The sequence below is a fragment of the Rhinoderma darwinii genome, chromosome 8 (assembly GCF_050947455.1).
Source record: "Rhinoderma darwinii isolate aRhiDar2 chromosome 8, aRhiDar2.hap1, whole genome shotgun sequence".
NCBI lineage: Eukaryota > Metazoa > Chordata > Amphibia > Anura > Rhinodermatidae > Rhinoderma > Rhinoderma darwinii.
The window spans coordinates 114,806,571-114,878,659 of record NC_134694.1 but is presented as its reverse complement, the minus strand read 5'-3'; the positions used below and the strand labels follow the sequence as shown (position 1 = coordinate 114,878,659).

At 43.3% G+C, this 72,089-nt stretch overlaps 3 protein-coding genes across 4 annotated transcripts in view; all 3 read left to right on the top strand.

Moving 5' to 3' along the window:
* LOC142658887 (class II histocompatibility antigen, M alpha chain) overlaps positions 1-8,220 on the top strand; it is a 10,113-nt gene extending 1,893 nt beyond the window's left edge. The window contains exons 2-5 of the mRNA XM_075834503.1: positions 1,546-1,806; positions 4,397-4,678; positions 6,851-6,979; positions 7,259-8,220. Coding sequence (XP_075690618.1) covers positions 1,546-1,806; positions 4,397-4,678; positions 6,851-6,979; positions 7,259-7,263 — 677 coding nt within the window. The 3' untranslated portion in view covers positions 7,264-8,220. The remainder of the gene's footprint in view (positions 1-1,545; positions 1,807-4,396; positions 4,679-6,850; positions 6,980-7,258) is intronic.
* A 4,943-nt stretch (positions 8,221-13,163) lies between these two features.
* Positions 13,164-24,425, top strand: LOC142658886 (class II histocompatibility antigen, M beta 1 chain). Of its 2 annotated transcripts, XM_075834502.1 has the most exons (6): positions 13,164-13,257; positions 13,597-13,881; positions 17,693-17,971; positions 19,973-20,089; positions 22,171-22,219; positions 22,640-24,425. In XM_075834502.1, exons 1-5 carry the CDS (start codon positions 13,197-13,199, stop codon positions 22,206-22,208), a joined length of 780 nt encoding a protein of 259 aa, XP_075690617.1. In that variant the 5' UTR covers positions 13,164-13,196; the 3' UTR covers positions 22,209-22,219; positions 22,640-24,425. The 2 variants fall into 2 exon arrangements, with proteins under 2 accessions (XP_075690617.1, XP_075690616.1); XM_075834501.1 differs by lacking the exon at positions 17,693-17,971 and having other exon boundaries at positions 13,186-13,257.
* Positions 24,426-33,614: 9,189 nt separating this feature from the next.
* On the top strand, positions 33,615-57,213 carry LOC142660059 (class I histocompatibility antigen, F10 alpha chain-like). Its single transcript, XM_075836708.1, has 6 exons — positions 33,615-33,719; positions 40,620-40,880; positions 42,318-42,596; positions 45,372-45,644; positions 47,009-47,107; positions 57,065-57,213. Exons 1-6 carry the CDS (start codon positions 33,668-33,670, stop codon positions 57,211-57,213), a joined length of 1,113 nt encoding a protein of 370 aa, XP_075692823.1. The 5' UTR covers positions 33,615-33,667.
* Positions 57,214-72,089: the final 14,876 nt, after the last annotated feature.

Here is a 72,089-nt window from a genome sequence, read left to right as displayed (position 1 = left end):
GTTGACGGTCCCGTTGCTCCGTTCTGACAAAAGTAGAGCATGTCCTACTTTGGTTCGAGATTCCATGACCGTGAGGCCCATGCAAGTCAATGGGGCAGTCAAAAAAACTGAAGGCACACGGAAGGCATCCGTGTGTGACGGAGCCATTGCCTAGCAACGGCCGGGCGGGCAGAAGTACATTAGAGATATTACACTAATCGGCAGCCACTTATCTCTATCCAGTACTGATAGAGAGAAGAGGCTGCTGATAAAAATAAAATAAAAAGCAGTTCATACGTACCCTGGTCGTTGTCTTGGTGACGAGTCCGTCTTCTTCCTCCAGTCCGACCTTTCTGTATGACGCGGCAGTCCATGTGACCGCTGCAGCCTGTGATTGGCTGCAGAGGCGGTCACTTGGGATGAAGCGTCATCCCAGGAGCCTTCTGACGTCATCCAGTCCGGCGTGACCGCCACTACAGCCTGTAATTGGATGCAGCGGTAACATGGGATGAAACGTCATCCCAGGAGGCCGGACGGGGGGAAAATGCAGGGAGTTCTGGGTAAGAATGAACTGATTTTCTTATTTAATTAAAATTGTATTTTGCGAGCGCTGAGCATGGTCCTTCTTCAGCGCTAGTCACTGTCCAGGGTGCTGAAAGAGTTACCGCCGATCAGTGCAGCCCATTAACTCTTTCAGCACCCTGGACAGTGACTAGCGCTGAACAACCCTGCTCTTTCAGCACCCTGGACAGTACCATGCTCGGCGATCTGAAAAGGAAACATGGAGTCCACACGGACAACAAAACGGGCACACGGATCCGTCAAAAACGGCCGCTAAAACGGTGAAGGAAGTGTGCACGAGGCCTAAGTGAGAAGAATGTAAGAGCTGCTCCTCACAGACACTGACAGACATGATGAGACGTCGCTGTAGGTAGAAATACTCTATAACTCCTGCTCCTCAATAACTTACTATTTACCTGTTATATACACCTGGACAGTGTTACCTGAATGCCAGTTGTCACATGACTGTCCATTCAGATATCCTATGGGTGCTTTTTTATGGACAAATCTGTGGGCTATACCATTTTTTTAATTTTTAGATAGAGACAACTGCACTGATATAAGAACGGTGTGTGAGCAGAATTTTAAATACATGTACATTAGAAATTTGCATGAATTCCTATTCTATGAATAAATTAATAGAAAAAATTATTAGTGGACAACCCCTTTAATTTGCTGACCCAGCCAATGAAAAGAATGCACTGGCTCTAGGGGCGGTCTAAGTGGCTCTTAAAAGTAATAAGTAAACCCCTGTATTACACATTTTATAGCTCAGGTATTATCACCATAAAAGTATAACACAATTGATAAGAAAAATGAATACATCTAAATATCAAATAAAAAATAAGACCCTGTCATCATACACATTTTAATAAAAATTATAGACCTCTTAAAGGTCTAGGCAGATTAGCTTCTGAAATCTGTTTACTGTTCGCGTGATATAATTTTGTATTGCTTATTATCCCTCCATTACTGTTCACGCCGCTCTCTTGTCTTCTTTTTCAGATGATGATAATTATTTAAGTCAGGTGTTGTTTTGTCAGCCCAGTGAGCCATCATTGGGGCTCCTGAAAATGTTTAATGAAGATCAGATGTTCAATTACAACTTTGGTGATAACTCCGTCTCTCCTTGGATCCCGGACTTTGAAAAGTGGCGTGACCTGGCTTTCCCCGACACCTTAACCATCGCCTCCCATGAGAATCTATGTGTCCAGTTTAGAGAAGAATTGACCGTAGCACTTAAAAATATCACTCCTGAAGCCCGAGGTTAGATACATAAGGGGTCTTCCATATTTGCAAATGGATAAGGATTGTTGATGGTCAGTTTGCAGGGACCCCCATAGATCTCAAGAAGGTCACAGTACTTTCATGCAATTTCATGAATTTTCCAGTTTCCATATATAATCTAGAAGAAAGTTTAGTGACTTTGTAAATACATTGCATTACGAGCCTTGTACTGATCCTGAGTTACAACCTGTATTATACCTCGGAACTGGTGTCTTGTAGCATTCCCTGCTTGTTCAGTGTCTGCAGAGGAAACTCTGTTGTAGGAAACTAACGGTCCCTCTGCATTATAGGAGTTCAGCCAAGCTGTTAGGACGGGTTCACACTGAGTTTTTGAGTTTTTTGCAGGAGGAAAATCTGCCTCAAAATTCCGTTTGGAAGTTTGAGGCAGATTTTCCTCTGCCTGCACGCCGATTTTCGCAGCACCGCGGGTATAAAATGCAGCGAAATACGCTTTCTCTGCCTCCCATTGATGTCAATGGGAGGTCAGAGGCGTAACCGCGCGAAGATAGGGCATGTCCCTTCTTTCTCCCATGAGCCAGTTTTACTGCTCGCGGGAGAAACCGCCTCCCATTGAAATCAATGGAAGGCATTTTCGGCCGTTTTTTGGTGAGTTTTGCGGTGCGGTTTCCGCGCCAAAAAAACTAGTCAAAAAACTCTGTGTGAACCCAGCCTTAAGTTGCCCATACAGAGTAAATATAAAGTAGATCAAGATAAGGAAAATATTGACAATGTTTGTATGAAAATATTCTGCAGACAATAGTTTCTGATGGTCAACACTTGACAGATCTCTGCTGACTGGATGGTCGGTCATGTTGGATTTTTGTCATCCGAAAGGATATATGTATGAAGTTATTGGCTGATCACCTGTGCGCACATGATATGTGTTTTTCCCTAAAACTGAAGCTCTTTTTATAACTTATTAGTCTCTTCAGTCTAGCATGTTTTTTGGGAGGATAGTATGAGTGATCTAACGACTAAAGAATCACATTTCATAAAGCGATGGCATATCCCTAGGATATCCCATCACCTTCTGGCTGGTGGGGTTACGGCAATCTAACCTGAGAGTGAAGGGGCTGTAGCGCTGGTTTAATGCTGCATCCATCTCAAAGTTTTTCTATTCACAGCGGTGGTCTTGGACTCTTCTGTACAGGTAACTGCAACATGGCCCAATTCACCTGGATGGAGCTGTGCTGCAGTTTTCTGCACAGCAAGTGGCTGGGAGCACCAATATTCAAAAGCTGTAAATAGAACACATTGCTAAACCAGCACTGCAGTCCCTTTAGGGCATGACCACACGTGGCGGATTTCCTCCGCAACTGTCCGCATCAATGCCGCACAGAATCTGCGTCGCAGATTCTGCTGCGGATCTGCACAAAATGTGCAGAAAATTGATGCGGACTAGCTGCTGCGGACTGCGGGAAAAGTGCTTCCCTTCTCCCTATCAGTGCAGGATAGAGAGAAGGGACAGCACTTTCCCTAGTGAAAGTAAAAGAATTTCATACTTACCGGCCGTTGTCTTGGTGACGCGTCCCTCTTTCGGCATCCAGCCCGACCTCCCTGGATGACGCGCCAGTCCATGTGACCGCTGCAGCCTGTGCTTGGCCTGTGATTGGCTGCAGCCGTCACTTACACAGAAACGTCATCCTGGGAGGCCGTACTGGAGACAGACGCAGGGAGTTCTCGGTAAGTTTGAACTTATATGTTTTTTTACAGATACATGTATATTGAGATCGGTAGTCACTGTCCCGGGTGCAGAAACAGTTACTGCCGATCGCTTAACTCTTTCAGCACCCTGGACAGTGACTATTTACAGACGTCTCCTAGCAACGCTCCCGTCATTACGGGAGCCCCATTGACTTCCTCAGTCTGGCTGTAGACCTAGAAATACATAGGTCCAGCCAGAATGAAGAAATGTCATGGTAGTAAAACTAATACGCTCCGCAGCACACATAAGATCTGCGGACTTCATTGCGGAATTTTGACTCTCCATTGAAGTCAATGGAGAAATTCCGCCATGAGTCCGCCACTGCTCCGCAACAGACAGAGCATGCTGCGGACACCAAATTCCGCTCCGCAGCCTATGCTCCGCAGCGGAATTTTACGCCTCGTCTAAACGAACACTGCTAAATTAAAGTGTAAGTCAATGGACAAACGGCACCGCTGCGGATTAACGCTGCGGAGTGTCCGCAGCGGAATTTAAGTGAAATTCCGCCACGTGTGAACCCGCCCTTATTCTCAGGATCGGTGAAGGTTTTGGCAATAAGGCCCCCATCAATCAGAAAGTGATGTAATTTGGGATATGACTTCACTTTATGAGAAAACCCCTTTAACTGATCCCCATATGGAGGCCACTTTTCATCTACGCATAGGGATCTGTTTGATGACAAGTTTGTCAACGGTTTCTAATAGCAACCAGCAGAATTGTAAATGCAGCTTTGGACTTGAAACCACCAATAATTTGTCGAAGATTAAAAAAATTAATCTGGGTAAGCAGGGCTTTATAACCAAGTGATTGTATGTCTTCAGTGATCCAGATCATGCAGTGTATTATTTGTGCTCCTTCCTTTAGGTGGTTCACTTGTGACTGTTTTTACTGCACATCCCCTCAGACTGGGTATGCAGAACACGTTAATCTGTGCCATTAATGATGTCTATCCCCCGGCTCTGACCATCACCTGGAGGAAGAATGCGGTCATTTTATCTAGAGAGTTGAACTCGTATAAATACTTTGCTATGGGTGATCTGTCCTTCCAGGCCTTCTCCTACCTCAATGTCACTCCCTACCTCAATGATGTCTTCTCTTGTGAAGTGAAGGTGGCAGGAGATAGCAGTACTATCATAGCGTACTGGAGTAAGTACCTCACTGTCGTATGGGAAGGGAGTCTCACCTTCAATGCTTTATATCATTACAGGTATGTTGCCCCCCCCCCCCCCAAGGGGGTATTACTGCCGGAGGCACTGTCTTCTGTACTGACTTAGTTAAAGGGTTATACTCATCACACAAAAGGATGGCTTATCGCAAGGATATGCCATCACTTTGTGATCGATGGGCGTCCAGCTGCCAGGATCCCCACTAACTCTGAGATGGAAGGAGCAGCAACGCTGCTTAAGCGCTGTCTCCTTGTCAGTTTAACCCTGCACAGTGGCACTTCCGGCCACCCACCATTCAACACTGCTCCAATCAAATGGATGGGGCTGAGGTGCAGCTCCCTGCACAGGGATCAGTGTGGAGATCAGTTACAAAGAGCGTCTCTGTTGTCCCGTGCACCCTTTGTTCTACTGGTAGTTGGGGGTCAGACTCCCACTGATCACACAGTGATAGGCTATTCTAAGGTAGACCATCAATGTGCAGTATACTCCTGGAAAATCCCTTTAAAATGAAACCCCTACATCCATGTGTAGCTCTGAAAGGGCTCACGTTCCATGCGTGACTTCAGTGAAGCTGGATTCTCCGAAATCCTTTACTGGGCTGTCGTTAACCTGATCGGTCATCTTGGCCTTATTCATAGGGAAGCTGTCATGTTCGCTGTATGAAAGATTATGCTTTATGTCCCCTCCCATCCTTCACAGTTTATGAGTTGTAATGAAGCAGTGAAAAGCAGAGTAGCGTAATATTCATATCACCCATGGCCAAACAACTTTTGACAATCAGTTGTAAAATGAATGAAATCGGAGAACTTGTTACAATGTGTCCGTAGTTATAGTTGCATCAGCCTTAGTGGATGTGAGGAAGGGATGTTCTGCTGTATTAACACAAATTGGCGTAGATTTACCAAACATTGAAAATCAAAATACATTTAAAAATGAGCAGTGAAGAACTTTACTGCCCTAGTGACATCTGCCTATGATGAGTGGCCGGAGATAAGACACAATGGGAGCACTACATGTCCGCACACTGGGGCACGTTTACTATTGGTGTTTCAGCAAAATTCTGGCCTAAGTTGCAGCTTCTTTTTGGCGCAAATCCTTTTAGACAAATTTAACAATGAAATGCGCCAAAAAGAACAGATGTTTGCAACTTGTTCTAAATGGGTCATGACTTAAGATGCATCAAATTGCGTGAAAAATTTGGTGCAAGAAAATTTAGACTTAAATAAGCCATCCAAGAGGTGGAATAAACAGACAGAAGTGTCTAAAGGTGCTCCAAACTTATCAACCAACATGAGCCAATTAAAGAAATTTGGCTAGTCTAATTCTAAGTTGTCTGAATTTAAGACTGTATTAGTAAATCTGCTCCACTGTGTCACCCTATTTAACGTTCGTGTAGACACCGTTAACTATATAAGAATATTTAATTTAATAAACGCCAATTACAAGAAAGTTGTGCCACTGTAACGCTACCTGTGCAAGCAAGGGGATGAGGGAAGAGTGAGCTGAGCGTGTATGTTATTTTATTAAGAGGAGGGAGAATAGTGGCAGATGTGCTGCTTATCTCCCAGGAAAATGAAGGATCGGACATAGTAAAATCCAACCATTGTTTTGCCTTCTGTTGGGGCCCCATTCCCACGACCATAGACTTCATCCGTAATTATAGTCTGTAATTACGGACCCATTCACTTCTATTGCCCATGGACACTTTCCTGTATAAGGAACATGTTCTATTTTTTGCTTTTTACGGAACGTGCTCCTATACTTTATATGGGAGCTCGGCCCGCAAATGCGGGTAGCTGTCAGCGGCCAGCCCTGCCTGTAATCACGGACAGTGATTTACGGGCACGGTCATGTGCAGGGGGCCTAACCGTACACATCGGATGTCATCCTATTTTATATACGCGGGATATTCTGACAAATGTCTAAAAGTTTGATATTTTTTTGGAACCTTGTTAATTTTTTAGATTATAAGTCATAGTAGAAAGCAGATCTGTCCTGCAGGAGTGTGGTAAGTTCTGCTTTCAGTATATGTAGTCCTCCAACTTCAAGGTTATTTTATATACTCACTACACAGATTCTGAAAATAAAATGAAGTGCGGTTTTATGTTAAGACACAGATGCTAAACATTTATCAATCCTTCCTGGCTTTCAGTTCCTCAGTATCCAATACATTCTGATTTGGTGGAGAATATTCTGTGTGGTTTGGGTTTCACTCTTGGCATCATCTTCCTCCTTCTGGGCTTCTGGTTTTTCTGTTGTGCTAAGAAGTTACACAATACTGGTAAGCTGGACGCTCGCTGTTATATTAGCTGCAGTCTTAACAAACTTAATATATATAATTAGAAGTTCAGAAAATAATGTGAGGTTAGGAAGAAATACATTTTCACTCAGTCCGCCTAGATCTTATTATGCGTTTTTTCGTCTATATACATGTATGTTATAATGTTGCATATTTCATCGCATTCGGATGATTTTTATGGATTTTTTTTTGTAGGACTGCTAACATGGAAATAAGTATTGATCATTCTGTATTTTGTTTTTCTTGCTTTGTTCCCTGCAGAATGAATGTAGTCGCCTCCTCGGACCCTCCTCACGTTGTCTTTGTCAAGACTGAAAAAACGGCAGACTTTTCCCTAGACCAAATGCATACCCCATCATGTGACTTGATTCCCAGACCTCCCACGATTATCTACTGTGCCATTTTTTTTTATGGCTGCTTCGTCCCACCTTATAATTTCCAGTTTTCCTCAGGGCAGATAGCTTTTGTGGATGCCACGGACATCAGACTGGTTCAATTTACATGGAATCATTTCCCAAATTACAACACAAACCCCAGCTGCTATAGGGTTCAAGGTGGAAGCACCGCCATGTTCTGGTACATAGCCACAAAGCAGTGAGGCTGCGGACAAAGCTGGAGGAAGGTCAATCCCACTGCAGCTGCGGCCGTGCTCCAAATGTCAACTTTCTCAAGGACGCTTCTGATTTCCAAGGATAGAGACTTTGCCATCAATAATATGTGTCATTCCCATACAGAAGTGATCAATGTATTAAAGGGGTTTTATGGTTTATAAATATAGTGGTATAGTTTGGCCACAAAATGTAACAAAAACGTTAAGTATTTGATTCTGCTCCACGCTGATGCCAGATCACTGTGTACAAACTGTTTGTGATGATGTGACATCCATGCAACTCACGTCACGTGACATGATTGGTCGTATGTTCACGTGTTCAAACGCCAAATGGATGTCGCATTATAATATACATGATATAAACAGAGCGGGAAAAGCAGAATCAATGAGGTAACTGTATTACAAACTTTATTATTTTTACATTTTATGTACAGACCTCTCTATATAAACTGGAAAACAACCCTGTAAAGATGAAGGTGTACACATCTAATGCTCTTTGAGACTGGTTATTATGTAAAATCAGTGCTGATGTTGGATGATTGTCTTACGAGCCGCAATTCTTATGTACATTTTTTAATAAAGTTCATGCCTCTGACTGTCAGGGTTAAACTTCCTTTTCCCTGTTATTTCACACCGAATAACCACCTCCGTAAGTTGGAATCTGAGGGCATGCGTGGAGAAAATATACCAGGAGACAAGTTGGTACACATCCTCCCTCAGTCAAGTAGGAAACTTTTTATTGAACAAAGAAAGAAACACAATCCCCTCCCTAGAGATGTGGGACATTCTTAAGCCCCATTGGCTCCTCAGCTGTAAGTTCATCTATACACTCCTCTTGCATTCCACTGGCGGTGTCTCCATAGGCGTGTCCCTCATGCAGGATCCTTTGTGTTCCATAGATCCAATCTCTGTGTAATATACTGATATATATGTAAGGATAATATTTTTGCAAACAATATCCATGGTAATGATCCCTGACATGACTGGTTTGCTAGATGACTATATGTAGGTCATTCTATGGGTCTCACTTATAAGGACTAGTTCTGACAAAAAGTGGATCAGCCGCCCATAGCAACCAATGGGATTCCACCCTTCATTTCTCAAGCGCAGATAAATGATCTGATTGGTTTCTGTGGGCAAGTTCTGTACTTTTTGCCTGTACTGGTTTAATACATGAGGAGCCACGTGTCCTAGTGAGCAACGTTTAGCTGAAGTCATCATTTTGCAGTAGTTAAAGAATTAAAGAGATGGAAAAATACTGGGCATCCTCTCTGAAAGCACCTGCAGATAAAAAGATGGAGGTCGCAAAATAGAAGCACAGAAGACCCTGCACTGAATAGATTATTTTAGGGTATGTTCACACGTGGCAGATTTGTTGCAGAGATTTTTGTGACTGGAAATCTGTTCCATGCATCTAAATGGGGTCGTTGAATAGGACAGTCACAGAAATTTCTGCAACAAATCTGCGTGTGAACTTAGTCTTAAATGCAGGAAAGACATTAGGTATAATCCAATAGAAATTGTAATGCTCATTAATGTGCCGGAGAAGAAATGCTATCATTCCAATAATAGACTTATATAGTATATTAATGATGTCATAGTTTTATTCTGTAGAAACACAAATAAACGGCAAGGGAGGTTAAATCCCAAGGCTAAAAAAAAAACGTTTTGTCTATATTCTAATCCTCCACTTCTACTATCGCCTTCTTTGTAATTTTCTTTTAAAAATAATATGCACTTACATTGGTTACATGGGTTACAGCAACACGTGTAACAACAATTTGATAATTTATCTCTGTGCTAAGGTATCAGTGTAATGTGCTGTTTTATTTTTCAGAGGAGGGAGTGCATAATTATACCCATAAAAAGAAACCACCCTCTCTTTGACTGCAATTTATGTTGGCACAGAAAGCACTGCCTCCCTGTCTCTCCCTGTAAATCATGTAGGCACAGATATTACTGCCTCCCTGTAAATCATGTAGGCACAGATAGTACTGCCTCCCTGTCTCTCCCTGTAAATCATGTAGGCACAGATAGTACTGCCTCCCTGTCTCTCCCTGGTCTTGATGTAGGTATGGTTAGTAGTATTATCCATGTACATGATGTGGAAATGGATAGTACTGCCGCTCTGTCTCTCCCTGTACATGATGTAGGTATGGTTAGTAAATTTACTAAAGTTAGTGAATTCTTTAGGCTACATTCACACGACAGTGGAAAAACGTCCATTTTCTTAACGGCTGTCACAGGGCCGTTTTCAGAACAATGAAGTTCTATGGGTGTATTCACATGGGCGTTTTTTTTTTCCGGGAAACAATCCTTGTAACGGCCGGTGTAAACTGATCTTGGCCGAGGACTCCCCGCACACAGCGCTACCTTGAGCGCTGTGCCCGAGGTAGCCCTTGACAAGTCAGGGCTTTCAACAATGGAATCCCTGGCCAGAGTATCGCAAGATCTCTGGCCGACGACTCCAGTATTGTAGATAGCGCCCCTCCATGTAAATAGCACCACCCTGCCTGAAGATAGTAACCCCCCATCCCCCGTAGATAGCACCACTGTAGCTTCCTGTAGGAGCGAAATCCCCGGCGGCCAGACCCCGCAGGGGATTCTGCTCCCGGAGAAGCCCCTGGCGTCACTATCCATATATGGAAAGTAATGTCAAGGGGTTACTCCTAGAGCCGGCCCGCTCTGGCAGGGGATGTCACTGTCCATATATGAGCGGAATACCCGGCCAGAAGGATTCCACTCCTGCATTGAGCTACAGAGGCGCAATCTACAGGGGAGGGGGGTGGTATCTACAAGGGGGGATGCTTTCTACAGGGGTTTGGTGCTATATGGGGGGTGTGGCACTATCTACAGGGGACATTGGCGCTATCTGCATGGGCACTGTGGCACTATACACAGGGGATACTCTGGCACTATCTACAGGGGATACTGTGGCGCTATCTACATGGGCACTGTGGCACTATATAGGCTCTCTGGCACTATCTACAATTTGCACTCTGTTACTATGTGGGCACTTGCACTTTATATTTGGGCACTGTGGTACCCTGTTGGGTACTTTGGCACTATCTTCAATGGGCACTGTGGTACTATGTGGGTACTGTGGCTCTAGCTACATGGGCACTGTGGTGTTTTGAGGGGGTTGGGACGAAACAAAAGCCTGACAAATTAAATCCATCCTTTTTTTAACGCCCTGAAAATGGACAGACGGACTGGAAATGGATGAAAATTCAGACACTGATGCAAAATGGCCATGTCGTGTGAATGTAGCCTTACACTTGTAGAATTTTAGATGTGTAGCTGTTTCTTTAAGAAGTTACAAGAAAAGTTCAAAATCACAGATGAAGTAGACCTGTAGGAAGTATTTTAATAAGAAGTGGGATAAACAGACACACGCTTCTGAATAAGGCCTCATGCACACGACCGTAGTGTTTTTCTGGTCCGCAAATTCCAGGACCGTGTTCCGTGAAATGTCATCCGCAGTTCATCCGTATGTAATCCGCAGTTCATCCGTATGTAATCCGCAAAATGCGGATGAAAAAAAAAGTCTAATAGTAAAACCGGATGACGACAGAACTCATTCCCGGTCGTCGCATAGCAACACTTCCGCAAATCCGCAAACTGCGGATGACACACGGAGGTGTATCCGCATTTTCCACGGGCCCATTGACTTCTATTGGCATGTCGGCATCGAATTTGCGGCCCGTAATAAGACATGTCCTGAGTTTCTGCGGCACGGATGTGCGGACATGCGGAGACCCGTGAAAACACGGATAGTGTGTATGGGCCCATAGAAATGAATGGGTCCGCAATTCTCCCGTGGATTTGCGGGGGAATTGCGGACGCAAAAACACGGTCGTGTGCATGGGGCCTAAGGGAAAGTCCACAATCTTTATGGGGATTTCTACTGCAATCCTTTAGGGAAAAAAAGCATCACATATATCAGACATTTACCTAGTTTAAAATATTAAGTCCAGAATGTTCTTTATAACAGCCGTCCCTGCAACACCCTGATCTCTGCTGGATGAGGCTTCATCTGAAATACGCACTTAAGTTCTGGGCCCCGCTTCATAGACGGGGGATGACCTGGAGTTTTAGAATGTAGAAATATAATTAACAAAACTTTTAGGCTACATGCACAGTCTGGCAGACAAAATTGCTGTAGCTACATCCTGTAAGAGTCCTGTGATTCCTCTTCATCTGGTTAAGACTTAGGCCCCATGCACACGAACGTGCTTTTGCGGCCGCAATTCCCACGAAAATCCACAGAAGAATTGCGGCCCCATTCATTCCTATGGCATGGCCCAGATCGCAGAAAGAATGGGCATGCCTTATTACGGCCGTGTTCTGCGGTCCGGGCTCATTGAAAATAATGGCCGCAGCCATGTGCATGGCCTGCGATTTGTGGGCGGCTTGCAGCTGACACTCCGTGGCCGGCCGACCCGAACATCGCGGCTGTGCATATGGCTACGGTCGTGTGCATGAGGCCCAAGTTGAATTGGATCATGGTAAATGATCGATTACACTGTATGGTCTCAGATAAGGAAGAACTCTTCCTTCAAGTTTGGCAGCCATGGCTCGGATATCTAGGGACGGTCTCTGAGGTTTATTTTGCCTCTAGGATACTCGACCCTCATTCTCCTACCTTTCCCTTCTCTTCCCCCTCTTTCTCTCCCTTCCCTTTTGTATCCCCTCCCCATCTTTTCTCTTGACATGTAGCAATATTTAGTATATATTTGCCTGTTCTAGTTCGATTTATGGGGACTGACCCCGGCTGCTTCTTGTATTGTTTGCCATATGTTTGTTAATTGAAAGCCCTCAGTAAAAATTATTGAAACATAAAACCGCACATAATGGTAAGTTTTTTGATGCGTTTTTAGGTGCGGTACTTACATTTTGATGCGGAAATAGATGCGGTTTTATGCTGCGTATTTTGGTGCGTTTTTCTTTAAAACTAGTCAGATACAATTCGGAAGCGGAAAAGCAGGATGAATTAACATGCTGCGGATTTTAAAATACGCACCGCAGGTCAATTTACACTCAGAAAAAAATCTGCACCGTGTAGATGAGATTTCTTGAAATCTCATTTACTTTGCTAGTACTGTATTACGCTGCAGATTTGCTGCACGCAAATCCGCACGGAAAAACCGCACACAATAACCTTTGAGCCTTAAGGAGCCTGGAGATTTTTAGCAAAGAAAACAGAAATATAAAAGGGAAAAATGATAAATTTGTAAATTATAAATAAATGGCCCGAACAAAAACAAACAGTAAAAAAACTTTTCCAAGTCACCTGGAAACAAACTGATAGCTTTATTGTCTTTCTTTACTCTTGTTTTCTTTTGTCCTTGTTTGTGTTTCACAATTAAAAAATTTGGGACTGATAAATGGGACCTTCCTTATTTCTTGCAGTTGAAACACAAGCAATTTTTTTAAAATCAAAAAGTACCTTGCAGCTATGAAGGAGGTTCTACCCAGCAACAAATGATGTCATCTTACTTCTGATTTCTTATTGGCCGCTAACGATAGGACACGCTTTCTGTTTTGTGGATTTTAGCTAACACCGGGATATCAAACAAGACTGCAGAGATGAGAGGTTCATTAGCTGGGCTGCTGCTGGTATATAATGCTATATCTCTCCCTGCAACAGGTACGCTGCATGCTTTACAGATAACTGACTTTGTTCTATATCTATCTATTCACCAATTAATATTTGTCATTTCTGAACATAAAGCGAAACGCGTCACTTAATAGGGAGGTATTTTATCTACTTTATTAGTAGCATAACATTTGACTGAGAATTAACTATATTTTCTGTGCCTTCTTCTGCACACCAGTGCCACCTAAAGGACGCAATATCATGAAAATGAAGACAATATTACTATTTCTAGTATTTAGGAATAGCGAATTTGCTTTATAGTGGACCATGATTGTGTGTGAGGTAATTGTGTAAAGCTTGTATTTTTACATTGCCGTCTATTGTTTGCAGGCTACGTTATGCAGGAGATTTCATACTGCGGTTATGGAGATGACGAGCAAGGAAATGTTACATTTAAGTATTTTATGACATTTAATCATATGCCTGCACTGATGTATGATACATATGACAATATGTTTTTTCCTTGTCCATCCGTCCCCGAAATGAGGGCGGTAGTGGAAAAATATTGTATAGAATTCAACACTAAACCAGACATGTTAAATTATGTGAAATCTGAGGAGAAACGATGCAAAGACGAAATAAAGACATTCTGGAACGGTACCGTGGAAAGAAGCGGTGAGTGTTAACATTTAAAACATAGTAAAAAACTATTGTAGTGGAGTGGAGTGGGCGCTATAATCACTTGTATTCGCTATCTCTAGTTTTGAAGAAATATGCAGCAAGACCCGCAGCATGAAAATGCACAAACCGCACTGAAAAACGCATAAAAAAAGCACTTTCAGGTGCGTTTTTTTCCTGTGAATTTCTTGCGGCTTTGCTGCATATTCTCCGTACATGTGGGCTTTTTATATTCATATATACAAACTTGTTAATTCACACTCCAGGTCCAGAAATGTAATTAGAGGCTCTGATGCCCCAATGCAAAAATCTGTGACAGGGCCCCCCACCTACCAAGTGCCATTTATAATTCTGGTCTCTCCATATATGATAGAGAGGCCTTTGGACCCCCAAAGCCAGCAGGGCCCGGGTTTGGCTGATACCTCTATACTCATGCAAATGTCAAGTAGTATACTAGTATATATAAACGTTTGTTTACTTAGATGGGCGTTTCATATGCCAGTCTAAACCAAAATAGGTCGTAGTAAGCTGCGCCAAACTTATTTAAGATGTGCACGCCTTTTAATATATTTGGTGCATCTTTGCCTGTCCATGTGTCAGAAATACAATGAGCATTTCTGGCGTCAATTATAGTAAAACTGTTGGTCAGCGGGAAGCTAAGTCACCCACACCAGACCAGCCCACTGTTCACGTAACTTTTGAAAGTGGTGAGAGACGCGTAAAACAGCAAAAAGTTCCAAATTATTGCACAAGTATGTTGTACACCTTGATTTGCAACTCTTTAATGCCACAAAAGTAGCGTAAAGCCGTTAATGAGTTCTCCCATATTGTAGTAAAGGTAAACACTGATGTTTAGGAATGCAAACGCTGAATATTTTCAATTCTAAAGCTTTCCACAGACATGGACATTGCATGTAATGAAATTAGCTGCACTTAGCCCAAATTGATGATAGAAATATAGTAAATGAGTGGCTTTACTAATGAGCTGTACCAGTGGGTTAAAAAAATATAACTGCTGTAATACTGGCCCTATGTACAAGAATATAACTACTATAATACTGCCCCTATGTACAAGAATATAACTACTATAATACTGCCCCAATATACAAGAATATAACTACTATAATACTGCTCCTATATACAAGAATATAACTACTATAATACTGCCTCCTATATACAAGAATATAACTACTATAATACTGCCTCCTATATACAAGAATATAACTACTATAATACTGCTCCTATATACAAGAATATAACTACTATAATACTGTCCCCTATATACAAGAATATAACTACTATAATACTGCCCCTATGTACAAGAATATAACTACTATAATACTGCCCCTATGTACAAGAATATAACTACTATAATACTGCTCCTATATAGAAGACTATAATTACTATAATACTGCTCCTATATACAAGAGTATAACTACTATAATACTGCTCCCTATATACAAGAATATAACTACTATAATACTGCCCCTATGTATAAGAATATAACTACTATAATACTGCCCCCTATATACAAGAATATAACTACTATAATACTGTCCCCTATATACAAGAATATAAATACTATAATACTGCTCCTATATACAAAAATATAACCACTATAATACTGCTCCTATATACAAAAATATATCTACTATAATACTGCCCCTATATACAAGAATATAACTACTATAATACTGTCTCCTATATACAAGAATATAACTACTATAATACTGTCCCCTATATACAAGAATATAACTACTATAATACTGCTCCTATATACAAAAATATAACCACTATAATACTGCTCCTATATACAAGAATATAACCACTATAATACTGCTCCTATATACAAAAATATAACCACTATAATACTGCTTCTATATACAAGAATATACTATAATACTGCCCCTATATACAAGAATATAACTACTATAATACTGCCCCAATATACAAGAATATAACTACTATAATACTGCACCCTATATACAAGAATATAACTACTATAATATTGCCCCCTATATACAAGAATATAACTACTATAATACTGCTCCTATATACAAGAATATAACTACTATAATACTGCCCCCTATATACAAGAATATAACTACTATAATACTGCCCCCTATATACAAGAATATAACTACTATAATACTGCACCCTATATACAAGAATATAACTACTATAATATTGCCCCCTATATACAAGAATATAACTACTATAATACTGCTCCTATATACAAGAATATAACTACTATAATACTGCTCCTATATACAAGAATATACCTACTATAATACTGCTCCTATATACAAGAATATAACTACTATAATACTGTCCCCTATATACAAGAATATAACTACTATAATACTGCTCCTATATACAAGAATATAACTACTATAATACTGCTCCTATATACAAGAATATAACTACTATAATACTGCTCCTATATACAAGAATATAACTACTATAATACTGCCCCTATATACAAGAATATAACTACTATAATACTGCTCCTATATACAAGAATATAACTAATATAATACTGCTCCTATATACAAGAATATACCTACTATAATACTGCTCCTATATACAAGAATATAACTACTATAATACTGTCCCCTATATACAAGAATATAACTACTATAATACTGCTCCTATATACAAGAATATAACTACTATAATACTACTCCTATATACAAGAATATAACTACTATAATACTGCCCCTATATACAAGAATATAACTACTATAATACTGCTCCTATATACAAGAATATAACTACTATAATACTGCTCCTATATACAAGAATATACCTACTATAATACTGCTCCTATATACAAGAATATAACTACTATAATACTGTCCCCTATATACAAGAATATAACTACTATAATACTGCTCCTATATACAAGAATATAACTACTATAATACTGCTCCTATATACAAGAATATAACTACTATAATACTGCTCCTATATACAAGAATATACCTACTATAATACTGCTCCTATATACAAGAATATAACTACTATAATACTGCCCCCTATATACAAGAATATAACTACTATAATACTGTCCCCTATATACAAGAATATAACTACTATAATACTGCTCCTATATACAAGAATATAACTACTATAATACTGCTCCTATATACAAGAATATAACTACTATAATACTGCCCCTATATACAAGAATATAACTACTATAATACTGCTCCTATATACAAGAATATAACTACTATAATACTGCTCCTATATACAAGAATATAACTACTATAATACTGCTCCTATATACAAGAATATAACTACTATAATACTGCTCCTATATACAAGAATATAACTACTACTAGGGTATGTTCACACGCTTAATAAAAAAACATCTGAAAATACAGAGTTGTTTTCAAAGGAAAACAGCTCCTGAATTTTTAGCAGTTTTTTAATCAAACTCGCGTTTTTCGCTGCGTTTTTTACGGCCGTTTTTGGAACTGTTTTTCTATAGAGTCAATGAAAAACGGCTCAAGAGGTGACATGCACTTCTTTTTCGCGTGTGCTTTTTAACGTGGCCCTTTTTTCAAAATGGCCCGTCGGAATGCTGTTTTTCCCATTGAAATCAATGGGCAGATGTTTCGGGGCATTCTGCTTCCAATTTTTCAGCCGTTTGGAGGCCGTATATATCGCCCGAAAAACGGCTGAAAATAAGCCTTTTGAACATACCCTAATACTGCTTTCTATGAAAAAATAGGAGAATTTTTATATCTGACTGTCCTTTCTTTTGCGTGTATCTAATATATATGACTTTTTTTCTCTGTAGTGAAACCATCTATGGAAGTATTTTTTCCTGATCAGTTTAATGGGGAAAACCTTCCAGTATTAATCTGCCACGTGTGGGGCTTTTATCCTCAAAACATTGTTGTAGCTTGGATTAAAAATGAAATGACTGTGATTGAGAATATAACTCAGGCTGTACGAGCCGGGGACTGGACCTACCAGGTCGTTGCAAAACTAGATTTAAGGGACTCTCTTCCTGAAGACAACTATACTTGCATAGTACAACATCAAAGCCTAGATGGCCCCATGATAAAAACTTGGAGTAAGTATAAGACAGGCTTCTCCGCACAATACGGAGCTCACTGCCTTACCTTCTCTTCGTATATTTTAATATGCTCTTGTCTTCCTTCTCATGGAAACATGCAGGTTGTAGAATTAGTTTTTTCTGCTTCAACACCTTATATTTAGTATTCCACTTAAAACAGTTGATGTCGTAAAAAATAGTGGTCTAAGCTCTATATCTCTGTTTTGGAAGAGGGTTTAAAGGCTCTTCAACATGGTCCAATGATTGGGCAAACAAGCCTACGTATAAACGGTCGTTCCCGATCATTGCGCGATGTAAACAGGACAGCGATCAGCCGATGAATGAGCAAACGCTCGTTCATCGGCTGATCTGCTCGTTCAGGCTGCCAATTAAATGATCGCTAGTCGGCAGCACATTTCCCTGTGTAAACATGGAGATGTGCCGCCGACATGATGGAAATGTATGGGAACGAGCGTTCATAGTAACGACGCTCGTCGCCATACATAACCGATTATTGCTCCTGGTGAAAGGAGCAAACGAGCGCCGATCAACGAGCTGCCTCAGTGATCTGTGCTCGTTTTAACGGTTTATATCGGGCTCAGTAAAAGAACCTTAAAGGGATCCTGTCATCAACATCTTACCTGTTAAACTCACCTGACCCCTCAATGGCCGCAGCTGTCCAGAGTTCATTCCTGTTCTCTTCTTTCCTGAAGTCCTCCTATGTCAGTAAATATAGTCGTTTAAACTTTTCCCGCCTTTTATGGTAATTATTTTTCCCTCTGGGATGCAGCTTCTTAACCACGCCTACTGCCACCACCTGTCCGGCCTTGACTGGCTAAGGAGCTATCAATCAAAAAGAAGGAGGTGGAGTCCACTCTGAGATGCTGGAGGAATGAAAATCTGACTCTTTTCAGATGAAGATTTGACTCTTTTCTGGTCATTTGCATATGGCGTGGGACCACTGAAAAACGGAATACTAAAGCTACAGAGCTTACTTAGAACATATTTATAGCTTAGATGACAATGATTTTTCACCCACTTTCACCAGGTATTGCTGGCTTTATAGCTAAAATGCTGGTGACAGGATCCCTTTAAGATGAAACAGTATGTGTTAGCAATAAATTTAATTCAGTAGGCAAATTGAATACATTAAACAAATAACCTATTGAAAAATGTAAACATTCAGGAGGCCAAAAACTGAAAGTGCGCCAAGTCGCCTGTCTGTACGTTTCGTTTTTGGGCTCCTAAGTTCTTTTTATTTTAGTAATATAAAGTTTTATATATTTTTTTTATGTTTACAGTTAGATAAGCATGGGGACCCCTATTTGTTACCATGTGATTTTTATTTTGTTAGGCGCCTTGGGCCCCAGCTAGCACATTCTTTTTTTACTTTTACTATTTCTCTTTCGTTTTTCTCTATTTTACATGAATTTATTTTATAGTAATAATAGGTTTGATTTTACCTTATTAAGCCTGGTTCACACAGAGTTTAGTTGCATGCCGATTCCGACATTTTCTCAGCGTCTGAATCAGCGTGGGTAATGCCTCTCTTTTGGCTCCCATTGCTTTCAGTGGGAATTAGTACTGTTCATCCACCAGCACTGATCAATTGGCTTGCTGAAATGAAAAAAAAAAAGCCGGCTGACCTATCTGAGGAGTCTGAGCCACAAATCTGTGCCACAAATTTCCATTGGAAAGCAGAAGAAACAGCGCTGAATGCCTTGGGCACAGATTTTTGCGCAGGAAAGCAAAAAAACTGCTTCCAAAACAGCTTGCATTTTTAAATCTGCTTCCAAAATTAATCTTAAGCTAGAATGATTGTGGAGGCAAATTCATCCTCACCGAAATACTATGTGAACATACCCCCAAAAGAAAATATCATTTTTCAGCCCCAATTACATATTTTTTAATCCAACCGGCTACATGTGTATATTTCACTTTACTACTGTCCTTTTGATGAATAATGAGTTTTGTTTTGCTGCACATGACAGTCTGATCCTTTATTTCTTATTCATACAGAAGCTGGTTTGACCTCCATTCAGATCATTAAGATCAGTGTCTCTGCTGCGACCTTTGCGCTAGGACTGATCACCTTGATAGCAGGAGTTATATGCTGGAAGAACGCCAAGAAAAGTGGTAAGAACATTATAAGAACATGGACAAATAATTGATAAAGCTTTGTTCTCATCTATGTTTGTCTCGAAGGCCGGATTCACACGAGCGTGTTCAGTCCGTGATATAAGGTCCGCAGGTCGGCCGCATTTCCCGGACCGAACACAGTGCAGGGAACCGGGCTCTTATCGTCATCGTTATCTATGACGCTAGGAGTCCCTGCCTCTCCTCGGAACTACTGTCCCGTACTGAAAACATGATTACAGTACGGGACAGTTTTCCCGCAGCGAGGCAGGGACTCCTAGCGTCATAGATAACGATAAGAGCCCGGCTCCCTGTAGTGTGCTCAGTCCGGACCGTATATCCGGAATGCCTTGATAAAGCGTCTGAAGGACGTGAAACAGTCGGCTCTGTTGTCTTTTGAATCCCGTGTTGCCTGCCTCAATCTTGGAATAAAGAGAAACCTTTTGCAAATGGTGAGTGCCGTGCTGTCTTCTTTTCTACATGTTGTCATTTGCTGAAACTAACTTTAACACGCACTGAGCACCACCAGACAAAGGCTGTCGAACCACAGGTCCCAGCGAGCTAAAGCACAGAGTCTGTGACATTGCAAGCTAAGGCAGTGCCAACCATTTTTCATTTCTACATGTTGCACAATGTATGATTATTCTTGTCACTGTGCTACATATTCTGGAGTCAGTTTCTCATGACTCACTGTGTTTTTGTTATTGCATCAGACTTTAATAAAACAAATTTTAACTATTTTTTTGCGCCGGGATCAATAGGGAAATCCTGAAACAAATAAACAGCGTTGATAACAGCAGTGGTTTTATTTTCAGAAACGATCAATTTTGACCAAGTTATGACCTATTTTAGATTTATCCTAATGACTTTCTTAATAGACAACTGGGCGTGTTTTCGCTTTTTACCAACGGCGTTGTAAAGAGACGTTTATGACGCTGACCAATCAGTGACCAATCAGCGTCATATACTTCTCATCGTTCCCGCTCATCTTCTTTCACTGCACACACAGCATCACGCTGTGACATCACTTCCTACCACAGGTCCTTCGCCGCGTCGAAAGAGAGAAGACACATCGTCTCCAGGCGTCCGAGAGGGTAGAGTCTCTAGGGAATTCACTATGTTTACCTGCACACTGATACTGCTGCAGATTCAACTCAACCCTCTCGGACGCCTGGAGACGATGTGTCTTCTCTCTTCCGATGCGGCGGGGAAGGACCTGTGGGAGGAAGTGACGTCACAGCGTGATCTCGCGAGATCACGCTGTGTGTGCAGTACAAGAAGCGGGGCGGGAACTATGAGAATTTATATATTATTCCTTTGGATATCTCATTGCCTTCATAAGGAATTATTACAAGAGAACATTTGATGGTAGATTTACCTTTTACAGTATCTAACATCATACATTATTTATATGGCGCCAAATATAATGCAGCGCTATACATACATAGTAGTAGAGGGTGCAAACGCCAATACAATTCTTGCACAAATATAGGATGCAGTAGACGAGAGGTAAAAGTGCTTACAGGGGGAAGTACTTGTTGGCTACAGGTGGCGGGACAATACAGGTAGGGGGGAAGACAGGTAGGTGTTCGTGAATATGTGAGGTTTGAGGGGCTTAAACTTTTTAAAGCTAGAGAGAGTTCCAGAGAATTGGTGCAGCACAAGAGAAATCCTGTTGACATGAGTGGGAGGAGGTGAGAAGAGAAGAGGAATAAAGCAGCAGAGGGGGTGGTTAGGAGGATATCTGAAGATAGGGGTAGAGATGTAGGCCGGGGGTACGGCTGGGAAGGAAACGGAAGGCAAAACAGAGTAGTAGTAAATTTGATTCACAGGTGGATGGGAAGCCATGGAGAGACTGGGAAGAGGGACCGCTGATGGAGATGGTGCGAGGGATGACTCTAGCGACAATGTTCCTGATAGATTGACATGGAGAAAGTCTTGTTAGGACATTCAGTTTTTTACTGGATGTGCATTATTATTATATTGGGATGTTGGTTATTGCAATAAACACCTGACTACAAACTGCATAAATTATGTGATATTAAATATTGTTTTCACTGGGATCTTTTCCTCTTCTGCAGGATACACTCCAATTACAGGATACGATGATATAAACTGAGGCTTTATGAGGTAAGTGAAGAATAAATATCTCATATATCTTTAACTGCTGTCAGATTTAGAGGATTTAGGAGATTTGGCTTTAGACTGAAAATTTGGGGCCTAGGCACAGATTAGGCTTGACAATTAATTTTGCATTATTGTTTATGTTGTCTTCCTATCGTTGCTCCCCTTCTCTACCACCCAAAAAAAAAGCAATAAAAAATAAACATCCGTATCCCAGTTTTATTATTTTTTATTATTATTATTATTATTATTACTGTTGTTATTTTTTGAATACTTTATTGTCCATTTTTTTCATTTATAAGATATAGTTTTCTCATATGATGTGACAGGTGTATGCAGTTATTCTATTGGAATTTTCTCATAGTCAGTATTTTGTCTTTAAAAAAAAGAGATTGACTAGTGATTACTTTGTTCCTACCGTTTCAGTTCTACACTACAGCTATAACAGATCTCTGTAATTTGGACTCAGGAAAATGACACCATAAATATCAAATCCTTAGGTTCCTAAGATATGATTTGAGATGGAAAACAACATCTGTAGGGTCACAACAATAATCCTCGAATCTGGAGGTTTCCTGAACATGGCAAATGACTATTATCTAGAATGGATTTTACGAATCAGCCGTTTTCTGGATATTTTCTTGTATATTTTTCAGATTAAAATTGTCAATTTTTTATGTATATAAAATAAATGAGACTATTGGGATTTAGGTAGATCTCTGCACAGAGCACCCCGCAGTGATGAGGGGATATGTATCCCTGTGGGTAAGAAACACTTATGAACTGTCACCAGATGGTCCTGAAAACCTATTGTGCACCTTACAAGGACACTGATGTGCATGTTTAGTTCAATTACAGTTGCCCCCGGGACAGTTGCTTGTTAAAAAACAGTTGCATGATGTTTTTGCATTTTTTTCAATGAGGAAGATCGTCCACAAAATGTCAGATGTAGCACAAGAAGAGGGTTGCGTAGAAATGCAGAATAGTGTCAAAATCTCACAGTGGACAAAGATTTGTAATTCCTCTTAGTAAAAATTCCATCTGTGAATCCAATATTGCAGGAGATGCATTTTGGAATTTGGATGCCATTGGTATTGTCTCTAAAGGCTGGGACTGCACATAGATATTTCTTGCATCAGAGCTTCAGTTTAAGATATCGTGGGTGCGACGTTTGTGTGGCTTTATTTTTTACCCCACGTTTTACCTCATATCTTTCTTCTTCACTGTCTTCAAATGGACTGGAGTGGGACTGTTGCTTTTTCAGTTGTTTTGGTACACACCTATGTATAGCCCCAAACTTAAAGGGAATATGAACGCTTGTTTGCCCGATCATTCGCCCGTGTAAAAGAGCCTTTACCTGTCAGTGTAATCCTGTCTGTGATGATAATGTGATGACCGCAGAGAAGTGATCGCTACAGAACAGGAAGAGTCAGTCTATTATGAATGGTGGATTCTGTGTTCCCTATATAGAGGTGTTACCTGTTAGTGTAATCCTGCCTGTGATGATAATGAGATAAGTGCTAAGAAGTGATCCCCACAGAACAGGAAGGGTTAGTCTATTATGAATGGTGGATCCTGTGTTATCTATATATGGGTGGTACCTGTTAGTGGAATCCTGCCTATGATAATAATGAGATGACTGCTGAGAAGTGCTCTCTATATAACAGGAAGGGTCAGTCTATTATGAATGGTGGATCCTGTGTTCTCTATATATATATATATATATATATATATATATATATATATATATATAGGTGTTACCTGTCATTGTAATCCTGCCTGTGATGATAATGATGGCTGAGAAGCGATCTCTACAGAACAGGAAGGGTCAGTCTATTATGAATGATGGATCCTTTGTTATCTATATAGCGGTGTTACCTGTTAGTGATTTAATCCTGCCTGTGATGGTAATGAGATGACTGCTGAGAAGTAATCTTTACAGAACAGGTAGGGTCAGTCTATTGTGAGGAATCAATGGCCAGAGTGAAAACTGCAGGATTTTCAGATTTTTTTTCCATTTAGATAATGACATGGAAAATTTGAAAAAAATAATAATATTTTTTTAGAAAATATGTATAACATGAAAACGTAATTTAAACAATAGTTCTTTCCCTTTAAGAGGTATGTGTTTTTGCATTGTGGTGGGAAAAATAAGAACTGTACAAAAAAGATTTAAGATAATAAAGGTTGTCCTTCACTGACTCAATCAAAATTATTTGATATAATTTCATGTATAAAAAATGTATATCAATGCAAAAAAACTGGTTTTAAAATTTCCTCTATGGAGAATGGGTCGAACATTTCTCATTGAATGAATAAACATAAACCTAGATCCTATAAATCTACAAGTATGGATTTACATGCGGTGGATATTTTGGCCTCCACTGTTTACAGATTGATCAGCTATAATGTAGGGTCCTTACAGTAAGACACTAATAAAGGTCGGCTTGTAGCTGGAATGTGCATCCTGGGGCTGAATTTAGGCACGTATTCCCTTCTACCTGTCACTGAACCCTCTCGGGCAGTCAACCAAAATAGTATTGATATGATGGGGGCAGACTTTCAGTTGTCTTGACATTCCTATTTTTTAAAGGCTATGTACACCTTTAAAAACAATATTTTTTTTGTAATAAAAATGTGTATCAGTGTGATTAGTGCAACTTTGTAATTACTTTTTATTAAAAATTATTTGTACTTTTTGAGATACGTCTGCCTTGTATCCTGTATACAGAGCAGCTGTATCATTCGCTAAGACTGGAATCCGTCATGTTTGCGGGACTAATGGGTTCAGTGTCAGCGGATCCTGCAGAATCCATCTATTATCGATCACATCTAAGTTACGAACTTAGATCTGTCACTGAACCCGTCAGTCCCGCTGGCCTGACGGATTTAGGTCTCAGCGCACGATACAGCTGCTCTGTATGCAGAATACAAAGAAGCTGCATCTGAAAAAGTAAACATAATTTACAATAAAATGTAATTACAAAATTGCAGCAATGACACTGATACACCGTTTCATTTAAAAAAAAATATCAATTTCAAAGGGGTACATACCCTTTAAACATTTTTTTGCCAATACTGTACTCAAAGATATTCAATTTTGTGATATATCATTGCCTCTTTCTCTACTTATCAGCGGCCTCTTTCTCCCTGTATCTGTCTGTAAGGCCGGGTTCCCACGTAGCGGAAACGCTGCAGAATTTTGTGTGGAAATTCTGCAGCATTTACAGTAGCAGCAAAGTGAATGAGATTTAGTAAATCACATGCCCACGCTGCAGGAAAAAAAAGCGAAAACGTTCATAAATTGACCTGCAGTGCGGATGACATGACACAATAAGCTGCTCATACATAACTCAAATTACACCATTTTTTTAAATTAGCGCTGTTAAGTGCCAGTGTAAAAAATTAGAAAATGACGCTTTTCCACAATTGCAAATTTATATATTGTCACTGACCTGTGTCCATGTGAGTAAGGGTATATTCACACGGCCTATTTACGGACGTAATTCGGGCGTTTTTGCCCCGAATTACGTCCGAAAATAGCGCCTCGATAGCGCTGACAAACATCTGCCCATTGAAAGCAATGGGCAGACGTTTGTCTGTTCACACGAGGCGTATATTTACGCGCCGCTGTCAAATGACGGCGCGTAACTAGATGCCCGCATCAAAGAAGTGACCTGTCACTTCTTTGGCCTTAATTGGAGCCGTTATTCATTGACTCCAATGAATAGCAGCGCCATTTACGCCCGTAATCGACACGGCGTTCAAGCGCCTGCACATGCCGTCACGGCTGAAATGACGGGGATGTTTTCAGGCTGAAACATCCCCGTAATTTCAGCCGTTACGGACGCCCTCGTGTGAACATACCCTCAGGAAAAAAAGAATTCTGCTCTAAGGCAGGCCATACACATAAGATGTATGTCAACCAAACCTGACGATTTTGGCGGCACCCGCTAGCCAATGTGTATGACGGTGTCCCGTCTCTCCCCTGATGGCAGATGTTGGGGTAGAGAAGCATCGGGTATTTTGAATTTCAACATGTGCAATCCTATGGTTTGTAAGGCTGGGTTCACACGTGGCGGAATTTCACTTAAATTCCGCTGCGGACACTCCGCAGCGTTAATCCGCAGCGGAGCCGTTTGTCCATTGACTTACACTTTAATTTAGCAGTGTTCGTTTAGACGAGGCGTAAAATTCCGCTGCGGAGCATAGGCTGCGGAGCGGAATTTGGTGTCCGCAGCATGCTCTGTCTGTTGCGGAGCAGTGGCGGACTCATGGCGGAATTTCTCCATTGACTTCAATGGAGATTCTAATTTCCGCAATGAAGTCCGCAGCTGTCATGCACATGTTATGTGTGCTGCGGATCCGTCTTGCTTTTTTAACTTGACATTTCTTCATTCTGGCTGGACCTATGTATTTCTCGGTCTACAGCCAGACTGAGGAAGTCAATGGGGCTCCCGTAATGACGGGAGCGTTGCTAGGAGACGTCAGTAAATAGTCACTGTCCAGGGTGCTGAAAGAGTTAAGCGATCGGCAGTAACTGTTTCTGCACCCGGGACAGTGACTACCGATCCCAATATACATGTATCTGTAAAAAAAAATGAAGTTCATACTTACCGAGAACTCCCTGCTTCTGTCTCCAGTCCGGCCTCCCAGGATGACGTTTCAGTCTAAGTGACGGCTGCAGCCAATCACAGGCTAATAACAGGCTGCAGCGGTCACATGGACTGCCGCGTCATCCAGGGAGATCGGGCTGGATGCCGAAAGAGGGACGCGTCACCAAGACAATGGGCGGTAAGTATGAATTTCTTTGACTTTCACAAGGGAAAGTGCTGTCCCTTCTCTCTATCCTGCACTGATAGGGAGAAGGGAAGTACTTTTCCCGCAGTCCGCAGCAGCTAGTCCGCATCAATTTACTGCACATTTTGTGCAGATCCGCAGCAGAATCTGCAACGCAGATTCTGTGCTTCATTGATGCGGACAGTTGCGGAGGAAATCCGCCACGTGTGGTCATGCCCTTATTAGATAAACCACTGGCAGCGGCTTCCTCCCTTGTACGTGCGGTTGCGCCGGTATGTGTATAGGGGAGCAGGGAGGAATACATGTCGGCTGAACGAGCATTCAGCCGACAGCTGTCTAAAATATATGGCCGGCTCTACTGAAGAGCAAAATTATACTAAAAACAGGAAGGCTCCTCCATACACATGCTTCTGTAGTGTTTCTTTTGCCCCAAAAAAATGCCACACTAAAAACTGAAGGTTTTTAAAAAAAAATAGTAAATGCTTCTTTTAATGATGATTTTGGTTGCGTTTTTTTCAAAATAGTGTGTTTTACTACCTGCAATTTTTTATGTGCCGTTTTTCACATTATTCAGATCATGTGACGCAAAGATTCCTTAGCATTTTTCTTTAAAAATACGCCACCAAGTAAAAAAATGCAACACAAATTGACACTTGCGTTGTTTGGCACAGGCAGAACAAAAACGCCACTAAATGATGGAAAAAACGCCAAAGCCAGGCTTTCAGCGATTTGGGAAAAATGGCACTGCCCAAAAAATGCAAGTGAAAAAAGAGGCAATCAAAAAACATGCCATGTTTGTACGACGTTCGATATTTCCCTATTGAACGCCATACAAACGCAGCAAAAAAATGCCACTAAAACTTGCCATTTTTCCTAAAAACACTGAATCCGGCTACTATTAAATCCGTTTTATTCCACTCATTTTTTTAAGCAGCGAACTATGAAAGAAAAAATACTAAGAAAAAAAGCTACACAGAAGTGAAATGAGACGATTCTATTAATTGGTGCACCCAGCGCCTGTGTAAAAGATTTTAAAACAGGAATTCTGCAACAATTTAGTGAAGTGGACAGGGTAAAAAAACTAACAATATACTTTACATTTCTGGTCTGGGATTGCTGGTGCTTGTTATTCTACAGCAAACTAGTGGCAGGGGGAAAAGCCAAACCAAGGAGCAAGTCACAACTAGCAGAGTGCAAGGAAATATGGTTGACGGTGGACATTGGCACTGGCTGAGCTGCTAAACTCTTTACTGGTATTTTTCCGTGCTGTAAATGGCGCCAAACGAGGCTGCACTGGCTCATATAAGGTTATGCCATGCGTCACATGATTAACACCACTATGGACTGTCATCACGTAGGACTGTCAACAGTGTGGTGGGGGACCAAGCTGGCGAGGAATGGTGCCGAACAGGTAAGGTAAACCAGGCGCACAATTCTCGGACAATGCTGTACACAAGCGTCATGAGACGGTCCATTCATTGCGTGTTTACACATATATAGGAGGGAGAAAAAAGCAAAAACCTTCAAACGGCGCTGCTAAACTGGAATGCCAGTGATCGAAGTGATATGAAATAAGTTATTAACAGGCTACGCGTTACGACATCAAACTGATGTCTTCATCATGGCCATGATGAAACTCGTTTATTTCCGGTTATTTCTGCTAAAGGGTTACAAGGAGCATCCCTGGTTATTTTCGATCTACAGCGATTAGAAAATTGGCACATCCGGAACTTTCTGCAATTTTAGAGAAAAAAAACCAACATTCCCTAAAAACGTACATAAAATACATAGAAAATTTACTACATGAATCAAAATTATTGTTCTAATATTTTACTATTCTGACAATCAGAAATCTGAAAAAAAGAACACAAGTGTAAACGGAGTATAAGGGCATGGCCCCACATGGCGGTTTTCTTCCGCAACTGTCCGCATCAATGCCGCACAGAATCTGCGTTGCAGATTCTGTGGCGGATCTGCCCAAAATGGGCAGTAAATTGATGCGGACTAGCTGCTGCGTATTGCGGTGAAAGTACTTCCCTTCTCTCTATTATCAGTGCAGGATAGAGAGAAGGGACAGCACTTTCCCTAGTGAAAGTAAAAGAATTTCATACTTACCGGCTGTTGTCTTGGTGACGCGTCCCTCTTTCGGCATCCAGCCCGACCTCCCTGGATGACGCGGCAGTCCATGTGACCGCTGCAGCCTGTGATTGGCTGCAGCCGTCACTTAGACTGAAACGTCATCCTGGGAAGCCGGACTGGAGGAAGAAGCAGGGAGTTCTCGGTAAGTATGAACTTCTATTTTTTTTACAGGTTGCTGTATATTGGGATCGGTAGTCACTGTCCAGGGTGCAGAAACAGTTACTGCCGATCGCTTAACTCTTTCAGCACCCTGGACAGTGACTATTTACTTACGTCGCCTAGCAACGCTCCCGTAATTACGGGTGCACACACATAGTCACCCGTAATTACGGGAGCCCCATTGACTTCCTCAGTCTGGCTGTAGACCTAGAAATACATAGGTCCAGCCAGAATGAAGAAATGTCATGTTAAAAAAGCAATACGCATCCGCAGCACACATAACATGTGCATGACAGCTGCGGACTTCATTGCGGAATTTAGAATCTCCATTGAAGTCAATGGAGAACTTCCGCAATGAGTCCGCAACCAGTCCGCCACTGGTCCGCAACATCCATTGTATGCTGAGGACACCAAATTCCGCACCGCAGCCTATGCTCCGCAGCGGAATTTTCAGCCTCGTCTAAACGAAGCCTACTAAAAAGAAGTGGAAGGCAATGGAGAAACGGGTCCGCTGCGGATTAACGCTGCGGAGTGTCTGCAGCGGAATTCAAGAGCAATTCCGCCACGTGGGGCTTTGCCCTAAGGCTGGGCTGACACATGGATTTTTTTGTGTTTCAATATTTCATTTTTGCACGCAGCATCCATAAGTAAGTTTACACAGCTAAGGGTATGTTCAGACTGAAAAATACGATGCGGATTTCAAGAGAAAACATCCTCCGAATACAGGCGTTTTTTGGGCTGATTTTCAGAGCATTTTTGATTTTGGCAAGCGTCTTTGAAGTGCACTCTGAAGCATTTTTAGATTTCGAGGCGTATTTCCGAAGTGTCTTTTGCAGTCTCAATGGAAAATCAGTTTGTAAAACGTTTGAAGAACTGATGTTACTTCTTTTTCAAGAAGCGTATTTTTCCGAGGCTTTCTTTTAAATTGGCAGCGCAAAATACGCCTGATATGAACTACACAGTGTATTGTTCATTGAAATGAATGGGAAGCGGTTTGCAGGCCTATTTTTAGTGTATTTCAGAACGTTTTACTCTCTGAAAAAAACGACTAAAAATAATCTGTGTGAACATGACCCAACACAAACCCCTATCTGAATGATTTCTGACAGCATTTGTGCAAATGGCGATTCAGGAGCCTGTATAGTAAGTTGAGGAAAATGTTTTTCCAGTATCTGCCAGTATGTGGCAGTATTGCTCTATCTACTCGATTGGCGGCATCACGCAGTTTCCTGGAAATCAGCTTGTATCTCACAAGAATGTAATTCACGGTTTCGCCATAGAGGGCGCAAAATGTACGAAAAGAGACGTTTTTAATATTTTATATATATTAGACTTTCTTTTTTTTAGAGAGAGAGTGAAATAAAACACGTGTGTGCAGATTAACCCCTTTACTGCCCAGACACTATTATTTATTGGGGAATTGCTGACATTATTGAGTTATTGACATTACTGCTCAGCCGCGCTATTATTTATGGGGAAAGCAACTTATTTTGTAACCAATTTATTATATAAATAGTAACATCATAATATTTTAAATTTTTTTAAAGAAATAAGATGAACAAGATGATGGTTAGTTTATTAGAAATGACTGGATGGAGTGACCAGTTTGCTGTCTATTGTCCATTCATAGCAGGCTGGCTAGTTGATACTGCAATCACCAATCCCTCCCTTCAGTCCCAGTCTTCAAGATCAGTGTCCGGGGACTAATGTGTCAGTCACGGTGATGCCATCCTAACTCCTAAACCCGGGCGCCGCAATATAACAAGAAGTTCAGGGGCAATCAGTGGGAGCAATAAGGCCAGTGTCACACACAAAGCTGTACAAACCAAAAACTGCATCAAAACTGCATGTGTGTGATCATGGCCTAACATTAAGGGCTTGTCCACGCGTTCTGAAAGTGCTGCAGAAAATGTCTGCAGCATTTCCATTAAAACTAGCCGACATTCCGCTGCGGAAAAAAAATGGTGCGTATTTTGCAGCGTTTTTCTCAATGCTGGGAGATGGTGACATCTCCTCTGAGAAAAACAGCAATTCAGTCACTTTCCGCAGCAGGAATTGACATGCTGCGGTCCAAAAAATACGCACCGCAGGTGAATTTCTGCTCGTAAATTTTACAAAGAGTGTATCTCATCCACTTTGCTGCTACTGTATTCTGCTGCGTATTTTCCGTCCGCAATGCCAGATGGAAAATACGCAGCAATTCCGTTATGTGTGGACTAATCCTAACTGGATTGTCTTCATTTTAATGCCCTAAGTTTGAAGAGTCTGTCACCATGAGGCCAGGATCACACACACAGTTTTGATTGCAGTTTTTGGAGCCAAACACAGGGGATGCATCGTCTTTTCTTTATATCTTAAAATCCACTACTGACTTTGGCTAAAGAAATTGCAAAATTGCACCAAAAACTATTTATAATGTAACACCAGGAAAACACACACACACACACACACACACACACGTTTTTCGTTACATCTTTAATGGCTTTTTTGCAGCGTTTTTTAGTGCGGCCGGATGAAACATTAAACTCTATAGTAAAATATAAAATGCACTACACGCAACTGCATTTTAGTTTGTGCCATTTTTGAGGCGATTTTGCGGTTGTCGTTCACATTTTTTGTGGCTTTAAGGGCTTGTTTGTGTTTTTTAAAACTGCAGCATTCCCTATCCATCATAGTTTTCTGACGTTTCACCATTGAATTCCATGGAAAAAACCTCAGGATTAAAAATTCAAATGTGAAAATCATGGCCACTAATTTTGGATACTATAATCCGTCAATTTTAAACATAAGCATCAACATTTTACAAATACATAGAAAATTTATAAGTACATAAAGCAAATAAGTCTCTAGTGGTCACTTGTGCAATTTATTCCAGACATTATATTACACATCACACCTTATATATATATATATATTATCCATCTTACTCCATATGATATGTAACTGGTGCACTGTTATGGGGGTATCTGTAACTGGTGCACTGTTATGGGGGTATCTGTAACGTGCACTGTTATGGGGGTATCTGTAACTGGTATCTGTAACTGGTGCACTGTTATGGGGTATCTGTAACTGGTGCACTGTTATGGGGGTATCTGTAACTGGTGCACTGTTATGGGGGTATCTGTAACTGGTGCACTGTTATGGGAGTATCTGTAAATGGTGCACTGTTATGGGAGTATCTAAATGGTGCACTGTTATGGGAGTATCTAAATGGTGCACTGTTATGGGGGTATCTGTAAATGGTGCACTGTTATGGGGGTATCTGTAAATGGTGCACTGTTATGGGAGTATCTAAATGGTGCACTGTTATGGGGGTATCTGTAACGTGCACTGTTATGGGGGTATCTGTAACTGGTATCTGTAACTGGTGCACTGTTATGGGGTATCTGTAACTGGTGCACTGTTATGGGGGTATCTGTAACTGGTGCACTGTTATGGGGGTATCTGTAACTGGTGCACTGTTATGGGAGTATCTGTAAATGGTGCACTGTTATGGGAGTATCTAAATGGTGCACTGTTATGGGAGTATCTAAATGGTGCACTGTTATGGGGGTATCTGTAAATGGTGCACTGTTATGGGAGTATCTAAATGGTGCACTGTTATGGGGGTATCTGTAACTGGTGCACTGTTATGGGGTATCTGTAACTGGTGCACTGTTATGGGAGTATCTGTAACTGGTGCACTGTTATGGGAGTATCTGTAACTGGTGCACTGTTATGAGGGGTGTCTCTAACTGGTTCACTGTTATGGGGGTATCTGTAACTGGTGCACTGTTATGGGGGTATCTGTAACTGGTGCACTGTTATGAGGGGTGTCTCTAACTGGTGCACTGTTATGGGGGTATCTGTAAATGGTGCACTGTTATGGGAGTATCTGTAACTGGTGCACTGTTATGAGGGGTGTCTCTAACTGGTGCACTGTTATGGGGGTATCTGTAACTGGTGCACTGTTATGGGGGTATCTGTAACTGGTGCACTGTTATGGGGGTATCTGTAACTGGTGCACTGTTATGGGGTATCTGTAACTGGTGCACTGTTATGGTCATATCCGTCCGCTATATGGCTGGGGAGGTTATGCTTTAGTTTGATATCTTAACTATTCTTGCCATAAACTTTTTTTCCTGTAACTTTACTTTCCCTTTCTCCTTCAGCCTCAACCGTCTCTTAATTATTCTGCCCGGTAACTGCTAGACATCTGCAGATTATTTTTCCTATTGGAGAGAATCTAACCGTCGTCCAATCAGCTCCGTCTCTCACCTTCCTGTGTACAACTGTGACTTATTCTGAAGGTTTCGTGACATGAGGCTGGTGATGTGACATTTCAGGACCCCCCACCTTCAGGTTCATGGGTATAATATGTCTCCCTTCATCCTGCTCGTCCTCTGTGTGTCCGCTACGGTGTATGCCGGTGAGTATGGAGGGGAGTGACCATTAATATTATGACTGATCGTCTATTCCTTCTATTATAACCTACATGTCGTATTTCGAGGACATGTTTACTGTGCAACGGGGTATTTTCTTCCTTAACCCTTTCACGCCGCAGCCCTTTTTCAAATTTTCATTTTCATTTTTTCCTCCCCACCTTCCAACGGCCATAACGCCTTTATTTTTCTGTCGATATAGTACTATGAGGGCTTGATTTTTGCGGGACGAGTTGTAGTTTTTCGTAGCACCATTTATTTTGTCATATAATGTACTAGGAAATGGGAAAAAAATTATTTGTGGGGTAGAAAATGAAAAAAACAGCGATTCCTCCATGGTTTTTTGCGCGCCATTTTTACGGGTTTCACTGTACAATTAAAACAACATGTTAATTTTATTCTATGGGTCAATACGATTACGCCGATACCAAATATGTGTAGTTTTTTTTATATTTTACAACTTTTACAAGTGTAAAAAAGAAAATGTATTTTGTTTCGCCAGATTCCGAGAGCCGTAACTTCTTTATTTTTCCGTCGATTAAGTGGTATGAGGCTTATTTTTTGCGGGATAAGCTGTAGTTTTTAATAATACCATTTTGGTGTACATGTGACGTTTTGATCACTTTTTATTTGGTGAACAAAAAATAGAGATTCTGGCGTTTACAATTTTTTTTTTACGGCGTTCACCGTGCGGGTTAAATAATGATATATTGTGATAGTTCAGACTTTTACGGACGCGGCGATACCAATTATGTTTATTTATTAAATTTTTTACTATGCTCTACGGGGAAAATGGGAAAAGGTTTTTTTTTTTAACTTTTAATCTTTAATTTTTTTTTTACACAAAAAAAAACAAACTTTATTTAACTCATTTTTTTTAATTTTTTATTAGTCCCCCTAGGGGACTTCAACCAGCGATCGTTAGATCGCTTGCACGATATACTGCAATACTAATGTATTGCAGTATGTAGTGATTCTGACAGTCTACCACGAAGCCCTTCACAGGAGTACCAAGATGGCGGACCTGGGGGACTTCGTCAGACCCCCAGGCAGCCATGTGAACCAACGGCTCCCCCCGATCTCGCCGCGGGGGGGGGGGGTATTGCGTTGAGACGTTACAGGGGGTGTCCCCCCCCCTGTTTTTAGTAATTTAAATGCCGCAATCTCTATTGAACGCAGCATTCAGCTTTAGCTTTAGCTAACAGTAGCGGCGTTACAAATAGGCTGTTATTCGGCAAGATACGCCATGCCTGACGACCAGCACATTATCCCTCCACGTATTACACATAGTACTGACACCCCATGTACTATTCACAGCACTGACCCCTATTCATCACATTTATTTATTTTTATTACATTATTACACAGCTCTGACACTTTCATACATACACATTTACCATACATTCACACCCTAGCACTACACCAACACTGACACTCATTTATCGCACACCTTTGAGCACTTAGTTCGCCACTCCCCTCAAGACTAGTGGGAGTGGCTATCACTATTTAATGCACCTCCTTCTGCAGCATTCTTTGACCCGTCTGCGTCCTGATGGGAACGGGTTTTCAAACAGCATTTAGAAAATGTCTTAACCCTTTAGACATTTCACAAGAATTATAGCAAAGTAGAGGTGAAATGTACAAATGTCATATTTTTTTGCAGAAATAAATTTTTAATCCAATTTTTTTATAACACAGAAGGTTTTACCAGAGAAATGCGACTCAATATTTATTGCCCAGATTCTGCAGTTTTTGGAAATATCCCACATGTGGCCGTAGCGTGCTACTGGAATGAAGCCTGGCCTCAGAAGCAAAGGAGCACCTAGTGGATTTTGGGGCCTTATTTTTATTAGAATATATTTTAGGCACCATGTCAGGTTTGAAGGGCTCTTGCGGTGCCAAAAGAGTGAAAATCCCCCAAAAGTGACCCCATTTGGGAAACTACACCCCTCAAGGAAATTATCAAGGGATATAGTGAGCATTTTTTTACCGTACAGGTTTTTTACAGAAATTATTGGAAGTATGCCGTGAAAATTAAAATCAACATTTTTTCAAAGAAAATGTAGGTTTAGCGATTTTTTTTTCTAATTTCCACAAGGGCTAAAGTAGAAAAAGCACCGCATTTGTAAAGCATTTCTCCTGAGTAAAGCAATTTCTCCCGAGTAAAACAATACCCCACATGTGGTAATAAACAGCTGTTTGGACATACGGCAGGGCTTAGAAGGGAAAGCGCGCTATTTGGCTTTTGGAGCTCAAATTTAGCAGGAATGGTTTGCGGAGGCCATGTCACATTTACAAAGCCCCTGAGGGGAAAAAACAGTGGAAACCCCCCAAAAGTGACCCCATTTTGGAGACTACACCCATTGAGGAAATTATCTAGGGGTATAGTGAGCGTTTTGACCCCACAGTTTTTTTGCAGAAATTATTGGAAGTAGGCCCTGAAAATAAAAATCTACATTTTTTCAAAGAAAATGTAGGTTTAGCTAATTTTTTCTCAAGGACTGAAGGAGAAAAAGCAACACAAAATTTGTAAAGCAATTTCTCCCGAGTAAAATAATACCCCACATGTGGTAATAACCGGCTGTTTGGAGACACGGCAGGGCTTAGAAGGGAAAGAGCGCCATTTGGCTTTTGGAGATCACATTTAGCAGAAATGGTTTGCAGAGGCCATGTCACATTTACAAAGCCCCTGAGGGGACAAAACAGTGGAAACCCCCCCACAAGTGACCCCATTTTGGAGACTACACCCATTGAGGAAATTATCTAGGGGTATAGTGAGCGTTTTGACCCCACAGTTTTTTTGCAGAAATTATTGGAAGTAGGCCCTGAAAATAAAAATCTACATTTTTTTCAAAGAAAATGTAGGTTTAGCTAATTTTTTCTCAAGGACTGAAGGAGAAAAAGCAACACAAAATTTGTAAAGAAATTTCTCTCGAGTAAAATAATACCCCACATGTGGTAATAACCGGCTGTTTGGAGACACGGCAGGGCTTAGAAGGGAAAGAGCACCATTTGGCTTTTGGAGATCACATTGAGCAGGAATGGTTTGCGGCGGCCATGTCACATTTACAAAGCCCCTGAGGGGACAAAACAATGAAAACGCCCAAAAAGTGACTCCATTTAGGAAACTACACCTCTTGCGGAATTCATCTAGGGGTGTAGTAAGCATTTTGACCCCACAGATGTTTCATGGAATTTATTAGAATTGGGCAGTGAAAATAAAAGCAATCCCTTTTCTTCAATAAGACATAGCTTTAGCGCAAAATGTTTAATTTTCTCAACAAATAAAGGAAAAAAAGAACCCAACATTTGTAAAGCAACTTCTCTGGAGTACGGCAATACCCCATATGTGGTCATAAACTGCTGTTTGGACACACGGCAGATGTTGCTGGATTGGTTTCTGGGCGCCTGTGGGCCCAAAACAGTGGAAACCCCCCAGAAGTGACCACATTTTGGAAACTACACCCCTCAATGCATTTACCTAGGGGTGTAGTAAGCATGTTAACCCTGCAGGTGTTTTGTAGAAATTAGTGTGCACTCGATGTTGCAGAGTGAAAATGGGATTTTTTCCATAGATATGCCAATATGTGGTGCCCAGCTTGTACCACCATAACATAACATTATTATGCGGTTTTTCCCGGTTTTAGAAACACCCTACATGGGGCACTAATCTTTTGCCTGGACATTCGACCAGGCTCAGGAGTGAAAGCGTACCATGTAAAATTGAGGCCTAATTTGGAGATTTACAAGGTATTGGTTCACAACTGCAGAGGCTCAGATGTGAAATAATAAAAAGAAACCCCTGAGAAGTGACCCCATTTGGAAACTACACCCCTCAAGGCATTTATTAAGGGGTGTAGTGAGCATTTTCAACCCACAGGAAACTGCTGTTTGGGCACATTGTAGGGATCATAGCGGAGGGAGCGCCATTTGGCTTTTGGAGAGCAGATTTTGCTTGGTAGTAGATTTGTTTGAGTATTGCTGGTGTTCCATTTATAATGTGGGGCATATCTAAGCTGGGCAGAGTACATCAGGGGCATAGTTAGGTGGCATAATAATCGGGTAAAAAAACAATAAAATGATCCATAGATTTGTTTTACGCTGTGAAGCTAGCCTTTCTGCACAGGCCGGTGTCGCACTGATATATGCCGTCCTTTCTTATCCCCCTTTTGGTCCACACTCCGCACCTTTGCAGTTTGGGGAATTTTGCTGGGAAGTGTTGTCCTGGTATAATACGGGCACCGTCGCTTCCAGCGGATATGTTTGGGCCGTCCCCTTCCTGGTTCCCTAATTTTAGGTCCTTGATAAATCGCCTCTTGAAACAGAAGAAATGTTCCCCTCGGGCCGGCACAACTGCATATTTTTTATTTCCTGACTTAGAGCCTTAACTAATTTTATTTTTTCATTGACGTAGTGGTATGAGGGCTGTTTTTTTGCGGGACGAGCTGTAGTTATTATTGGTACCATTTTGGGGTACATGCAACTTTTTGATCACCTTTTATCCTATTTTTTGGGAGGCCAGGTAAACAAAAAAACGCAATTCTGGCATAGTTGTTTTATATAGCGTTCACCACGCGTTATAAATGACATGTTAACTTTATTCTGCGGGTCAGTCCGATTCCGGCGATACCTAATTTATAGAACTTTTTTAGGTTTTACAACTTTTTGCACAATAAAATTACTTTTGTAAAAAGAATGTATTTTTTCTGTCGCCAAGTTGTGAGAATCATAACTTTTTAACTTTTTTGTCGACGGAGCTGTATGAGGGCTTGTTTTTTGCGAGACGAGCTATAGTTTTAATAGGCACCATTTTTGGATACGTGCGACTTTTTGATCATTTTTTATTCCAAAATTTGTAGGGCATAGTTACCAAAAAACAGAAACTCTGGTAACGTTTTTTACGGTTTTTTTTACGCTGTTCACCGCGTGCAATAAATAATATAATATTTTGATACCTCAGGTCGTTACGGTCGCGGCGATACCAAATACGTATGGTTTATTATTTTTCAATAATAAAGGAGTTGATAAGAGAAAAAGGGAGATTGTGTTTTATTTTATTACTTGAAACTTTTATTGTTTTCATTTTTTTACACTTTTTTATACATTTTTTACACTTTTTCTCAAGTCCCTACTCACTAGGGGACTTGATGGTCCAACTGCCAAATTTATTTTTACGCCTCGAATTGCATCTGAAAAAACGGCTCCATTACGCCTACAAAGATCTGCCCATTGCTTTCAATGGGTTTTATGGTGTCCTGATCCCACGAGGTGTAATTTTACGCGTAGCTGTCAAAATACGGCGCGTAAAAAGATGCCCACGAAAAACAAGTGCATGTCACTTCTTGAGCCGTTTATGGAGCCGTTTTTCATTGACTCCATAGAAAAACAGCTCCAAAAACAGACGTGAAAAACGCGAGTTGCTAAAAAAAAGTATGAAAATTAGGAGCTGTTTTCCCTTGAAAACAGCTCCGTATTTTCAGACGTTTTTTGTTAAGCGTGTGAACATAGCCAAATAGATAATGGGGCAGATTCACTGCTGAACATGTGGTTCACATATATCCACTATTTTACTTTTTTCGACACCTTCAACGAGGAGGTGTGGCTTAGCAGTAAAGGGGAGGATGTCTAACAAAAATGGGCGTGACTTAAATGTTGATACATTGCACCACAATTTTGCCGCAAAAAAAATGCCATAAACTAAGCCAACCAAGAGCCACATTTATCATGCAGCATTCTCCACATCTGGCGCCTTTTGTGACTGCTTGTCTAAGTTTACACTGATGAAAACTTAGACTAATAGTAAATCAGCCCCATTGTGTTGTAAGAGTAACAATTAGGTAATACTAAAAATAAAGATGAACAGGCAGCTCTACTATCGACGTGCAGTGCACTGGTAAATATCTCCGTCATCCACGGACATCAATAAATCTAGAAAAGAAGGTACAAAACACTGGCGTACAAAACATAGACTTTCTATTGATCCCGTACACCAATTGCTCAGCTTTCCGAGAAAAGCCAAAAGAAACGAAGCGGCTCAGAGCTCAATCGAGCGATTCTGCTGCTTCATTTTAGTGATCGGTGGGGGTCTCGGTGTTTGGACCCCCACCGATCAAAACTTCTGACGTGTCATTATGAGGTGTCAGAAGTTTTTCAAAAGTTTACTTACCCTTGAAAATACAAATCCGTATGTACGACCAATCAGTGTTGCGGATACAAATGGAATGAATGGTGAAGCGATGCTAGAATAGACTGATATTAGACTGCCAGACGTGGAGCAGCAGCTCCCAAATAGCTGGATATCAACAAACATATTTGGTATGCAAACACCGGTTGTCCGTGGCAGCACATAAACCTCAGCACCCCTGCCATACAAGACGATACATCCGCCAGATCAATCCACCGGCCAGCGAGAAACACAAGGTGGCTCATGAAATGTGAAGATGGAAAAAAAAATTGCCGTGTTCTAAAGTTCAAAATAGACTGCGTCTTTGAGGGGTTAAGGCCATGTTCACACTTTGCGGTATGGTGCAATCTGCAGCACAACCGCATGTAATGCAGGTGGTTTTACTATTTGTGGTTTTACCGTTACATTTTTTATTCCCCTCTGCAGTGACAGCCTTTGTTGGGCAACCATTGACAAAATGCAGACCACAATAATTATTTTTCCAGGTCAAGCAAGGAAAATTTAAGAATTATTTTAAATGTAATATTTGCAACGATTCTTTAGAGGCTTCAGTGTCACATTCAGTTTTTACAAAAAGCAAAGAGAAAAAAAAAGTGAAATGGGGAAAATATCGGTTCTCTAAATGACATTATTTTATCTGATATGTTGTCAGTAAAGTTAACTTGTGATGTGTTCTTAGTTACTCTCTGTATGTCTCTCTCAGACAGTCACTCTCTGCGCTATTATTACACGGGGGTCTCAGCTGGAGGATCGGGTCTGCCTGAGTTCTCCATAGTTGGATATGTGGATGATCAACAGATTGATTTATACAGCAGTGATACCAAGAAAAATATCCCGGTGGCTTCATGGATGAAGAAGAAGGATAGTGAATACTGGAAGAGAGAGACGGACACTGCTAAAAGTACGGAGCTTCTTTTCAGACATGACGTGAAGGTGGCAATGAACCGCTTCAACCAAACCGGAGGTGAGAGACACAATACACAGTACCATAGTACACAGCACACAGGAGCCACCTATTGTTATTGATCACATCTAAGGTCATCACCTTAGATAACAGATGGATTCAGAGCTCTGTGTTTCTAATTTAGAGCACTAAATGCTCTGCATAGACAGATGTAAAACATAACTTTCTGGCTGCTTGTAGCCACCACTAGGGGGAGCTGAGGTGCTTTTATTATTGAGTTCAATGTATTAAAAGTATGCAGTGAGCTGTAATGCTCCCTCTAGTGGTGGCTGCAGAGAGCCAAAACATTGGGGCAGATTTACTATTCATAGTGCGCCAGAATTCTGGCTCTAATTGAGCCAAAAAACTGGTGCACATGCCAGTGTGAAGTGTTTTAGACACATTTTGCACCTATTGAGTGTGGCTTAAAGGAAATAGCAACGTAGCTTAGAGAAAAGGATGTGGCTTAAAATGTGACAAATTGCACCAACATTTTGGTGTAAAAGTTAGTCTAAAGTAAGCCAATCAAAATATGGCATAAAGTTATACAGAAGTGTCTAACATGTCTAGCATGATGCACCAAATTTATCATTCAGCATGCACTTTTGTGATAGATTTGGCGCACTTTCTACCTGCCTGGTCTAGCTTTAAGTTATCTAAATTTAGGATAGTAATAATAAACCTCCCCATGTCTATTCAGGGGATTTATAGCTTTTTTAATAACTAGTTTTAAAGCAAAAATGATAGAATCCTTGCATGGGCATTCTCCGCCTTTGCTGTTAAAGGGTAACTAAACGTTCAACAAACTTCTGACATATCATAGTGACATGTCAGAAGTTTTGATCGGTGGAGGTCCGAGCACTGAGACCCCCACCAATCGCTAAAACGAAGCGGCAGAAGTGCTTGTGTGAGCGCTGAGCCTCTTTGTTTCTGTTCCGCTTTTTCCAGAAAGCCGATGTAGCTCAGCGATCACACGGGCACTTCAGCCGCTTCATTTTAGCGATTGGTGGGGGTCTCAGTGCTCAGACCTCCACCGATCAAAACTTCTGACAGGTCACTATGATATGTCAGAAGTTTGTTGAACGTTTAGTTACACTTTAAATACTAGGGTTTCAGTGTAATGCAACAACCAATCGGCTTCCAGCTTTTATAATTCCCAATCAGATCTGAAAATTAAAATGGATTTTATTTATGTGCATCATTAATAATAAACTTTACACAACAAATATCTAACCATCACCACATTGATTATTGCCTCATATGACGTCATTGCTATTTCTATACATCTGTGTCCAACGCCCGATACATGTTGTGTAAAGATGGCAGCCATTACTGATTAGAAATTGTTACCTCCAGTTCCTACTTAGATAGAAATGAAAATGAATTTTGAACCTTTCCGGTATTTTCTATAGAATCGCAGTGTTTTCATAATGTAACATGTTCCTGCGCTTTGTACAGGTTCCCACTTCTACCAGGTGAGGTACGGCTGTGAGCGGAGCGATGACGGCTCCATTACTGGGTATGAGCAGCATGGATATGACGGGAGAGAGTTCTTGTCTCTGGACACACAGACGTGGACATTTACCGCCACCATGCCACAGGCTCTGATCACCACCGAGAAAATCAACAGTCCAGAAGTAGAAGCGGGACAGATGAGCAGACGTTATCTACAACATGAATGTATCAAAGCCCTGGAAGAATACGTAGAGTATGGAAGAGAGGATCTGGAGAGGAGAGGTACCGTCATCCCACTTATTACAACCCCTTCAGTCCCTCATATTTGTCCCAAGTGCTTCTCTGTAAGGCCGGATTCAGACGACCGTAATTTGCGTCTGTGCAGCCCGCGTGGTTTTCACGCGGCTCGCGCGGACCAATACAAGTCTATGGGGCAGTGCAGACAGTCTGTGAGTTTTGCGCAGCGTCAGTCCGCTGCGTAAAACTCACGACATGTTCTATATTTAGCCATTTTTCGTGGATCACGCACCCTTTGAAGTCAATGGGTGCGTGAAAATCACGCGCACCCCACGGAAGCCCTTCCGTGGGACGCGCGTTATTCGCGCAACAGCAGTGAAAAGGATGAATGAAAACAGAAAAGCACCACGTGCTTTTCTGTTTACAAACATCCAAATGGAGTGTCATAATGATGGCGGCTGCGCGAAAACGCAGCCGCGCATCATATGATGCTGCCACACGGAGCTGTCAAGTGCCTTTTGCGCACGCAAAACGCCGCAGTTTTTGCGTGCGCAAAACGCACACGCTCGTCTGAATCCGGCCTTATTCTGCTAATTTTATTACACATTTATGTTCAGAGAGTAGGGAACATCTGCTGTAAGATTTCCACAGGAGAGACAGGCCTTGTTCACACTATTCAGATGTGCTGCAAATTTTGCCTAATTTTTTAAGCCGAAACCAGAATTGGATCCAGGAGAGCAGAACTTTTCTGTATAGATCTCTTCTGTTTAGGTTCCGTCCCTGGTTTTGGCTTAAAAAATGCTTACAAAATCTGCAGTGTGTGAACAAGGCCTAATAGTTCATGTGGTAATTACTGGGGTTAACACAACAAATGAAATTCACCAGAAATAAGATTGTGATTCAACTTGAATCTCTGAGGAAAATGATTCCTGTGCGACTTTAACCACTGGACAACCAATGACGGATATATCAGTTACAGGCGAGAGCTGGTTCCTGCACTATGATGCATATATCCGTTATGGCGATCTCATGGGTACTGTCCGTATACATATGGGATCGGTGTCGCGAGCGCATAGGTAATACACTGCCCTGCTCCAGCCAAGATAGGAAAAAACTCAGATCCCTGCAGTTAACACTGTTAGGGCACGGCCAGACGTGGCGGAATTGCTGTTGAATTCTCCTGCGGCTGTTTTTTACATTTGTTTCAATACATTTTTAGGCAAGTTAGTTCAGACGTCGTTGCGGAAAACTCCGCCGCGGACCATAGGCTGCGGTGCGGAATTTTCCCTCCGCAGCATGCACTGACTGTTGCGGAGAAGTGGAATTTCACTGCGGATTTCAGCCTTTGCAAAGCAAAAACTGAAATCTGTGGCAAGTCCACTGTCTGTTCTGCAACGTCTGAATTACCTGTCAAATATGCAAATGTTGGTGCAGATTCATTGCGTAATTGCCCCAAATCGGCACCAACATTTGCAGCGGAAAAACGCCGCCACATCTGGCCATGTCCTTAATGCTGATATCACCGCACTGTACAAACGGAGGGGACTCCCCTTTGAACGGCGATCACCGGTATCCCCACAACTGTAATAAACTGTACTATAAACATATATACATCATTTATGTAAGCGATGAATGGAGTAAAAAAAATAAGGAACAAACATGCCGGGATTGTATATTTTTTCCCCCACAAAATCACACAAGTAACAATTACATGTTAAAATATATATACATTCAAATTATACATGTAAAAAGTAAAACTTGACCCGCAAAAAGCAAGCCCTCATGCAGCTCAGAGAATGCTGAGATTGAGATTGAAAATGTATCTCGTCTAAGGCCTTATTCACATTAACGTTGAATACATCCGTGTGACGGCCGGTGAAATAACGGCCGTCACACAGACCTATGTAATTCAATGGGGCCGTTCACACGTATGAAGGGTCGGTGGAAAATATGTGTTTTTGCACTTCACACATCCCTCCATAGACTCTAGTCTATGGGGGATGTGTGATAACGCGTCCCGCAAGGTACAGCACGGATGCACCACGGACGTGAAAAACTGCAGTTTTTCACGTCCAAGGTTTGCAGCGCTCATGTGACCCTAGCCTAAATATGTTATTGCTGTTACATACTTTTTATGGCACTTCCTGGTGCTCATTTGATTTGCGTTTCTAGTGCGCAAATTTTTATTGGCTGGTCTGTACAATAGCAGGAATCAATCTACTGCCCGTGTACAAGAGGATCGGGGCAAAGGGACTGAGCTACTGAGCACGTGTGACCGCCGGCACTGGACACATTAGATCAGCGTTATCGGAGGGAATGAAAAGAACAGCAAAGCTGTAACAACAATATCTACACACTGGAGAATTTTTTTTATGTTTTACCAATTAAAACATTATTATGTTTTGCTTGATCTAACAGAGAAAAGTGATATTTAATTGTGGGGTTAAAGGGGTTGTCCGGGCACAGGGAGGTTTTTCACACTAATGACCTATCCGCAGGACAGGTCATCAGTATATAATCTGCGGGGTTCCAACACATGGACCCCACACCGATCAGCTGTTCTGGCTGCCTCCGGGCACCGGATGTCTGTGCCGGAATAAGATATATCATATCATATATGTTAAACGTAGGCTGTGATGGATGCGCAACAATAGCATCCGTCACCAATGGGCTATAATAGCTGGCATTTAACAGATTTGTCGTGAAAAGCTCATGATTATGTAAGTTTAATGGATGTGTGTGACATATGCCATAAAGTGGAAGATAGATCAGATCTGTGATACGGGAGTACAGTTATATTTTCTTCTTTTCCTCTCTCAGTTCAGCCAAAGGTGAAGGTGTCCAGTCAGGAAGACGATGAGACCATGAAGCTTCACTGCCAGGTGTATGGATTTCACCCCCGAGCTGTGGATGTGAAGTGGAGGAAGAACGGGATGGACGACATTCCCACATATGAGACCACACACATCCTCCCCAATCCTGACGGCACCTATCAGACCAGGGTGACTGCGGAAGTGATCCCCAAAGAGGGCGACCGTTATTCCTGTTACGTGGCGCACAGCAGCCTGGCAGAGTCGCTGAACGTGATGTTGGGTGAGTGTTCTCCATACTGGATGGCGGAGAGGAGTAAGACTCTGCGATATCTCATGACCGGCGATCACTAATGTTATATGTATTGTATAGTCTAGTTATTAATGGGATCTGCAGAACCGCGCATTACGTGATTTAACTCTTCATTTTCCGATATTAAATCCCTTCCTCCTTTTAGGGGTCAGAATCTCCGGAGGTCTAGACATATTTATAATGCAATGAATCTGTTCATGTTGATATCAGACCTCAGGCTATAAATGTAGAAGAGCCGTCAGTGTAATATGCTTATTGTATGCCGGGTGCGGGAATCCTGTATTTTCGATGTAAGGGTATGTGCACACGATAACGGTAAATACGTCTGAAATTACGGAGCTGTTTTCAGGAGAAAACAGCTCCCGAATTTCAGACGTAATTGCTCGTGCTCACGTTTTTCGCGGCATCCATTACGGACGTAATTGGAGCTGTTTTTCAATGGAGTCAATGAAAAACGGCTCCAATTACGTCCCAAGAAGTGTCCTGCACTTCTTTTGACGAGCCGTCTTTTTTACAAGTCGTCTTTTGACAGTGACGCGTAAAATGACAGGTCGTCGGCACAGAACATCGTAAAGCCCAATGAAAGTAATGGACAGATGTTGGTCGGTGTAATGTAGCCGTTTTTTCAGACGTAATTCGGGGCGTAAAGCACACGAATTACGTCTGAAACTTGATCGTGTGAACCCAGCCTTAGTATCCGCTCCAGTTTTATATAAAATCTTCTCTCCATTTGCCGCACAATGTCTCCCCCAAGTCCCCGTCTCGTTACATAGAGAGCACGGGACTTCCAATGTTTCCTCTTCCGGCACGTTTCTCTCTGGTCTTTCTTGTTTGTATCTTAGTCGCCTTTGTCCTGTCGTGTTCCTGCTGCCGGAGTGAGAGGGACCAAGAACAAGTCTGTGTAACATAGAGAGGCAGTGTATTGTACAGCTGTGATGGCTTCAGTGTATGTAGCTGCATGTAATACAATAGTGGTCACCCGGCCATGAGATCTGATGGTTTCTAAGCCCCCTGCAGTATTACAGTCTTCAGAATACACGTCCAGAAGCAGCAGATTGTTACATGCGGATTTTATTGCGGATTTCATTCTCTGCATTTGTTAGGGACAAATCCACAAATCTGCGAGTGGGTTTAGTAAAACTTCTGTCCATTGTACTGAACATATCCCTAGGGTGAGTTCCAGGAATAGACGTGTGGATTGTGCACATGTATGTAACACTATTACACGGCACATATGTCATTACTACAGCGGACGCAGACTGTCAATCACTGGCACATGAAACTCTCAGTATAATCCACATCTCATATTTACCTTTCTATTCTATAACTTCTAGAACCAGAGAAGGCGAGTGACTGGGCCATACCTGTGATCATAGCTGTGGCGGTCGTCATTCTTCTCGCTGGCGGCATTGGTGGATTTCTCCTTTATAAAAGTAAGTGTCAGTAATCAAAATGTCGTCAAAACGACTTTTTGATAGTGAATGGTAGGCTTTCTGACTAATACTATCGACACTGATAAATGGATGAATGAAGCTAGGGAGGTCTTTTCTGACATTGAATTGCCAGTCCAAACACAGAATTTGAGTATTACACCGGCATTTCGCAATGTAACACGTGTTTATAAGGATCATATACGTGCTTGGTGGGAAGGACAAACTCTTGAGACATATCTAAAAAATAAAATTGTCCTAAGGGGCTTGAGAATTAATCTACAGCCCGCTGCGAGAGTGAGGAGCACGGGGTTACTCACTAAATGGGAAAAATAATCTATAGACTCCTCACTGAGGTTCATGGGCATTCTGCTGGAAGAGGAGAATAGTTTATTAGTGAACACTACACAAGACCTCAAGGACAACATTGAGATTGTCAAAAAGTTCAGCCATAACACAGAGTTTGAAAGGAAGGAAATAGTGTTACAACAGGCTATTGAGAAATTTAGAGCGCACATTAAAAAAAAGGAAACACTTTCAGTTCCGTAGGGAGGATCTTTGATTTTAGCAGAAAGGAACAGGCCCAGTTAGACCCTGATACGGAGGTGTCCTCCTCGGATTATGATGGCGATACCTTGCGTCGTCCTAATAACAGAGGTAGAGGAGGTTATCAGACCCCAATACCCTGCGACTAAGCAAATAATCTAGAGGTAGACGTGGATCTGGGAATCTGAATAGAGGTTTTTTTTTTACCCCAAGGCCCATTGGTATCAGATTACCTTCTCCAAGGGCGAAAAGAAAACTAATGATAAGGGCCCCAGTTTATGATACGCAGGTGATTAACCTGTCTTAAAGAGTCCTGTCTGAAGGCTTATCTTTTGGTCCGACTCCCACTTTTGATCTTTTTACACGGATTAAAGACTTACAGCTGTTCGGACGGAAACTTAAATGGAAAAAATTCTTTCAAATCAATGACCAACGAAGATGCATGGTACTAGGTCTAGATGAGGAGGATATGCCCCTATTTAAAGAGGCTCTGTCACCACATTATAAGTGCCCTATCTCCTGCATAATGTTATTGGCGCTGTAATGTAGATAACAGCAGTGGTTTTTATTTTGAAAAACCCTCATTTTTTAGCAAGTTATGAGCGATTTTAGATTTATGCTAATTAGTTTCTTAATAGACAGCTGGGTTTGTTTTTACTTTTTACCAACTGGGCGTTGTGAAGAGGAGTGTATGATGCTGACCAATCAGTGACCAATCAGCGTCATACACTTACAGTACCAAAGATCCCAAAACCTAGGGTTGCTAGGAGTGTCAACCTTGGGTAAAGATGGACTTCCGTCTAAATTGTCCATACCTGTGACCATAGTGTCCAGCGAGAAAACGCATCAGGTATCTGCGTATCTGGACTCTGGATCCGCTGCTAATTTCATCTGCAGAGATCTGGTGGACTTTCTGCAATTGCCCACAATTCCTCTAGAGAGCCCGTTGACAGTTGCCTCAGTGAATAGACTACCTCTGCCAGACCCTGTTATAGCTGTGACCAAGCCGCTGAGGCTCCAAGTGGGAGCCCTTTACTCCGAACTTCTGTCTTTCTATGTCCTGTCCAAAGGTGTTAACCCTGTGTTGCTGGGTCTGCCTTGGCTCCGACTGCATGCCCCAGTCCTGGACTGGAATTCTGGAGAGGTTCTCCAGTGGGGCCCTGAGTGTCAAGGTCGTTGCCTGGTGCAGATTCGTTCGGCTCAGCCTTCGCTGCCTCAGTCATTGGCAGGATTGCCGAGTCATTATGCTGCATTTTCAGGAGTCTTCAGCAAGACAGAGGTGGAGACATTGCCTCCACATCGGGCGTATTACTGCCCTATCGAGCTAATTCCTGGTGCATCCCTTCCCCGTGGGAGGGTATTTCCTCTCTCCTTACAAGAGACTATGTCCATGTCCGCCTATGTGAAGGAGAACTTGGAGAGGGGCTTCATATGGAATTCTTCCTCCCCAGCAGGAGCCGGGTTCTTCTTTGTCAAAAAGAAAGATGGCTCTCTTCGTCCTTGTATTGACTACAGAGGTCTCAACCAGATCACAGTGAAGAATAAATATCCGTTGCCACTGATCTCTGAACTGTTTGATCGTATATGTGGTGCCAGGATTTTTTCTAAACTAGACCTGCGTGGGGCTTACAACCTAGTCCGGATTTGCCAGGGTGATGAATGGAAGACTGCATTTAACACCCGTGATGGACGCTATGAGTATCTAGTAATGCCCTTCGGCCTGTGTAATGCTCCCGCAGTCTTCCAGGAATTTGTGAATGACATTTTCCGTGACCTCCTCTATGTTTGTGTAGTAGTCTACCTTGATGACATCTTGATTTTTTCTCCAGATCCTATAACGCACCAGAGACATGTCCGTCAAGTTCTGCTCCGATTAAAGGGAATGTGTCGCTAGAAAAATATTTTTATTTTTTTTAGTTAAACTGTTAGTATATAAATGATTACACATTGTTTTAATTTTTTTCACAAGTCAGGAAATATTATAAATTAGATTCTAATTTATAACATTTCCATGTGCTGGACACTAGAGGGAGCAATTCCCAAAATTGCAGCATTGGCATGTGGTAACGCAACCTCATTACTTTATGCTGCAAAATTGGAGAAGACACACTTGCTCTAGTGTGCTCAAACAATCCCCCCTCCTTTATCCTGGCTAGTGCCAGGAGAAAGGAGGGGGTTGAATGTTCAAACCTCCTACACTGTGTGCCGCCATTTTTTGAGCGAATGCACAGTGTAGGAGGATTAGATACAGTGGTAATCACAGAGTATAACACGAACATACACACACATCACATACACAAACATAACTTACCTGCTCCTGCCGCCGCCGCTGCCACTGCCTCCGCTCCTAGTCCTTGCTTCTGAACAAATGGACAGAAGTTGCGACCGGAAGTAGTCATCTTACTGTCCGGCAGCGACTTCCGGTCCACATGAAAATGTCGCCGGATGTCGCTCTGCCTAAGACCTTCCTTTTGGACTGTGTGGGAGTGGCGCAGTCTCCGTTCCCACACAGACGGCGTACGCTATAGTGAATGGAACGGCTCCCGTTCGCATTCTCTATGGGGATGTATGTGCCGTATTCCATCTCTGTATGTGTCGTTAATCGGCACATACAGAGATGAGAAAAAAATGGCAGCCCCCATAGAGAAGTAAAAGAAAGAAAAAAGTACAACACAAAAACACAAATAAATACAATTTATTTTAATGACATACTAAAAGCAATAACATATATATATATATATATATATATATATATATATATATATATAAAATTCCCGTGACACCTTCCCTTCCATCATCTCGAATCGTGGTCTCGAGATGGATCCTGAGAAGGTAAAGTCTGTTCTGGAATGGCCACGTCCTCAGGGCTTGAGGGCCATACAGCGCTTTCTGGGATTCGCTAATTTTTACAGGCAGTTTATTCCAAACTTCTCCTCACTGACTTCTCCCATCTCTAACCTTACTAAGAAGGGTATGAACGCCAAGGTTTGGACTCCTGAGGCAGAGTCCGCATTCCATAGCCTGAAGAGTGCCTTCACGTCAGCCTCTATCCTCCATCATCCAGATTTCTCTATGCAGTTCTCGTTGGAGGTGGACGCATCTGTTGGTGCTGGTGCACACTTGTTCCAGAGAGGTCCCAAGGGCAATTCAAGGGTATGTGGATATTTCTCTAAGCTCTTCTCTTCTGCAGAACGCAACTACTCGATTGGGGATTGGGAGTTACTGGCCATCAAATTGGCCCTGGAAGAATGGAGACATCTATTAGAGGGCGCAGCTCATCCGATCCTGATTTTTACAGACCATAAGAATCTGACCTACCTCCAGACTGCCCAACGGCTGAACCCTCGTCAGGCCAGGTGGTCACTGTTCTTTACAAGGTTCCAGTTTGAGCTCCATTATCGCCCGTCCGACAAGAAAGTGAGGGCCCATGCCTTGTCCAGGTCTTTCAAGACGGAAGACACCATAGAGAGTCCACAGAGTATTATTGATCCGTCTTGCATTATCTCTATCAATCCCCTGCAAGTTGGGGACATTCCTCCAGGGAGGACTTTTGTGCGCCTGGCTGATCGTGGAAGAATCCTCCGCTGGGGACACTCCTCTAGACTGGCCGGTCATGTGGGGGTCCGTAAGACCCGGGATCTGATTGCTCGTCATTTCTGGTGGCCCACGCTGCCCAAGGACATTATGGACTTAGTTTCTTCCTGTTCTGTATGTGCAGCCACTCACTCCAGACCTGCTGGTCTGCTCCAGCCACTGCCTGTGCCCAATGCTCCCTGGCAGCATATAGCTATGGACTGCCTGCCTCTCTCTACTGGATGCAGTGCTGTCTGGGTGGTGGTGGATCGATTTTTGAAGATGGCCCACTTCGTTCCTCTGACCGGTCTCCCTTCTGCTCCTCAGTTGGCCAAGCTGTTCATGCAACACATCTTTCGCCTGCACAGCTTGCTGCAGCATATTGTGCCTGATCGGGGGGTTCAGTTTACCTCGAAGTTCTGGAGAGCTCTCTGCGGACTCCTCGGTGTGAAATTGGACTTTTCATCAGCCTACCATCCTCAGTCCAATTGTCAGGTCGAGAGGATTAATCAGATCTTGGAGAACTACCTACTCACTTAATTTCCAAGCAACATGGTGACTGGGAACAGTTGCTCCCATGGGCAGAATTCTCCTACAATAATCACACCAGCGAGTCTACAAGGAATACACCGTTCTTCATGGTTTACGGTCAGCACCCACAAATTCCTCTTCCGGTGCCCGATACTTCCGAGGTTATAGCGGCTGACTCCACGTTTAGAGACTTTCTGCATATCTGGCAGCAGACTCGATCCTCCATCCTAATGGCAGTCGACCGCATGAAACAGAAGGCTGACACAAGGAGAAGAGAACCTCCTCAGTTTCCTTCTGGCACGAAGGTCTGGCTATCTTCCAGGAATATCCGACTAAGGGTGCCATCATGCAAATTTGCTCCCAGGTTCCTCAGACCCTTTGAGATCCTACAACAGATCAACCCTGTAGCCTATAAGCTTCGGTTGCCTCCTACCCTCAAGATCCCCAACTCCTTCCATGTATCCCTCCTGAAGCCCGGTGGTCCTGAACCGCTACACCAAGACTCCTAGCCCTGTGGTTGCCTTCAGCGGCCCTTCAGACACCTTTTGAGGTTCAAGAGATCATGGACACCAAAAAAGTGAGAGGAAAGACCTTTTATTTGGTGGATTGGAGGGGGTTTGGTCCTGAAGAAAGGTCTTGGGAGCCAGAGGAGAACCTCAATGCTCCTGCTGTTCTGAAGAAGTTTCTCTCTCACTCTGGTCCCAAGAAGAGGGGGCGTAACAGGGGGGATACTGTAATTTCCGTGGCTGCGGGCTGTCAGCTCCGTTCCCCCCTGACAGCTGCAGCCACGAGTCGGCAAGCGCTAGCCCCAGCCTCCTCCTCAGGAGACGCCAGCGCTCTCGCGTCCACTCACCTCAGCTGGATCCCGTAGGGTGCGCGCGCATGCTTGTGCCCGCTCTTAAAGGGGCAGCGTGCGTACTAGACCTTGTTGATGAACTATGACCCGTGAGTACCCTGGACTATAAGAGAGGTCCAGCCCCCTAGTTCAATGCCTGAGCGTTGTTGTGTTCCCTAGTTTGTCTATGTGATGGCCTCCTAATGTGTTTCCTGTACCAGTTCCAGTTCCTGTTTCTTGCATTTCCATACCATCCTGGTCGAGCACTGTGCTGTGCCAAAGTCATGTCGTGCTGTATCCACGTCTGACCTGCTTCACCTCGCCTGATGTCTACCTGCTGCCCAGTCCAAGCCGAGCCTGCCCTGCTGCTGTCTGAGCTGCCACAGGTACCTATACGAACTATAGGCTTTCACCTGCTCCCTGTTGGCCAGCTGCCAAGGCAGTACAGCCCAGTGGGTCCACAGACCCTTCGTGACAAAGGGCCGTCCTATAGTGGCTGGAATTGACCGTATCACCCAGAATGCGAGTCTGTATGTGGATTGTGTCCTCCGTCCATTTGTGGTTACACTTCCATCTTACGTGAGAGACACAATGGATGTCCTCAAGAGGATAGAGGATATACACCTTGATGCAGACGTACTTCTGGCCAGTCTGGTCGTTGAGGCCCTATATAGCTCGTACCTCACAATAGGGGCTGTGAAGCAGTGGAATACTTCCTATATTCGAGGGGAACTCAGTTTTTCATCATAATGTATTTGTAGTGAGACTTCTAAGATTCATTCTTGAACGCAACTCATTTGTGTTTAACAAAACATATTTCCACCAGCTCAGGGGAGTGGCTGTGGGCAGCCCATGTGCATGTCCATGGAAAATCAGCAAGTTTGACAGGTATTTAATACCTTTTGGGGTATTTTAAAGGCCTATCCAGATATAGGAGAACTGCTAGATGATAACCCTTCGATTACATACCGCAGAGGACGGAATTTGAAGGACAAATATGTGCACAGCTATATGCAACCAGTCACGGATCAAACATGGTTACCAAGGGCCCCAATAGGGACATACCGTTGTGGGTCATGCAAAGCCTGTGAATTTTTAACAGTAGGCAGGACTTTTTCTAACACGACCATAGGGCGTGTATATAAAAATTATGACTTTGTGAATTGCAATACCAAAGGAGTCATTTATTTGATGACGTGTAGCTGCAGGATCCAGTATGTTGGTAAGACCATTAGGGAATTCTGGAGACGTGTCAGGGACCATGTGAAGGATGTGGCTAAACAAGCTGAGACACCGATTTCCCGTCATATTTGGGATAAACATCAGGGTAATTCAAAGCATCGAGTTTTCTGGGGATCGAGAGTGTCCTTCCCCCACTACGCGGGAGAAATTGGGATAAATGCATCCTGCAGAGGGAGGCACGTTGGATATTTGCCATGGGTACGGTCAAGACGGCTGGACTCAATGACAATGTTTTCTCTTAATTGCTCTCCTTGCCTGGTTGTGAATAGTTGTCCTATTTTTCTGGCAGCCAATCTACCTAGTTTATACTTGCTCGTAATTGCTGGGATATAGTGGTTTGTATCCATTCTACCATTCCATTGAATTCTCATCTATAACATCGAACTATCACTCCCTTTGTTTACTCCTGTGGCTGTGAAGGGTAGCTGGTAGAAGACTGATCCATTACTTCTGTGTGACGGTTTTTAATGTATCACTTTTACTTGTTCGGTAAAATACTGATGGTCCTTCATGTTTTTTTGAAGGATATAACTGGTTTCTTTCATCCTCGCATCTGTAGTCGATATCTTTGTCTTGTAGTGCGCCGCTACTTGTTGGCTGCTCCTGGTTCCCATAGTTACCTGATGCCTTGCGTCGATTGGTTCACCCATGGGGGCGGAGTTTGGTACGGTCCGCAGCAATGGACATCATGCTGATGTGGCACTGTCCGATTGGACACTGACTGTGGCTCGTCCGGCCCTGAATGGGAGGGGCTTAAACTATTCATAGCCGGCGTCTAATGGCGCGCGTTGCGGTCAGACAACAGCGCCATCTCTGATATCTGCATAACAGGGGGGCTTGATATTAACACTGAATGGTGTCTCAGCTGCCCCTGTTGTGAATGAATTTACACCTGATGAAACAACCGAACGGTAGAGAGATGTAGAAACGCGTTAGGTGTTCTACTGATGTTCTTAGTTATCCGAGATTACTATTCCAGGCAGGGATCTACTACATTTGATTTGACTTTGGATAGTTTAGCTGTGAGTCTGCTATAGAAGGGCTTGCGGTGCCACAGCTTATTGCCCTCGGCTGCTACTCTTTCCTGGTCTGCTCCTTGCTTGGTAGCCCATTTTTTTTACATTTACTTGATAAAATAATTTTTAAGCGTTCTTACTCAGGCGGATTTAATTAAGTGTCAGTAATGCGGCGCTTCTTCTCCTCCAAACCAGAATGACTCTCAAAGATCTTATCCACCAGGAGTCAAGAACTCCCCAGTAACTATATATAGAAGAGCATTGGAACAAACCTCTCAATCATTGAATTCAGGTGTTTCATTCAGTCCCATTGCCACAGGTGTGAACATTTGTGATAGTTGATGTAAAGATCTCACTAAAGACATGGCTGGTTGGTTGGTTGGTTGACTGGTTGGTCGGTCGGTTGGTCGAGGAATTTTGGTGTGGAAGAACGTGAATGCTCACGCAGAGTCCTGACCTCAACCCCATCCAACACCTTTGGGATGAACTAGAACGGAGATTAGAAGCCAGGCCCCCTCCCCCAACATCAGTGTCTGACCTCACAAATTCTCTTCTGGATGAATGGGCAAAATTTCCCACAGACGCCTCAAAATCTTGTAGAAAATCTTCTCAGAAGTGTGGAAGATGTTTTACTGCAAAGGGACCAACTCCATATTAATGTCTATGGATTTAGAATGGAATTTCAATACTTTTGTCCATATAGTGTATACATAGAATATATAGACTATATTTTACAGCCTTTTCTTAATTATAACTGTTGTTTCAAAGTCACAAATTGACACAGCAGCCATTATAGTTCCTATAGGGGCTGTTACCTATTTTTGCACACTGTGTTTTCTGAGTGTCCAGGCCTAGTAATGCCAGTGATGCCTCTGAATTGTTCTATATAGTTCTTACTGCTGACTGTTTCCTGACTAGAGCCACGTAGTACCTACACAGTGGTGCCACCTTACTGATAATACCCGCTGCTGTGCCCATATAGAAGTGTAGGCTAATTGTTCCCTCTACAGAGAATGTGTGCCCGCCGTATATAGAAATTGGTGAGGATCACCTATTACACAAATTGATGTCATGTTAAGGAGACCACATTGGTGTACACCACCAAGCTAAACTGAATTGGATCAGGGAATGGAAAAGGGAAAAGCATGTGATCTGTGAGAAAATTAATATATAACTTTTATTGTATTTACATTAAAAGAAAATGTGATTAAAAGGTCCAATGGTGCACTATGGTATGTGTGAGTGACCCCTCAATTCACATACCCGTATACCCTTGATCATAACCTAATCACGTAGCAGTGCCCGCAGAGTACTTATTACTACAGCAGTGCCCGCAGAGTACTTACCACTACAGCAGTGCCCGCAGAGTACTTATTACTACAGCAGTGCCCATACAACTGCCAGTCACAGTGCCCCCACAATGCCACACACTCTTCTCCTTTGTGGTCCCGGCTGCTCTCTGTTACCAGGAATGAACATTAGATCAGGGAATCAGCAGCCACTTCACGTGTTGTGTCCTGGAGCTCAGAACTGGAGAATTGAGTCAGGCAGAAGTCATCTATGATCGATCTCTTCTATCCGGGGAAATGTAAGACGTTCCGGGACAATGCGGGAACTCGCAGACTATCTCACTGAATTCTTGGACAAATATTTGACATCAGGTTTAGGTGTCAGGAGCTGCAATGAAGAGACTTGTGGGCCGCATGTGGCCTCCCTGGATATAGTATATATAATCAGTGCAGCAGTGTATAGCAGCTCTGATATAATATACCGGACAGTCTTCTGTAAATAAAGTATAACCACTGCTGACCCTAAAATATCCCTTTTGTATAAAGTGTTTATATCGTGTGTATAAAAGTTTTTTCACCATTTTTATTTTTTTTATTTCCTTAAAAATCAGTCCAGATATGGAGCTCAGTATCGTTATCGGGATATTTCAGACATTACTCCACCTAAAATAACCAGCAAAATGCCCAAAATATATCATGTGAACAATCGTGCTTTTATTCACGCAACATGACAACATTTTGACCGTTTATTTCTATAGAAATGATGGGAGTTGTGATGAGGGAGATTAGCTGCTGCCGCACGCACCCGATCCTTGTTTCCCCATTGACAGCCGGGCTGATGTTTGGACGCCATCTCCCCCCTTTAATATTTGCAATCATTGGTTCTTCACTTTCCTGTTACTTATTCCATCTCCTCTTTTTATTTTAGGAAAGAAAGACGGCTACAAGGCGACCAGCAGTGAGTATTCTGCATATAGTTGTACTGTCCTCCCTATCACTCCTTCACTAACACAGCACGTGACTGTATATGAGGGGAGGCTGCGACTGTATAGGAGAGGAGGCTGTGACTGTATATGAGAGGAGGCTGCGACTGTGTAAGAGAGGAGGCTGCGACCGTATATGAGAGGAGGCTGCGACCGTATATGAGAGGAGGCTGCGACCGTATATGAGAGCAGGCTGCGACCGTATATGAGAGGAGGCTGCGACCTGTGTATGAGAGGAGGCTGCGACTGTATCTGAGAGGAGGCTGCGACTGTATAGGAGAGGAGGCTGCGACTGTATAGGAGAGGAGGCTGCAACCGTATATGAGAGGAGGCTGTGACCGTATATGAGAGGAGGCTGTGACCGTATATGAGAGGAGGCTGTGACCGTATATGAGAGGAGGCTGCAACCGTATATGAGAGGAGGCTGCGACCGTATATGAGAGGAGGCTGCGACTGTGGTGTATATAGTGTAATGACTGTACTGTGATTTCTGTGACATAATGTTAGGGATCTGCCAGGTACTACGTCTAGGTATACTCCTGGGATTAATCAATCCACACCTGAGGCCAGACCTGTTCGACTGACACCATCTCCCACCAACCCGGGTGGCAGGCTCAGGAGTGGGAGAGCCTATCGCGGCCTGGTCAGTCGGAGTTAGCTCCGCCCCCTGCCCTTTATTACCTGCTGTGTTCTCCTCCTCAGTGCTTGTAATTCTTCTGGATTCCTGGCCCACTGCTGCTTGCTCCAGCCTGCTTCTGCCGTGCTTCTGCCTTGCTGCAGTTCCGCTTAACCTGCTTTGCTTTGCCTCTGGCTTGCTTCCTCCTCCGTGCTCACTTGGGTATACTCCACTTCATCCTGGTCCGGACTACTCATTCACCGCCCCGTTTCCCCGCGGCGTTCCGTGGGCGACTGCCCCTTCCCTTGCGTGTTCCCTGTTTGTTCTCCCGTGCACTTAGACAGCGTAGGGACCGCCGCCCAGTTGTACCCCGTCGCCTAGGGCGGGTCGTTGCAAGTAGGCAGGGACAGGGCGGTGGGTAGATTAGGGCTCACTTTCCCTTCACCTCCTTCCTGTCATTACATAATTACAAGCCCATACCTAGTCTACAATTTCTCCTACGCTGACGCTATCATGGACCCCCTTGAGACCCTGGCCCAGCAGATGCAGGGCCTCTCCCTACAGGTCCAGGCCCTGGCCCAGAGGGTCAACCAGGGTGACGCTGCCTTGGTAGTTCCCCTCACCTCACCTCTAGAACCCGACCTCAAGTTACCTGACCGGTTCTCAGGGGACCGCAAGACGTTTCTCTCCTTCCGGGAGAGTTGCAGACTGTATTTCCGCCTAAAACCCCACTCCTCAGGTTCCGAGAACCAGTGGGTGGGTATCATCATATCCCGACTCCAGGAAGGGCCCCAAGAGTGGGCCTTCTCCTTGGCTCCTGACGCCCCTGAACTTTCCTCTGTTGATCGTCTTTTCTCTGCCCTCGGACTCATTTACGACGAGACTGACAGGACTGCTTTAGCCGAGAGTCAGCTGGTGACCTTACGTCAGGGTAGGAGACCGGTGGAGGAATACTGTTCTGATTTTAGAAAGTGGTGCGTAGCTTCTCGATGGAACGATCCGGCCCTAAGGTGCCAGTTTAGGTTAGGATTATCTGACGCCCTGAAGGATCTGCCGGTTAGCTACCCCTCTTCTGACTCCCTTGACCAGGTTATGGCCCTAGCAGTACGACTTGACCGACGTCTAAGGGAACGTCAGCTTGAACGCTTCAATGTGCTCCCCTCTGACTTTTTTGCGATCCCCCCCGAGGTCCCGTCTCCTCGCCCCTCCACGGAGGACTCGGAGGTACCTATGCAACTCGGGGCCTCCATGTCCCCTCGACAACGTAGGGAGTTTCGCAGAATGAATGGTCTCTGCTTCTACTGTGGGGACGACAAGCATCTTCTGAACACCTGTCCCAGGCGCGAGAATAAAAAGCCGGAAAACTTCCGCGCCTAAGTGATCATCGGGGAGGTCACTTGGGCGCACAGGTATTTCCCGTTAATGTGAAACGCAATAAAATTTTGCTTCCCTTTCAGGTCTCGTTTGCTGGCCGGTCTGCCACGGGCAGTGCTTTCGTGGATTCTGGCTCATCTGCTAATATCATGTCTGTGGAATTTGCTATGTCTCTAAAGATGCCATTTATTGATTTGCCTTATCCTATCCCTGTTGTAGGTATCGACTCAACTCCCCTTGCTAATGGTTATTTTACTCAGCATACTCCTGTTTTTGAACTCCTGGTTGGCTCCATGCATTTGGAGCAGTGCTCTGTACTGGTGATGCAGGGATTATCGTCTGATTTGGTTTTAGGCCTTCCCTGGTTGCAGTTGCATAATCCCACGTTTGATTGGAATACTGGGGATCTCACCAAATGGGGTAGCGAATGTCTTATGTCATGTCTTTCTGTTAACTCTATTTCTCCCCGGGAGGAGGTAAACACGCTACCTGAGTTTGTTCAGGACTTCGCCGATGTGTTTTCTAAGGAGGCCTCCGAGGTGTTGCCCCCCCATAGAGATTACTATTGCGCCATCGATTTGGTGCCTGGTGCCAAGCTTCCTAAGGGTAGGATATTTCATCTTTCATGTCCTGAACGTGAAGCTATGAGGGTGTATATCCAAGAATGCTTGGCCAAGGGTTTCATTCGCCCCTCGACTTCTCCTGTAGGTGCTGGCTTCTTCTTCGTGGGGAAGAAGGATGGTGGTCTTAGGCCGTGCATTGATTATCGTAACCTGAATAAGGTCACCGTAAGGAACCAGTACCCACTTCCTTTGATTCCGGATCTTTTTAATCAGGTTCAGGGAGCCCAATGGTTTTCTAAGTTCGATCTACGGGGGGCATATAACCTTATCCGCATCAAAGAGGGGGATGAGTGGAAAACTGCGTTCAACACACCCGAGGGTCATTTCGAATACCTGGTCATGCCCTTTGGGTTGTGTAATGCCCCTGCTGTCTTCCAGAATTTTATTAATGAAATCCTGAGAGATTACCTGGGTAATTTTCTTGTTGTGTACCTTGATGACATACTGGTGTTTTCCAAGGACTGGTCCTCCCACGTGGAGCATGTCAGGAAGGTGCTCCAGGTCCTTCGGGAGAATAATCTGTTTGCTAAGACTGAAAAATGTGTCTTTGGGGTACAGGAGATACCATTTTTAGGGCAAATCCTCACTCCTCATGAATTCCGCATGGACGCTGCCAAGGTTCAGGCTGTGGCGGAATGGGTCCAACCTGCCTCCCTTAAGGCGTTACAGTGTTTTTTAGGGTTCGCCAACTATTACAGGAGATTTATTGCCAACTTCTCGGTCGTCGCTAAGCCTCTTACGGACCTTACTCGCAAGGGTGCTGATGTCCTCCATTGGCCCCCTGAGGCCGTGCAGGCCTTTGAGACCCTCAAGAAGTGCTTTATCTCGGCCCCCGTGCTGATTCAGCCCAACCAAGAGGAGCCATTTATTGTGGAGGTTGACGCATCCGAGGTGGGAGTGGGGGCCGTCTTGTCCCAGGGTACCAGCTCCCTCACCCATCTCCGCCCCTGTGCTTACTTCTCTAGGAAGTTTTCGCCCACGGAGAGTAATTATGATATTGGCAACCGCGAACTTCTAGCCATTAAATGGGCTTTTGAAGAGTGGCGGCACTTCCTGGAGGGGGCCAGACACCAGGTAACGGTCCTTACGGATCACAAGAATCTGGTTTTCCTAGAATCGGCCCGGAGGATTAATCCTAGACAAGCTCGGTGGGCACTATTCTTTACCAGATTTAATTTCTTGGTTACCTATAGGGCTGGGTCCAAGAATATTAAGGCTGATGCACTGTCACGTAGTTTCATGCCCAATCCTCCTTCCGAGAAGGATCCTGCTTGTATTTTACCCCCTGGTATAATCGTTTCTGCCACGGATTCTGATTTGGCTTCTGATATCGCGGCTGATCAGGGTGCAGCTCCCGGGAACGTCCCGGGGGACAAACTGTTTGTTCCCCTGCAATACCGGCTAAGGGTACTCAGGGAAAACCATGACTCCGCTCTATCTGGTCATCCTGGAATCTTGGGCACCAAACACCTCATTACCAGAAACTATTGGTGGCCTGGGTTGCCTAAAGACGTTAGGGCTTACGTCGCCGCTTGTGAGGTTTGCGCTAGGTCCAAAACCCCTAGGTCCCGACCTGCGGGCCTACTACGTTCCTTGCCCATTCCCCAGAGACCTTGGACCCATATCTCCATGGATTTTATCACTGATTTGCCTCCATCTCAGGGCAAGTCGGTGGTGTGGGTGGTAGTAGACCGCTTCAGCAAGATGTGCCACTTTGTGCCCCTTAAGAAGCTACCTAACGCCAAGACGTTAGCTTCTTTGTTTGTGAAACACATCCTGCGTCTCCATGGGGCCCCAGTCAATATCGTTTCTGACAGGGGGGTACAATTTGTTTCCTTATTTTGGAGAGCTTTTTGTAAAAAGTTGGAGATTGATCTGTCCTTCTCCTCCGCCTTCCATCCCGAAACTAATGGCCAAACGGAAAGGACTAACCAATCCCTGGAACAATATTTAAGGTGTTTCATCTCTGACTGTCAATTCGATTGGGTCTCATTCCTTCCCCTTGCTGAATTTTCACTGAATAACCGGGTCAGTAACTCGTCAGGGGTCTCCCCGTTTTTCTGTAATTTCGGGTTTAACCCAAGGTTCTCCTCCATTTCCCCTGGTTATTCCAATAATCCTGAGGTAGAGGATGTTCATCGGGAACTGTGCACTGTCTGGGCCCAGGTTCAGAAGAACCTAGAGGCGTCCCAGAGCGCACAAAAGATTCAGGCGGATAGTAGACGTTCTGCTAACCCCCGGTTTGTCGTCGGGGATTTGGTCTGGTTGTCGTCCAGGAACTTGCGCCTTAAGGTCCCGTCCAGGAAGTTTGCTCCCCGATTTATTGGACCTTTGAGATCATTGAAGTCCTCAACCCTGTATCCTTCCGTCTGGAGCTGCCCCCATCCTTTCGCATACATGACGTCTTCCATGCCTCCCTCCTTAAACGCTGCTCCCCATCCTGGTCCCCCTCGAGGAAACCTCCTGTTCCCGTTCTCACCCCTGAGGGGGTGGAATTCGAGGTGGCCAAGATTATGGACAGTAGGATGGTCCAGGGCTCCCTCCAGTACCTGGTCCATTGGAGAGGATACGGGCCGGAGGAGAGGACTTGGGTACCTGCCCGTGATGTTCACGCTGGGGTATTGATCAGGAGGTTCCACCTTCTCTTCCCTACTAAACCGGGACCTCTTAGTGAGGGTCCGGTGGCCCCTCATAAAAGGGGGAGTACTGTTAGGGATCTGCCAGGTACTACGTCTAGGTATACTCCTGGGATTAATCAATCCACACCTGAGGCCAGACCTGTTCGACTGACACCATCTCCCACCAACCAGGATGGCAGGCTCAGGAGTGGGAGAGCCTATCGCGGCCTGGTCAGTCGGAGTTAGCTCCGCCCCCTGCCCTTTATTACCTGCTGTGTTCTCCTCCTCAGTGCTTGTAATTCTTCTGGATTCCTGGCCCACTGCTGCTTGCTCCAGCCTGCTTCTGCCGTGCTTCTGCCTTGCTGCAGTTCCGCTTAACCTGCTTTGCCTCTGGCTTGCTTCCTCCTCCGTGCTCACTTGGGTATACTCCACTTCATCCTGGTCCGGACTACTCATTCACTGCCCCGTTTCCCCGCGGCGTTCCGTGGGCGACTGCCCCTTCCCTTGCGTGTTCCCTGTTTGTTCTCCCGTGCACTTAGACAGCGTAGGGACCGCCGCCCAGTTGTACCCCGTCGCCTAGGGCGGGTCGTTGCAAGTAGGGACAGGGCGGTGGGTAGATTAGGGCTCACTTTCCCTTCACCTCCTTCCTGCCATTACACATAATTTGAAGGAAAACATGACATCAGCCAGACAGATAGTTTCCCTCCAGCGTCGGAGCCTGCCGCAGGGGTGGGGGCTTCTCTTACAGAGCGGCTCTCTATTCTAGCTCATAGCCGGGAGTCCGGAGTGGTGGACCCTCCTCTATGAATGCCATTTGCTCTAATATGTTATGTGAACAGGGATTACATTCATAAGACAACCCCTTTCAAGGACTTGTGCAGGACTAGACAAACATGGCGGCTTTCTTCCAAAAACTGATATGTAGATCAGCCCTATTTACTTTAATGGAGCTGAGCTGCAATACCAGACACCGCCTGTGGACCGCTATGGTGCTGTGTGAAAGATAGCCGCCATGTTCTTCAAATCCCGTACAACCCCTTTAAGTCTACTTAGAAAAGTTGTGTAACTTTGTAAATGCTTTACTTATCTTGTAAAGTCACATGACTGACCGCAGAACGTAGCTAAATCGTTATCTGGACCAGTTTTGAATGTAGAAAGTCACTGAGTAAATAAATATCAAAAACATAAAAATAGTAAAGAAAAGTATCTACAAAGTCACTTAATTCCATATTTACATTTCAATCGTAACGTATTGCTAAAAGGTGGAATTTCGCTTTAAATAATTTCCTATTTTTCCTAGATGATGAAATATACCCTGAACTGTTCAATAATCTCCCCAAAGCCTAATGGTAAGTGATAATAGCTTATATAAATGCCGCCGCCATGTAGTGAAATATCAAATCTGGGATCAAGAATTAGGATGAACCTCCTGCCCCCACTCAGCCAATAATCTTTGGACCTCCCTGTCCTCCTGGATTAACCCCCTCATCACCATTCCTGCCATGAGACTGCACCATCTATATGGTGTTTGCCCTTTCATTCCTTAATATGTTTTCCTTTAGACATTTTGACTCTGTATGTAGTAAGTTACTGATATGAAATAGTTCCGCGTTCTGTTTGCCATTGACTTTGATCAAGTTATTTCATTATTTTTTATACTATAGAACACCCCGGCTATTAGATGAATAAACAATTTAGCAAAACTTTGTTCAATATCTTTTTAAATCCATATAGTCCGCGGTTATGAACTATTACCTTTTTCCAGAAATAATTCTACAGAGCAGTCCTTTTGGCTTTACGGAGTATTCTGATACTGAAAATATGAAGATCATTATCTTTACATACATAGACATATCTTTTGAGATATAACATACATAGAAAGTTGTGTAAGGGTATGTTCACACGGCGGGGGTCCGTAACGGCTGAAATTACGGGGATGTTTCAGCCTGAAAACATCCCCGTAATTTCAGCCGTACCGGCATGTGCAGGCGCTTGAACGCCGCGTCAATTACGGCCGTAATTAGCGCTGCTATTCATTGGAGTCAATGAATAGCGGCTCCAATTACGGCCAAAGAAGTGACAGGTCACTTCTTCTACGCGGGCGTCTATTTACGCGCCGTCATTTGACAGCGGCGCGTAAATATACGCCTCGTGTGAACAGACAAACGTCTGCCCATTGCTTTCAATGGGCAGATGTTTGTCAGCGCTATTGAGGCGCTATTTTCGGGCGTAATTCGGGGCAAAAACGCCCGATTTACGTCCGTAAATAGGCCGTGTGAACATACCCTAACTGTGTACCTACATTACATTACTTATCCTGTACTGATCTTGGGTTACATCCTGTATTATTCTCCAGAGCTGCCTTCACAATTCTGAAGACTTCAGAGCAGAAATCTCCCAGAATTCAGTTTGTAATTTGAGAAGTGTAATCTTTACTGTATAGTGCCTGGTATAATCTAATGGTAGAAAAAGTCTGAAATTACTTATACAATCCTTTTTCTTGTAGTCCAAACCTCAGCACATGCATATGGGGAGTTTCTCCCCTGCTACGTGTTCGAACAGGTGACAACCCCATAACGGGCCTCATCCACAAATACATATATTTCTGTTCTTTTTCCTCAGTTATACAATTTTATTGACCATTTTTAGGGTATTATTGGACCGGTATAATGACCTCTTAACATTTTGTACTTTTCTTCTTTACAGGGCGATGAAGACAAGAGTTGCTCTGAGCTTACGCTCTTCTAGGCTACAAGGAATCGCAGCTTCCCATCTTCTCCCGTCTGTCATTATTTCATGTCTGTAATTTAAAAGGAACCTGCCAAATACAATAATCTCATCTCTGTTCAGCCTAAACCTGGAAGAAAATGGCGCTCAGACAATTTCACCCACAGAAACATCTCACAAAGTAGAAGTTGAGGTACATAAACAAGGCTTGACAAAGATCCCATTGAGTTGGATCGAAACGTTGCCTACCTGTGGGGTGATTAAGACACATCACCTTTTTTCATCCACTACCATGGAGTGCTGTTTCTTTTTTTTGTCTACTGTATCTTCAAGGGTTCGTAACCTGAACCTAGGAGGAGTTGCACCCACCACTAAAGCTGTGCTGTGTTGCTTTTATATATATATATATATATATATATATATATATATATGTACACACATAAAGTATATAGGAAGTATGTACATTGCATTCCCTGTGCCTCTTAGGCCTTATTCACACGGACGTGTCCATTTTGCGCGCGTAAAAAAACGCTGCGTTTTGCGACTGCAAAAGTTCTGTGTGTCATCAGCATATGGTGCGCAGCTGCGTGATTTTCGCGCAGCCGGCATCATGATAACACTCTAGTTTCTTGTTTACAAACAGAAAAGCACGTGGTGCTTTTCTGTTTTCATTCATTTCTTTTACTACTGTTGCGCGAATGACGCGCGGCACCCGGAAGTGCTTCCATGTGCCGAGCGCGATTTGCACGCACCCATTGACCTCAATGGGTGCGTGCAGTGCGAAACACCTGAAAATATAGGACATGTCATGAGTTTCACGCAGCACACATACGCTGCGTGAAATTCGCTGACAGTCTGAACGGCCCCATTTACTAACATAGGTCCGTGCGACACGCGTGTTTCCACGCGCGTAGCACGGACGTATTATACGTTCGTGTGAATAAGGCCTTAGTGTTAGAATAGGCAGGCAGGAATAGTAGGTTAGTTAGCATGATAATACATTGTTTGCTAGTTAGTCAATTAAATCATGCACTAACTATTTAGAGTCATTTAATAAATTACACTAAATCTGGCACTTTTTTGATCCATTGATTGTAATATAAGATGTGTTCCATATGTAGTTAAAATATATATTTTTTGAAAGTGGGATTTGTCCTTAAAAAAATTGTGAAGTTATCCGAAGTAGTTCAAAAGTTAGGACAGTTTAAAGTTTAGCTAAACATTCGACAAACTTCTGACATGTTATAGAGACATGTCAGAAGTTTGGATTGTTGGGGGTCCGAGCACTGAGACCCTCGTGTGAGCGCTCAGCCGCTTTGTGTCTGTTCAGCTTTTTACGGTAAGCCGATGTATCGAAGTGCGGGCTCATAGACTTTGTATTGAGTCCGTACACCAATACATTTATTTCCAAAAAAAGCCGAACAGACACGAAGCGGCTGAGCGCTCACACGAACACTTCAGCTGCTTCGTTCTAGCGATTGGTGGGGGGTCTCAGTGCTCAGACCCCCACCAATCCAAACTTCTGATATGTCACTATGACATGTCAGAAGTTTGTCGAACGTTTAGCTACACTTTAAAAGAATGTATGCCAAAACTTTACACTTAGGCTTTAGGCCTGGTCATTGAGGCATCAATGACCCTTGGTCCTGAAAGGGTTAAATGGGTTGATCACTTTTTAGGATGTATTGATGTTATAGAGGGCAGCCCCTTACTTGAGACCGCTGCATTATATCAGCCATAAAGAACTACTGCTGGAAGAGCAGGACAAATGAGTGGCCGCTCTCGGCTTAACTGGCAATAACCACTGATTGCCGGAAGTTTCCGCAGCTGGACCTGATCGACTAAACGCAGCGTCCTGTGTGAGAATTTGGCCCAACGTCTTTAATAAATAAAATATTAAGAGAATCCTGTAGGAAGTTTCGGAACATTTGCGACAATTTTCTTATATGGCAGGTTTACTTTAAGCGCATAATCCGACTGTCTCACATATTATTGATTTTTCCTTTACATTTTCTCGGTAATTACAATAAGATTTTGGGTTTAAGGTTTTACATTTTTCAATATCTTAAAAGTTATTTGCAATAAATCGCATTATATTGAGGATCTGATCAGTTTATATAACATTATATTGAGGATCTGATCAGTTGATATAACATTATATTGAGGACCTGATCAGTTGATATAACATTATATTGAGGATCTGATCAGTTGATATAACATTATATTGAGGACCTGATCAGTTGATATAACATTATATTGCTTTCATTCATGCTTTTCACATTTACATTCGCTTCATATTTTCAGTCGGGTTTAGGTTTTATTTGAATGTACTTTTGTTTGGTAAATGTCTGGTGTAATGGATAGAATTGTTCTTCTTCCCTCCACTCATGAAACACGAGATCCCATACCAGATACAGATGAGGAGCGCTCACCATTGTTCGCTCTGCGCTGCGTAGTCATTACACATTCACTATACAGTCAAGTAACGCTATTTATTTCATATCCCATCGTGGAGCGGATGAGCTGGGGTTGGGTTACTTAGGGACACTTTCTGATGCTACTAGAATGGATGTAATAATTTTTGTATGGAATGATCGGCTTGTTGTACACTCTTATGGCAGTATCGTGTCTTCCGTAAAGGAACAAGCTCGGTTTGTGCCGTATGTTATCGGTGATAGAAAGTTAACCTGATATGTGTGGCGGTGTCCCGGCTCTCCCCTGACGGCAGATGTCGGGGAATGAAGGGTCGGGCATGGTTGATTTCCACGTGCCCAATCCTTTTGTTCGTAAGGAGATAAGCGTTGCCAGAGGAGTCTAATTTTATCCCTACTGAGAACACGCGCGCTTGGCCGAGTGCATGTGTATGGGGGAGTCTAGTTCAGCAGACAGCTATTCCTCCAATGTTCAGTTGACCGCTATCTAAAGTGAATGACCAGCCTCAGATATGTTCATAAAAGCTTCTATAAACATGAACACAAATGGTGGACACCTGAGAAACTTTATATTGCTAATCCTGCAGTTGTCATGGATGACCATCCCGTACATCGATGCAGAGCTGTGGCTAGGATTTTATTTACCCTGGGCAAAGATTAATTTCACTGCCCCGGGTGCTGAGTGCCAGGGTGGTGTCAACAAGCCACTTTGCCTTGGCCAGATACAGCTAGTATATGGCCAAGGCAAAGTGGCTTGTTGACTCCACCCCGGCACTCCGCACCCGGGGCACATCTTCTGGTACCTCCCCCTAAGTACACCCCTGCATTGATGCAAAAAACGTCACCCATGTAGCTGCTGTCTTAGGAAATAGTTGTCCTATAGAAGCAGAAGTTCTGGCTGATGGAAGTCGTGGCATTATATCCCATAATATATATGTACGATCCTCATCAACAAAAACCAAACACATTCTGATCACGTACGATCGCCGGATTGTCCGCAACAGGCGTTTGCTTTTTGCATAGAGAATAATTATCACGGTATGAGCAGATTAAACAGGATGAGAATGTAAGTGCTTCTACTGTGTGGGCTTAAAATAAAAAGATCTTATAGAATTTCCGGTTTACTGATCTTATGATTTAATTTATCAATAAAGTACATTTAGACTCAATTGTCTTTTTGTGTTTCTTTTTTTTAACTATAATTACACAATAAAAGTGTCTACATGAAGTGAGAACTGCAAAAAGCTGGAATATCTACATTTTATCTGTTACTAAGGGAGACATTTAGTCTTGTAGACTGGGACTGTGAACTTGTAAATTGGGCTACAGTATCTACCGTAAATGGAAAGCTTTATAGGAAGCCTACAGTTATGTTGTCATTCGCTTCTCGCGCCAGACATTTATGATGCGGATGGCAAAATATGCGGAGAGCAGGAGATCTAGTTGCTTTGGCCGGTGCCTCTCAATCCTTCTAAGCCTAGTGCCACTAGTCAAAGAAATGTCACTGAATAATCTGGCTGCGTCCACCTATCACAGTATTATCGAGGGTTTGCCACGACTATCTGAAAATCACAAAAATCTGCCGTGTTAGCTTTTTCCGGTCGTTGTCGGGAGCTGTAGTTGAAAGTTGTTCATGCCGAATGACAGATTCACATCCCATCATCAGAAGTCTAGACCTGGTCACAGATCCCGGCAGAGATTGAGCGGCGATTTGTCTTTAGCTTATGATGTTGTCGTACAACAACTTTCACAGACCAACAATGAACGACATGTTGTTCAGAAAACGGCTGTTTGAAATTCCTAACGTACGGCCGGCTTAATACAGGAGCAGGAAGTGTTTATCATATTGGAGACCTTGATGGGGGGGGGGGGGTTGCTCGGTCCTTCAGTCTCATAGTTCGTTGTGTGAGAGGTACTTAGTGAAGCTACATTGTCTGCAGAAAGGGCTGAATCATCGGTCCTGGAGCAGCATTACTTTTTTCTAATCTGACCACTTATGTGCGGGCTGTACGCTGGTCTCTGTTGTTGAGCTCCTATGTTTGAGGACCAGAGCCAAGGGGGCTTAGCCTGGCAGTAGGGGTACTGTTAGGCTTCTGGTTTACTCCCCTTGTAGATCCTGGGCGGTGGACGTCGTGTGGTCCTGCAGGTTAGGCCTTTGCTAAACGTAGCCGTTTTTCTCTTCAGTGTGCTGTCCATTTAAAAAAACGGACAGCACATTGACCCATCTCAATTGTGCTCTTCACACATCTGTATTTTTAATGGATCCGTGTGTCCGATCCGAGATCAGTGCACGTTCTATTCTGGACAGTTTTTCCAAGTAAGACTGGGCCATTCAAGTCTATGGAAGGAAGAAAAAGTGGATTGCATACGGAAGCCGTCCATCTGCTATCAGTTTTTTAACCGATCCATTGCCAAGAAAAAGAAAGTGAAACCAGGAGGTCTCTCCCCCAACAGTGTAGTCCAGAGGCCTGTATCTCCGGGAGACACTGCTGGACCCCCTTGATCTCACATTGCTGGCCAAATCAACCAGAGATGAGCCAGGCCAACACACCACTCTCCTCAGGTTCCCATGACATGACGAGCAGCCATAAAATCCCCCAAAACTGATCCAACAAAGCAGTGGAATCAGACAAAGCGTCCGTATGCTGTAAAGCAATGGAAAATGGGATCTGTGTGATCATGTGACCTTCTTTGGGTGTTTTCAGAGGGTTGGGACTAAAATTGTAACAAAAGTGATATAATTAGGGACGAGGGACGACTAGGCCCGAGGAAGCATAAGGGGGGCCAGGGTGGCCCTGATAAAGGTGATTAGGTGTAGCAGGGGTTATAAAATGGTGCTGGCCGCATGGCCCACGGCACCAGCATGTCTGGGGGAGGAGGGTGAACAGTTTTAATGCCCCGGTTACATATTGGCGGCTGACCGGAGATCTACTATGATGGTGTCCTGTCTGCTACCAGAAGTATCTGCAGTCTGTTTCCTCCTGTGCCTGTGCCCTCTGCATCTTGATTCTGGGGTTTACAGCCATTCAGCGTTTTCTGGGGTTCGCAAACTTTTACCACCAGTTCACTCATAAAGGAGCTAATCCTAAAATATCTAATTATTTCTGGAAGAGTGGAAACATTTAGGCCTCAAGCACACTTCCGTCGGCCATTGTACGGCCGTTAATGATGGTCCCATCACACACGGGCTGCACACGGATGGCTTCCGTGTGCAGCCCGTTGTTTCACGGACCAAATTCAATGCAAAGGCCGAGACTGTTCCGTCAAAAACGGGCAGGAGTAGACAACGGAAGTGTGCATGGCCCGATTGAAATGAATGGGTTCAGGGTGCTATCAGTGACAAAAACGGATATCATCCTGAAGGAAAAAACTGAAGTGGGCATGAGGCCTTACTGGAAGGAACCCACTACCCAGTAATTATTAACACCAATCACAATATTTATCTTGACTTTGTATGTTTTTCTCAACTTACGGGCTTATTCAGACGAACGTAAAATACGCGCGTGCAACGCGCGTGATTTTCACGTGCGTTGCCCGTAGCTATATTAGACAATGGGGCCGTGCAGACATGGCAGCGTTTTTTGCGCAGCGTTGCTCCGTTGCAAAAAACTCACGACATGTCCGTTGATTCAGCGTTTTCAACGCATCACGCACCCATTGAAGTCAATGGGTGCGTGAAAACCACGCATGTCGCACGGAAGCACTTCCGTGCGAACTGCGTGTTTGCGCAACAGCTGTCAAAAGGATGAATGTAAACAGAAAAGCACCACGTGCTTTTCTGTTTCCGAACATCCAAACGGAGTGTCTTTGCGATTAGCGAACCCCGACAACCGAAGCTAACTTCACCGGGTTCGGCCTAACTCGTTTTGGCCGAACCCGGCAAAAAAATTTCCGGTCCGCGACGTCGGGAGACATTCACTGTGCATGGTGCTGAAAGAGTTAAACTGTTTCAGCACCATGGACAGTGACTTGCGATCCCAAAATACATGAACCTGTAAAAAAAAAAACGAAGTTCTAACTTACCGATTACTCCTGTCTCCTTCCTGCAGTCCGACCTCCCGGGATGACACTTCAGTTCAAGTGACAGCTCCAGCCAATCACAGGCCAAGCACAGGCTGCAGCGGTCACTTGGACTGCCGCGTCATCCAGGGAGGTGGGGCTCGATGTCAAGAGAGGCGCGTCACCAAGGACGCGTCACCAAGGACGCGTCACCAAGGCAACGGCCGGGAAGTTCTCGGTAAGTAGGAACTTTATCTTTTTTTGAACAGGTTTTTCGCTGTTGTGTTCGGCATTCACTGTCGAGGGTGCTGAAAGATTTAGCTCTTTCAGCACCTTGGACAGTGACGGGCGTCGACAAGCCTCATCTCTATGATGCCGGCTGCGCGAAAATCACGCAGCCGCGCATCAGACACGGATGACACTCGCAGCTGTCAAATAGTGTTTGCGCGCGCGAAACGCTGCGTTGTTTGCGCGCGCAGAAACGCAACGCTCGTGTGAATCCGGCCTACTACACACTATTTATCTGGGTTCTGTGGCACCGTATATACTACTATATATACTATTTATCTGGACTTTGTGTT

Bases quoted from the DNA above. Each gene is read 5' to 3' on its own strand.
- LOC142658886 (XM_075834502.1), top strand. From the start codon at position 13,197: ATGAGAGGTTCATTAGCTGGGCTGCTGCTGGTATATAATGCTATATCT. The intron at 17,972-19,972 runs GTAAGTATAAGA...TTATTCATACAG, and splicing joins CCCCATGATAAAAACTTGGA to AAGCTGGTTTGACCTCCATT. The intron at 20,090-22,170 runs GTAAGAACATTA...CCTCTTCTGCAG, and splicing joins GAAGAACGCCAAGAAAAGTG to GATACACTCCAATTACAGGA.
- LOC142660059 (XM_075836708.1), top strand. From the start codon at position 33,668: ATGTCTCCCTTCATCCTGCTCGTCCTCTGTGTGTCCGCTACGGTGTAT. The intron at 42,597-45,371 runs GTACCGTCATCC...TTCCTCTCTCAG, and splicing joins AGAGGATCTGGAGAGGAGAG to TTCAGCCAAAGGTGAAGGTG. The intron at 47,108-57,064 runs GTAAGTGTCAGT...TTTTTATTTTAG, and splicing joins TGGATTTCTCCTTTATAAAA to GAAAGAAAGACGGCTACAAG.